The sequence below is a fragment of the Rhinoraja longicauda genome, chromosome 5 (genome assembly GCF_053455715.1).
Source record: "Rhinoraja longicauda isolate Sanriku21f chromosome 5, sRhiLon1.1, whole genome shotgun sequence".
NCBI lineage: Eukaryota > Metazoa > Chordata > Chondrichthyes > Rajiformes > Arhynchobatidae > Rhinoraja > Rhinoraja longicauda.
The window spans coordinates 61,041,528-61,102,475 of NC_135957.1; the positions used below are offsets into that span (position 1 = coordinate 61,041,528).

At 41.1% G+C, this 60,948-nt stretch overlaps 1 protein-coding gene across 3 annotated transcripts; it reads left to right on the plus strand.

The window, feature by feature from the left end:
- Positions 1 to 7,481: 7,481 nt before the first annotated feature.
- On the plus strand, positions 7,482 to 60,282 carry LOC144593702 (uncharacterized). 3 transcript variants are annotated; one of them, XM_078399660.1, is made up of 6 exons: positions 7,482 to 7,619; positions 9,132 to 9,320; positions 9,830 to 9,864; positions 23,217 to 23,313; positions 51,352 to 51,440; positions 57,221 to 60,282. In XM_078399660.1, the coding sequence occupies exons 1-6, from the start codon at positions 7,560 to 7,562 to the stop codon at positions 57,639 to 57,641; spliced, it is 891 nt and encodes a 296-aa protein (XP_078255786.1). In that variant the 5' UTR covers positions 7,482 to 7,559; the 3' UTR covers positions 57,642 to 60,282. The 3 variants fall into 3 exon arrangements, with proteins under 3 accessions (XP_078255786.1, XP_078255788.1, XP_078255787.1); XM_078399662.1 differs by lacking the exon at positions 9,132 to 9,320 and having other exon boundaries at positions 7,496 to 7,619; XM_078399661.1 differs by lacking the exons at positions 7,482 to 7,619; positions 9,132 to 9,320; positions 9,830 to 9,864; positions 23,217 to 23,313 and adding an exon at positions 45,631 to 45,997.
- The last annotated feature ends 666 nt before the right edge of the window (positions 60,283 to 60,948 follow it).

Below are 60,948 nucleotides of genomic sequence, written 5' to 3' on the forward strand. Positions count from 1 at the left end.
AAAGCAGGGTTCCCCCATCAGTCTCCACATTCAATTGATCGTCCTCTATAATTTCCACCACCTTGGATGACATTTAATCATTGGACAGATCTGCATCTCCCACCCCATACCTTCCACTTCCACTCCATGATTCACTCTTCCATCTCCACCATCTATTCTCCTTCTCACTGAACCTGCTATGCATGCATTGGAGATTTAATCTTTGCCCAATTCATTTGTTCCTCCTCACCATCCAGGAACGGTGTGGCACGGTGGCGCAGCGGTAGAGTTGCTGCCTTACAGCGAATGCAGCGCCAGAGACTCAGGTTCGATCCTGACTACGGGCGCCATCTGTACGGAGTTTGTACGTTCTCCCCATGACCTGCGTGGGTTTTCTCCGAGATCTTCGGTTTCCTCCCACACTCCAAAGATATTAATTGGCTGGGCAAATGTAAAAATTGTCCCTCGTGGGTGTAGGATAGTGTTAGTGTGCAGGGATCGCTGGGCGGCGTGGACCCGGTGGGCCGAAGGGCCTGTTTCTGCGCTGTATCTCTAAATCTAAAAAATCTAAACCAATCAGCCCTTTTAAATGAAGCAATACATCACTTGCACTTCTTCCAACTAATGTATTGCATTCTGTGTTCACAATGTGCTTTCCTTTACATCAGAGAAACCAAACGCCTATTCAGTGATTATTTACTGAACACCACCTGTAAGAGTGATCCTGAATTTTCACTCATCTGCCACTTTAATTTTTCCTCCACTCTGACCTATCTTTGGCCTTCTACAATGTTCCAAAGCCCAACATCAGTTTGAGGAACCTCGTCTTCTGTCTAACCATATTGCTGCTCTCTGAAATTTCATATAACAACTTTACCTGTTCTCATAGAAAGTCCTCAAACTTAACTATTTCACTCTCAGATGCTGTCTGATCTGTTTGATATTTCCAGCATTCTATTTTGTTGCAGACTTTTGTGTTTTGTTTCCCACAGTTTCAGCATGTTTTTTAAAACATTTTATCCCCTCGCTGTTTGCTCTCTTTCATACATTAACTGAATAGCGTTGAAGACACTTAGACAGCCTTTATCTGCATCCTATTGGTGACATTCCCTTCGTTTTCTTCATCTGTCCTCTTTCCAACTCAAAACACACTTCTCCGTTCTCCAGTTCTGATGAAGAGTTGTTTACCTGAAATGTTAATTTTGTTGTTCTCTTTGCAGGATGCTCCCTGACATGTTGATTGTATCACTTTTTGTTTTTACTTCAACTTATTTTTTTAGATCTAAGAATTAAATGACAACATATTATAGTACACATGTTGATAAGATTATAAGGCAGATGAAATATTTTCTTCAGTAATAATTCAAAGTTTACTGTGTGTTTGACATCTTCAAGTATGTAATGTTCTTATTATCTCAACTATTTTGAATACTTGCTTTATTATTCACTTATTCATTTACATCAAAATACGTGTCTTTCATCCTGTCATCAAAACTGTGGTATGAACATTGTACAATTGCTCAATCTCATTTAATTCATTGCAAAGATTTATGCACTTCTTTTTAAGAACAGGCCAGATAATACAATGATGTAATCTCAGTATCTGAAACGTTAGTTGCCTGCTGAAGGTACAGGTGGTGGTGCATTGAACTGTTTTTTTTGGCAAATATAAAATGCCATTAACTGATCAATTAATTCTTATTTATTTCAGCAGCTACCAATGTAATAATATGCCTTTATTGTCATTGTACACAAGGTACAACGAAATTAGAAGTGCTACAGCTGATAACAGTGCGACAGTGCAAAGACAATTGCAGACATACGAACCAACACAACAAATGCCAGTATCAAATGAAAACCAATTAAAAAACCTAATAAATAATGAATGGGTTAAACACTTAAAATTCTTAAAAGAAAGTTTATTTTTAAAAAATGAGAATAGTCGAGTCATGTGCTTCCGTTCACTGTTCTTATTGCCCAGGGAAAGAAACTGTTTTTGAGTCAATTTGTCCTGGCTCTTAGGCTCCTATAGCGCCTCCCAGAGGGCAGGAGAACAAACAATTCGTGTTCTGGATGAGTGCTGTCCTTGATTATGAGTCTGGCCCTGTTCAGACAGCGCGAGCTGGTGATGTTCTTCAGAGAAGGTAGTGGACAGCCGATGATTTTCTCTGCTGTCCTGATGACCTTTTGGAGGGCCTTCTGGTCTGCAGCCGAGCAGCCAGCATACCACACAGTGGTGCAGTATGCCAGTACGCTCTCGATGGTGGAGCGGTAGAAGGTCACCAGCAGATTCTCCTTCAGTCTGTTTTTCCGGAGTAATCTTAAGAAGTGCAGTCTCTGCTGTGACTTTTTCACTATAATTTGGAAAAGCAACCATGAAATCCAATCATTGACAATTATATTTGTTAATGGTTGTAGAATGCAGAATGGGCCTAGAGTACAACTGGAAAATAATTATTTATAAGGCCAATAAGAAAGTACACCAACCGAGCAAACTGCTCCGCTCAAAAGGGGTTTTTACATCATCCAGTTCAGAAAAAGCATAATTAAAAATATTTTCAATCCAGATAATTCACAGTCTTTAAATTAATCACGTGTGTCTTTTGGTCGCATCCAGATGCAATAATATAAATATTTCAATGGAAGACTTCATGGACAAATATTTCAATCTATCCTGATGTAACAATGATAAACACTTCTGGACAGAGGGAGCACAAAGTACTTGCACGCAAGAACCAAAATTTACTTCTGATTGTTTTCCTCAAAATGTTTTGGACTATATGCATGGTTTTCAATAATTATTTCTTGTGCTGCCCAATATTTTCAAGAGTTGATGTAAATTGTTTGTAAGTATTGATGTCTGCTTCCTGTTTCTTATTCATTTGCATCCAGTGCCTTTCGTTGTTTGTCTGTCAAATCAGAACAGTATTTGCATGCATATCTTATACGCAATGTTAAATTGAATGGATCTGCAACATTTTGGTTGTAGGACCACTTATTTGGGTTACCACCCAGTTCCCAAACCTACTCTCTGAGGCCCTCGAGGAGGAAATCATTTGAAAGGTTATCAAATGCATGCCTGACATAAAGCCAAGTGGCAGTAGAAACAAGGAATCGTGATGCTGGTTTATACAAAAGGATACAAAGTGCTGGAGTAACTCAGTGGGTCAGGCAGCATCTCTGGAGAACATGGATAAGTGACGTTTTGGGTCTAGATCCTTCTTCAGAAACATCACATATCCATGTTCTCCAGAAACACTGATTTACGCAGCACTTTGTGACCTTTTAGCAAGATACAAAGTGCAATTGGGCACAGTTTAGGATTTTTGTATTTCACCTGTGGATTTAATGATAAGTACAGCACTGGAGTGGAAGAGAAGCTGAAGTGTCATCTGAAGTCCAGCATGTCTCTGACTCTTATGCATCAATATGCAGGCAGAGTCAGAGTTCAGCTGATCCATGAGAACATCACTGATAGTTCCTTTTAAAACTACTGTCCTGGGATAAGTAGGCTTTATCTTTATGGTATTTTGTCGAAAATCATTTTTGCCCATATAATAGACAATAGACAATAGACAATAGGTGCAGGAGTAGGCCATTCGTCCCTTCGAGCCAGCACCGCCATTCAATGTGATCATGGCTGATCATTCTCAATCAGTACCCCGTTCCTGCCTTCTCCCCACACCCCCTGACTCCGCTATCCTTAAGAGCTCTATCTAGCTCTCTCTTGAATGTATTCAGATAATTGGCCTCCACTGCCTTCTGAGGCAGAGAATTCCACAGATTCACAACTCTCTGACTGAAAAAGTTTTTGTAAATGTAAATGCAAGAAGGGACCAAGAGAGGTGGCAGGAAACTGGCTCAGGGTGTTGTCAATGCACAGTTAGAAACTGACAGTATGTTCAGATTAAATCACCAAAAAACAGTTTATAGTTCTGAAATGGGTAAGTGGAAGGGATTAAGGATAGATTATTGGGGTCAATGGAAATGATGGTATGAGAGCAGGACAGGAAAACACTATTGGTGACTTTCTACTTGTGGGCAGATATATAAGAAAGTGCAATAAAAACAGAAAATGCAGGAAATATTCAGCATGTTGGGCAGCATCAGTGGAATGAGAAACAGGGTTGTTAATTAATTACCTTCCATCAATTTCATTTTAGTGCTGTTTTTCATCATCTGCAGTAATTTACTTTTGCTTAAATGAAACCTGGCAATTGCTGTTCTACCCAAATCGGTACTGAGAGAGGCATTGGAGAAGGATGATGTAGTCAAACAAAGAAAGCATGCAAACAGATTAAAAACAAAGATGGATTTTACTTCTAAGGTCAAGTCAAGTCAAGTCAATTTTATTTGTATAGCACATTTAAAAACAACCCACGTTGACCAAAGTGCTGTACATCTGATTAGGTTCAAATGAAAAAAAAAAGAAGAAAATAGAAACATACAGTAGCACGCAAACAGTTCACAGCGCCTCCTCAATGAGCCTCAAACGCTAGGGAGTAGAAATAGGTTTTGAGCCTGGACTTAAAGGAGTTGATGGAGGGGGCAGTTCTGATGGGGAGAGGGATGCTGTTCCACAGTCTAGGAGCTGCAACCGCAAAAGCGCGGTCACCCCTGAGCTTAAGCCTAGACCGCGGGATAGTGAGTAGGTGTCATCTATCATCAAAGATCCCCCCATGAGGGTCATGCCCTCTTCTCGGGGAAGAGGTACTGAAGACTGAAGTTCCACACTAGCAGGTTCAGGAACAGCTACTTTCATACAACTATCAGGTTTGTGAACTAATCTTCACAACCTTACTCCTGCCTTGACAACGGAACATGACAGACCACCTCTTGCACTACCACGGACTTGTTTTCTAATTGCTTATTTTTGCATTAATGTCACATTTTGCACAGCTTTTGTAGAATTTATATGCAATCTATGTGTCTGAAGAAGAGTCTCGACCCAAACCGTCACCCATTCCTTCTCTCCAGTGATGCTGCCTGGCCCGCTGAGTTACTCCAGCTTTTTGTGTCTATCTTCGGTTTAAACCAGCTTCTGCAGTGCCTTCTTACATATAATATATATGCTTGTGTGTTGTCGGTGTCTTTGTGCCTATGCTCACTGTACTTCTGCATATAAAAATAAACTCGACTTGACCTAAACCCAGGACAGATTGACATGAAAAATCATTATTTATCCATTATATCACCATATTTTTATTAACGTTTGATCTAACATTGCATAATTTTATCAATGGTTTCTGTATTAAGTTATGGCCAAAGTGATGTGTATATTTTCACAACTTGCACAATGCACTGTTAAAGCCACTTTCTGTCACAGATATTTGCAATGAAATAACATATGTGAGGCATAAAGTGCAAAGGATAATAAATTATTGAAAAGTTAACATGACTGCATTACCAGCAATTCTGAGGTTGACAAATGAATCATCACACACAGTGGTTCAATTAAATATCATGACTGTTCTTACAAAAATACGATGAACCTCTAGCACACCATTACTGCTGTAAAGTTAGTGCAAGTAATTGAACTCGTGCTTGTGTAATTCAGAACATATATATAGTGCTGAGTTATCAAACCCATCTCTTCCCCATTAACAAAATTGCTTTGTTTTACACAGATTTCTTGACTCAAGATTTATCACATCATTCTGCAACTGATTTTTTAATATTAAAATTGTTGATATATGAGGAAAATAATTGAAAACTGGAGAAAGCTAATTTGGAAACAGTGGCCATTAAAGCTGTTAAGTCAAGTGGAAAAACTCTTTAACAATTATTATGGATAGATGATTGGCTGGTTAACAGGAAGCAGAATCGGAATAATTGAGTGTTTTTGTTTCATTTGGTTAGATATAAAATGTGGTGTGTTATAGGGATCAGTGCTGAGGCTTTTACTTTTTACAACATATAAATGACCTGGATGAAAGAACCAAAGTTATGGTTGCTAAATTTGGTGCCAGCACAAAGATAGCTAAGAAATTAAAGTTCAAGAAAGATATAAGGTAGTATAGATAGGTTCAGTGGGTGGGAAATGATGCAAGCAAAGTATAATGTTGAGAAATGTGAAATTATCCATTTGTCCTGAATATGAAAAAAAAGCATATTATCTACATGGTGAGAAATTGCAAAGCTCTGAGATACTGAAGAACCTAAGCTGAAGGATCAGCATCTCAGAGATTTGCATCAAAAAAATAGTATACACATGTTTATTTCACCGTCTTCAAGTATTGCCAGAATATTACTGTAATATTAAGACAATGTTTGTTGCAGACCGAGGAAACATTTTTATTCATAATTCACAGGAAATAACTGAATTTTTGAGCTGGGGGTGGGGAGAAGTCGGCTGCGAACCTGAAGCTCGGAGAGGTCAGGAGGGGGGGGTGGTGGGAGCTGGGACAGGGGTGGGGAGAGGTCGGGGGAGGGGGGGGCGGGTTGGAGCTAGAACTTGGGGGCGGTGATGGAACCTGCGGTTGGGGGCGGGGGGTGGTGGAAGCGGGGGCTGTGGAAGGAGGGAGAGGGGAACTGGGGCTTAGAGGAAAGCTTAAGGATGGGGGATGGTAGAAAATGGGGTTGTGGGGGGTGAGAGAGCTGGGGCTCGGTGGGGGGAAGAGTTGGGGCTGTGGGGGGAGCAAAGCTGGGCCTCGTGCGTGGGGGGAGAGGGCTGGGGCTCGTGGGTGGAGGGGGGGAGCTGGGGATGGGGAGGGGGAGAAGGCTGGGGCTTGTGGGTGGCAGGGAGAGAGCTGGGGCTTGTGAGTGAGGGGATAAGGTGGGGATGGGGGGAGAGGGCTGGGACGTTGGGGGGAGAGGGCTGGGACAGGACACCAAAGGGCTGGGACTGGGGGAGGGAGGGCTAGGACAGGGGGGAGAGGGCTAGGATGGGGGGGGTAAGGGCATGTGGGAGACAAGAGGGCTGGGACGGGGGGGGGGGGGGGGGGGGGAAGAGGAATGGCTGGAGGGGGGGGCACACGGGGGGGGAGGGGGACACGGGGGGAGGGGGACACGGGGGGGGAGGGGGACACGGGAGGGGAGGGGAGGGGGGCACGGGGGAGGAGGGGACACGGGGGGGAGGGGGACACAGAGGGGGAGGGGACACACGGGGGGAGGGGACACATAGGCGGGGGCACGGGTGTGTGTGCGGGGGGGCGGGTGAGTGGCGATCGCGCTGTGTGTGTGTGGGGGGGGGGGGTTGAGTGGAGATCGCGCTGTGTGTGTGTGTGTGTGTGTGGGGGGGGGGTTGTCGCGCGCTGTGTGTGTGTGTGTGTGGGGGGGGGTTGTCGCGCGCTGTGTGTGTGGGGGGGGGGGTTGTCGCGCGCTGTGTGTGTGTGTGTGTGTGTGTGGGGGGGGTTGAGTGGAGATCGCGCTGTGTGTGTGTGTGTGTGTGTGTGTGTGTGGGGGGGGGGTTGTCGCGCGCTGTGTGTGTGTGTGTGGGGTTGAGTGGAGATCGCGCTGTGTGTGTGTGTGTGTGGGGGGGGGGGGGGGGGGTTGTCGCGCGCTGTGTGTGTGTGCGCGTGTGGGATTGTCCTGTCCCCGCGCGCGCCGCTTTTTGAAGAGTAACTGAAGAAGCGGCCGCCATGGGCCTTTCTCCCAGCTTGCTGCATCACTTCAGCAGAGCCGAGCTGTGGGAATACCAGGTTTGTGGGGGAGAGGAATGGCTGGGCGATGCGGGTTAAATGTGATCCTGAAACATCCACCTGAAGCATTCGTGCTAAACTGCAGGAGCCCATCGCATTACATATTAGAGGCGACACTCCCGAACACTCCCCAGTCTCACCCAAACCAAGATGACAACGTGGAGGAGTTGAAATGGAAAAAAAATAAGTGTCTAGACTAAGGCTACAAGAAAGTACGATAAAGTTTGGTGTGAGAAAATTTTCACTGAAGTTGGAACTAAATGGCTTATCCCATTTCATGAGGCTGTGATCATTATTTCTCACCACCTCCCAGGCATCTATTTTCTCCAGTCCTGCTGAAATCTTATAGGTTTCAATCAAATGATTCTAAACTCCAGTAAATGTAGGATTCAGATTAATCGACTTATCCACTGTTCATTAGGTCAACAACCATTTTCCAACTACCCATCCCTGCCTGTACCTAATTCTTACTGTTCTGCATCTTTAGTTCATTCTCTTCCAATGCTGCACTTCCATTGCTTTCAGTCAGTTATGTTTTTACCTACACATGAAGCCACAACGTCCGCAACAAGAAGTTCCTTCCCCATCTTTCTAGCATTGCTGCCTATACATATCCTTGGTCCTTCCTTCTCCCTTCTCCGACTGCTGCTTGATCTCCTGTACTGCTTCCCTTTTACTGATATGGTTGGCAAATAGCCTCAAGATCTATTCAATGCATGCAAAGTCAGTAATGTCAATTTGGCAAGCAATCTTAACTGTGCTCCTTATCTGCCTCACAAAGTATGACATTATTCAATTACTCTTTCGTTTTTGTAATAAGGTCAGCTCTTTGCATTACATTCATCACTTTTGAGAGTTGTTCTCAGGTCATCCTTCCCTAGGAATTATATTATAAATAATTTCCCCGATGTCATATATTCCTATTCATCAGGTTAAGTCTGCAAGAACACACAGTTCCATTCTGAACCAGTAAAAAAAATCTGCACAGGTTAAGAGGTTCATTGTCATTACATTATCTGCTCTTTGCAGAAGAGAGTTCGAATCATCTACATCAGTGCTACTTAAACTGGTGAATGGTTCACCCAAGGGTGAATGAAATTATTTGGGGGTGAATGAAACTAGTAGGGTGAATGACTTAATATATATAAAATTATACACAAGGGAGAATAAGACGAAAATTACCAAAAAACATAAGAAAATGTAGCCAAGGGTGAATTAAATTTTGTGATAGACTCAAAGAGTGAATGACACAGAAATAGTTTAAGAAGCACTGATAGAATAGAATAGAATAGAATAGAATAGAATAGCCTTTATTGTCATTCAAAAACATGTTTTTGGACGAAATTACGTTACCCACAGTCAACAATGAGAGGCAATAAAAAAGAAAGCAATAAAACACACAATCACAAAACCAACAAAAACCAAAAAAACATCCATCACAGTGAGTCTCCTCCAGTCACCTCCTCACTCACTGATGTCTTTCTCTTCCCTGCCGTCTTCTCCCGTGGTCAGGCAGTCGAAATTGCCACGTCGGGGCGGTTGGGGCTTCTGACATTGAAGGGCGGTGGAAAATCCCGCGGCCTATTCCAGGCCGCGCTGGACGGTGAAAGGTCTGCAGCGGGCCGACCCAAGCCCCGCGATTCAGGGCGGACGAAGACACTCGCTGCCGGAGCTCCCGAAGTCGGCCCCCACCCATCACAAGTATTTACATCTACATCACGTCTACAAGTATTTTAAATTCTCTTAAAATATTAAGTTTTAAACAAAATGTCTCTCGGCCAACTCAATTTGCAGGAATACCATCCCAATTTATGTTCCAAATGTGAAATATGGCTGAAATTGGAAATCTGAAATCAAACACAAAATCCTGGAAATACTCAATTGGTCAGACAGTTTCTGTGGAGAGAGAAATTATTAATATTTCAAATAGAAACATGAAAAGTTAGAAGTAAACATGCCTTCAGTTGCAAAGAAAGAAGTGAATTGGAGAAGAGAAAAAAATTATCGGTGACTACGTGAAAGACAGGAGAAAACGGAAAGCAATGATATTTCCATACCATATTATATACATTAAGTGCATTAAATATCAGACATTTTATTAGTAGCCCTCTTATATTCTTCAACCCTCTGAAATTAATTGCCCTCAATTGCCCTCTATGTTAAGGAACCTTAAAGAAGATATGTTAATCATTATGTTTATATTTCTACAGGCACTGACATTTTTAACAACGATGGAAATACAGAGGTAAGAATATTTATGTAAACATTGCTTTAAACTTTAAGTAAGTGAGAATCAACTGAAAATACTCAGCAGGTCAGACCGCATCTGAGAAATAGAGCTAATGTTTAAAACCAAGAACATCTGACAAATAGAGTACAACTTGAAATATTCACTGTGTTTCTCTTCCACAATGTGGCATGACCTACTGAGTATTTCCAGCATTTTCCATTTTTATTTCCTGCTACTTGTTTTTTTTTAATTGCATTTACCATCAGAGGTTTGGATAAAGTAAATAATGTCAAATGATGACCAAAAAATCGGCACAGGTGCACTGGTACAAAACATGTATGTTTTGGGGACATTTATTTGTAATAGAGCTGGTGTTTAAATGGATATTTTTGACTGATTGAGTAATTAGGTAATTCCAAAAGAGTTACGCTATCATCTTGTGGCTAGTTATTTTTGAGAATGCAGATGAATAGGCTGCTCTTCTGAATTATGTATGGTACTAGACTCTCAAATGTACCTAAATTACAAGTCAGCATGATCATTTTTAAATGAGGCATTGCATTCGAGGCAATTTGAAACACGTTCCAATTTTTTCCTGCCCTTCAGAACGTGGGGGTTAAAATTTAAGCTAAAAATCTTTGTCTATCAGTGGACTGTTCTGTTTTCTATTTCTTTTCCTTTCTTCTGGATGTACCTAATGGTACATTTTATCTGATCTTACATTATCACTCGCTTGGTACCAAGCAAATGCCAATTCAATGCAATTATTGTGAACAAGAATAGAATGCAAAACATCAGTGTGAAGAGTGGAACTGAGATTACTTGGAGATTTAGCTTTTATAGGCACCCTTGTGAAAGCATACACAGAGTCTCAACTATTCATATGTGGAAGGCTTTATTGGAGTACACTATAAATGGAGAAGCCATTTATCTATATCTATATTGTTCAGACAATTGACTTCACTACACTACCGTTTACCTTGAAAGATTTGGTAAGATCTAAAGTGGAGGCTGTCATGACATTGTATTTAAGAGAACTACTTTTTATTCCACAATTGCTGGCATTTTCCTGAAAGTACCTTCTTGAAAGGAGGCATAAATTTTAGCTTCAGATAACTGGTTAAGTCGCAGATATGTGTCTCTTCAGGCTTCAGTAATCTCTACAGTATTATTATGTTTGGGATGTGGTATCAATAGTAAGGCCATTATTAATTGCCCATCCCTAATTGCCCACAAAGATGATGCTGAATTACTTACTACCTTTTTGAAGGATTACTGTTTAGACTTTTGCTCATTGAAGATTGTGCATTGCCTGGCACTTTTGTGGCACAGATGTTACTTGAAATTTGTCAGGCCTTGCCTGAACATTTTTCACGTTTAGCAGCATGCAGGGGTGACTACTACATTTGTTGAAGAATTTTGAATAGAATGAACAGCAAGCATCCTCTCTTCTGACGTGATGGAAGGACAGATGCTGATGAAGCTGTTGATGGATCACTGGGCCTAGGTCATTGCCCTGAGAAACTCTGCAAGGAAGTCCCATAGCTGGGATAATTGTCTTCCAACAACCACAGCACTGGTCCTTTGTCCAAAGTATGACCCCAAATGGAATTGTTTCCTCTTGATGCAAATGATGACCTTCCTGTATTGGCTCTCAATGTATATACTTTTTAATTATCTTGATGCATCCTTTAACAATGCCCACCCTTTAACAACGAGCATGCACAATGCTGTTCCCCAGGACGCTATCATATCATATCATATATCTACAGCCGGAAACAGGCCTTTTCGGCCCTCCAAGTCCGTGCCGCCCAGTGATCCCCGTACATTAACACTATCCTACACCCACTAGGGACAATTTTTACATTTACCCAGCCAATTAACCTACATACATACATACCTGTACGTCTTACGCTATGATACTCTCACACCAGCTACCTCAAGAATACAGGTAGTTGAAAGGGCTCTGATCATGGAGCCAGATAAGAAACACATTTTGTATAATAACCTTAGAGTCATAGGGTCATAGAGCATGAGAACAAGCCCTTCAGCCCAACTTGCCGACCAAAGTGCTCCATGTGTTTGGCTCACATCCCTGTAAACCTTTTGTATCCATGTACCTGTCCAATAGTATTTAAAATGTTGTTAATAGTACCTGCCTCAACTACCTCTTTTGGCAGCTTGTTCCATTTACCTATCCCCCTGTGCGAAAAAGTTGCCTCAAGTTCCTATTAGGGGCGGCAAAGTGGCACAGTGGTAGAGCTGCTGCCTCACAGCGCCAGAGACCCGGGTTTGGTCCTGACTGCGGGTGCTGTCTGTGGAGTTTGCCTGTTTCCACATGGGACTATAAACCACACTAAACTATCTCTCAACTAAACCAAACTAAACTAAATCTTAGCCCTCTCACCATAAACCTATGCTTCACAATTCCCCTATTCTGGATAAAAGACTGTGCATTCAACCTATCTATTCCCCCAGTGATTTTATACACCTCTATAAGAAGATTATTACTATACTAACCATACGGTTTTGAAGAATAATCAGGGTCCCAACTTATCGGGTCCTTGTATTTATGGAGGTTGGCACAGTAATTCAAGGTATAAACATGGAAATGTCAAGTCTTCCTCAGCAGTACGTTTGGGATGGGGTGGCAGCAGAGAGGGTGGTTCATTTAAACAGGAAACCATTTTTGATGGATGAAAACAGGCTGCATTAAATCCCCTCTCCTGTAAAACTTTCCGAAAATATACTCTGCTTATTGCCTCTCTGTCTTGTCTGCTGATGGCTGCTTTGTGAGACATCATGCATGTTCTACGTAATTAGGGAACCTGAGACCTAGTGCTTAAAACGTTGTGGGTTCCAGCTGCTACTTCTGAGCTGGAAGTAATTCACGGGAGCAATTTCCCAATGTGTTTTCGTAGCATAATGCTCAAGTTAAAGTCATGCATGCATCATTCACAAAAAAATAGAATTTATTTTAATGAAGTGGTATTAAAAGGAATTATGTATTAATTGCCATTTAAAGGATTGTTCAATGGTTGCATTTGTTTTTGATGGAGCAAGATGCACATATATATCAGGCATATCCAATAGTAAAGAAAATCTACATTAGATTGGGTGACCAAGTGATATCTACATCAATAATATGTACAGCCAAAGCATAGAAAAAGGAAACTGATTCATCTTTCCCAACACAAACCGTCTTCCAGGCCTGGGATCCATATAGTTATTTATACAATGTTGTAAACTGCCACCTCCCACCTTACAATCCCGAGTCATGAACTAAGAGAATTAAGAATTGGTGATCTCTGATAGTGGCTATTCTTTTAGCATTGGTTTTGTAAAGGAAAAGTTGTCTTCTCCTCTGGAAAGTTAATATATCTTTGCCCTGTCAAATCTTTCAAACTCTTTTCCAGTTTGCCTTGTGCACTAGGCGTCAGGTTCACTCATCACTTGGAACATGCATGATGGATTCATGGAGCAGCTATCAGTAGTTTAGTTTAGTTTAAAGATACAGTGTCGAAACAGGCCCTTTGGCCAACCACTCCACGCCAACCAATAATCGCTTGTACACTTGTTCTATCCTACGTAATAGGGACAATGTACAGCTAATTAACCTACAAACCTTGTGATGACTTTGGAATGTAGGAGGAAATGGGAGCACCCGAACAAAACCCACGTGGTCACAGGGAGAACAAACAAACTCCGTACAGACAGCACTGTAGTCAGGATCGAACCTGAGTCTCTTCACAGAAAGTCTAGATTTTTTTTACGTGCAAGGGCTGCAACAAGGTAGATTAGGAGATCAAGAAATAATCTATAGCATATGAGAGAATCATTCAAGAGCCTGATCACAACAGGAGATAAATTATTCTCGAAATGGTGTGTGTGTTTTCAAGCTTTTGTATCTTCAACCCAATGGGAGAGGGAAGAATGATCGGCATCTAAATGGCCCCTGATTATATCGGCTGCTTTTCTGAGGTAGCATGGTGTCCATGGAATCAATGGTAGAGAGGCTGATTTCTGTGATGGACTGGTTGCGTTCACAACCCTACAAATTTCCATATTCTAAGAACTGTTTTATATATTTTTAAACTCGGCTTTTTCATTGACTTGCTATTTATTATTGTCAATAATCTTCCAAATTAATATATATTCAATGCTTCCATATCCTATCAAATCATTTTTTAAACTTGTTTCCCAGTTTGTCTTGTGCACTTCACATAAATCTCTATTTCTATTTTCCATCATTAACATATAACATATAACATATAACATATATAACATATAACAACTACAGCATGGAAACAGGCCTGTCCGGCCCTACCAGTCCACGCCGACCATTCTCCCTGACCTAGTCTCATCTACCTGCACTCAGACCATAACCCTCCAATCCCCTCCTATCCATATACCTATCCAATTTACTCTTAAATAATAAAATCGAGCCAGCCTCCACCACTTCCACCGGAAGCCCATTCCATACAGCCACAACCCTCTGAGTAAAGAAGTTCCCCCTCATGTTACCCCTAAACCTTTGTCCCTCAATTCTGAAGCTATGTCCCCTTGTTGGAATCTTCCCCACTCTCAAAGGGAAAAGCCTACCCACGTCAACTCTGTCCGTCCCTCTCAAAATTTAAAAAACCTCTATCAAGTCCCCCCTCAACCTTCTACGCTCCAAAGAATAAAGACCCAACCTGTTCAACCTCTCTCTGTAGCCTAAGTGCTGAAACCCAGGCAACATTCTAGTAAATCTCCTCTGTACCCTCTCCATTTTGTCGACATCCTTCCTATAATTTGGCGACCAGAACTGCACACCATACTCCAGATTCGGCCTCACCAATGCCCTGTACAATTTCAACATTACATCCCAACTTCTATACTCGATGCTCTGATTTATAAAGGCAAGCATACCAAACGCCTTCTTCACCACCCTATCCACATGAGATTCCACCTTCAGGGAACAATGCACAGTTATTCCCAGATCCCTCTGTTCCACTGCATTCCTCAATTCCCTACCATTTACCCTGTACGTCCTATTTTGATTTGTCCTACCAAAATGCAGCACCTCACACTTATCAGCATTAAACTCCATCTGCCATCTTTTAGCCCACCCTTCCAAAAGGCCCAAGTCTCTCTGTAGACTTTGAAAATCTACCTCACTATCAACTACTCCACCTATCTTAGTATCATCTGCATATTTACTAATCCAATTTGCCACACCATCATCCAGATCATTAATGTAAATGACAAACAACAGTGGACCCAACACAGATCCTTGGGGCACTCCACTAGACACTGGCCTCCAACCTGACATACAATTGTCAACCGTTACCCTCTGGTATCTCCCATTCAGCCATTGTTGAATCCATCTTGCAACCTCACTATTAATACCCAACGATTTAACCTTCTTAATCAACCTTCCATGTGGAACCTTGTCAAATGCCTTACTGAAGTCCATATAGACAACATCCACAGCCTTGCCCTTATCAATTTCCCTGGTAACCTCTTCAAAAAATTCAAGAAGATTAGTCAAACATGACCTTCCAGGCACAAATCCATGTTGACTGTTTCTAATCAGGCCTTGATTATCCAAATAATTATATATATTGTCCCTAAGTATCTTTTCCATTAATTTTCCCACCACAGACGTCAAACTAATAGGTCTATAATTGCTAGGTTTACTTTTAGAACCTTTTTTAAACAAAGGCACAACATGCGCAATGCGCCAATCTTCCGGCACCATCCCTGTTTCTAATGACGTTTGAAATATTTCCGTCATAGCCCCTGCAATTTCTGCACTAACTTCCCTCAATGTCCTAGGGAATATCCTATCAGGACCTGGAGACTTATCCACTTTTATATTCTTCAAAAGTGTCCTGGTTTCCAAGACTTGCCTGCCCCCCAGTGGTGCATATTTTACAGAATTCCATTGTAATTAGTAAGTTTACCACAACAGGGATCTACCAAACCATTGATTTCAGAGTGTATTTGCACCCTGTGGGTGGGTCGTGGGATGTTAAAAATATGTCGCTATCTCTGCTCCACTAATTAAATGTTGGTCCGCGATTAGAACCCCGTACAAGGTATTTTGCAATACTGCAATAATAAAGGGACTACCTGTTCCCAATGTTGATGCCGCAGTGTATAACTAAGTGGTTAAGACTGTGCTAAATAACAAGGCGGATTTCAATGAAAATAAGTCACAATTAATATCATGTCCACAATGTGGATAAATATAAAGGTTTTTAAAATTCCTGTTACCATCACATGCCACATTTATGTAACACCGATATTTTTTTCCAGTTCGGCATTAAATGTGTCAATTCCTCTTTAGCTCGTATCATAGTTAAATTAGGAAAACCAATGTTTATTTCAATAACACACTGAATCTCATCTAGCATTTTATTTTGCTCCAAACAAGTACCTGACTTAGATGCATAACCTTACAGACCCTTCTCACTGTGCTTACTCAGTGAATGTTAGGTCTAATCACACTGAAGCAGAGATGCAAGTGTAATAGTCTCATTAGACTGAAATAGAGTCGTCTGAAGATTTTGCTAATTGCCTTTATTTATACAGTATATCTTCGAATGGGTTTGCCTAAGAGCTTGTTTTCAGAACCGAAAGGAAACATGCAGCTGCATCACTATAGAAATAACATATTTCTCCAAATATATTGGCCACGTGATAGAAATGCAATAATGTTCAGCTCTTTGATTTTCCACATCTTCTTGACCCGAAACATAGCCAGTCCATTCCCCCCACAGACGCTTCCTAATCTACTGATTTCCTCCGCCACTTTGTGTTTTAATTAACTACTTAAGGATAAGGGGGAAGTCTTTTAGGACCGAGATGAGAAAACATTTCTTCACACAGAGAGTGGTGACTCTGTGGAATTCTCTGCCACAGAAGGTAGTTGAGGCCAGTTCATTGGCTATATTTAAGAGGGAGTTAGATGTGGCCCTTTTTGCTAAAGGGATCAGGGGGTATGGAGAGAAGGCAGGTACAGGCTACTGAGCTGAATGATCAGCCATGATCATATTGAATGGCGGTGCAGGCTCGAAGGGCCGAATGGCCTACTCCTGCACCTATTTTCTATGTTTCTATGTTTTTTTTACTTAGACATCTGTTATCCATTCCAACAGCCAGAATGTTCCTTTTTAATGATATATAATAAATCATTTTGATAAATATAGAAATTAAGAAAAGTGTGAATGATACAAAGTAGTTATTTGGTTGATCGTAAGGACGAAATCTCTGGGGCTGCAAGAAGATCTTAATGAACTGTTCATTAAGAGAGAAAAGTGGCAAATGGAATTCAAGCTGGAAAAATATGAAGTAACACATTTGTGGAGGGCAAAGAAGACAAGACATTACAGTCAATGTACAGAAACAGACAGTACAGTGCAGTAAATGGATATTGAGAAATTTAAAGGACAGAGCGACTTTGCAGAAGTTATCCACAGATTCCCACAATTGGATTAGGTGGTGAAGGTACCAACAATGCTTTCTGTTTTAGGCATGAAATAGCAGAGCTGTGAATTGTTTAAATAAACTAATTAAGCCATACTTGGAATGGCCTGTACTGTTCTGGTTGTCACATTAGAGAATGGATATAATATCTACCAGAAAGGGTTCACAGAAAGTTTACAAAAATATTAGAAGGGATAGAGTTATGAGAACAGATTGGTTAACCTGGAATTATTTTCTTTAGAACAGAAAAAAACTGCAGGCAGTCCTAATTGAGGAATATATAGGGCAGATACGAGATTGATCCCAGGAATGATTGGGATAACATATGATAAGCGTAGGCATTGGGCCTGTACTTGCTGGAGTTTAGAAGGATGAGGGAGTTTGAGGGACATTGAAACTTACCGAATAGTGAAAGGTTTGGATAGAGTGAATGTGGTGAGGATGTTTCCACTAGTGGGAGAGTCTAGGACCAGAGGCCATAGCCTCAGAATAGAATGTACCTTTAGAAAAGAGATGAAAAGGAATTTATTTAGTCAGAGGGAGACTAATCTGTGGAATTCATTGCCATAGATGGCTGTGGAGGCTGTAAATGGATATTTTTAAGGCGGACATTGACAGATTTTTTATTCATAAGGGTGTCAGGGATAATGCAGCGAAAGCAGGAGAATGCGGTTGAGAGGGAATGATAGATCAGCCATGGTAGACTTGATGGGCCGAATGGCCTTATTCTGCTTCTAGAATTTATGAACTTAGGGTTATTAAGATGGATGTATTTCCTTTGGAACAAAGATCATTAATAAATAGACATGACTTTAAAATAATAGATATTAAGATTAGAAAGTGAGTTGAAGGAAAATAAACTACACTTAAACGTTGTGAGAACCTGTAACCATTTACCAAAAATGTGGTGGATGCTGACACTCACAACACATTCTCCACTCCTGGTCGTTTGAAATTACGTTCACAGCCATGAGACAACTTAGAACCTTGTGAGAATTCCTTCGGGGTTCTCAAGGCGAAATTCAACTATTTGGCTGCTTAGGAAGAAGCTTGAAGTGTTGTCCTCAGAGGGTCTGATGCTTTATCGTTGCTGCTCGATACATAACCATGTCTATCATGAAAGGTGCAACCTCCATCAGCTACATCAACAACAGAAGAAGGAGGTAGAGGACAGATGTATGGAAATTAAGTGAGGCCTTCTCTAGCCATGCTGTCAGAATGAGATTTATAGCATTAAGATTCTCTTCATATTCCTACTTCCCCAGTTTTGGCAGTCCAGAGTCTATAGCCAGAAGAACTGTCCACTATGCAGGCAGATTTTTGTGTAACAAGCTAGAATTACTATGTCTGGCAATCGCCGTCGACAAACTCATAATTTTTCCTTGGTATTCATAAGCGCCATCATTGTTCATTTTCCCCAAAATAGGTATTTTTGCAAAATCATAGATCTAATAAATTACCCTCAACTGGCTCCTTTTGTACTGGGGCTGCAATGGCAAATGAAGCATAGTGAATGCAAAAGTTTGATCTCCATTTCCTCCAAATTGATGGCACAATTTTTGAGATGGGCGATCCTTCAGAATGCTGAAGAAATTACTATGATTGCCTTCATGAGTGTAGCCTCAACTCACTGAAAAATCTATCTACCCACCTCCGAATATATGCTCCAAACGTGCTTATGATTAAAAAAGATGATGCAGATGATCACAATCTGAAACAAAATGCTGGGAATGCTCAGCAGGCGGAAGGCATCAGCAGAAAGAGGAACAGTGGATTTTTCAAATTCAAAAATCTTCCTTATAATTGAGAAAATGAGAGAATGTAGGATACACCTACCAGGCCAGACTACAAAAATTGCAAAACTCAGCCAAAATGATGATACAAAAATGGTCAGGCTTGATACAAACTGAAAAAGTAACGTTATTTAAACTCAGAGATTTCAACATTGAGTTCTGCAGCTTGCCACATATCCCAGGGTCGATGATGAGGGTATGTATGTAGTGTCATGAAGTGTAGTGTGGTGTTTAGTTTAATTTAGAGATAGAGCGTGGAAACAGGCCCTTTGGCCCACCGAGTCTGTGCCGAACAGCGGTCATCCATACACCATAGGGGCAGCATAGTGACGTTACAGCACCAGAGTCCCAGGTTCGATCTTGACTATGGGTGGTGTCTGTATGGAGTTTGTACATTCCGCCTGTAACTGTGTGGATATTCTTCGGATGCTCTGGTTTCTTTCCACATTCCAAAGACATGCAGGTTTGTAAGTTAAGTGGTTTCTGTAAATTGTCCCTAGACTTTCCACACTGCATCTCTAAACTAAACTAAACCTGTTCTATTCTACACACTAGGGACAATTTACAGAAGCCAATTAACCTACAAACCTGCACATATTTGGAATGTGGGTGGAAACTGGAACACCCGGAGAAAACCCATGTGGTCACAGGAGAATGTACAAACTCCCTTTAGACAACACCTGTAGTCAGGATCGAACAAGGATCTCTGGTGCTGTAAGGCAGCAACACTACTGCTGCACCACTGTGCTACCCCAGTGTAGAGTCGTGTTGACTATGTGTAACTATGCTGTGTTGGTCGATATGAGATTTGTTGCAATCTCGAGTGATCTTGATCAGTTGTGTTATATCATTAAACAACTTGCAGGTAGTTTGCAGGGTCAGGGTTCTCGGGTCATCACCCCTGGCAATGAAATCTTTGACCATTTCCTTGCCTTGGCTCCTCATATCAGACCTGGGTTGCTGTGACATTGGGATAATGGAGTAGGTATACGTGGTCCTGGCATGCAGATCTTATCTGTACATCTACTCCACTGAGATTTCATGGTCTCCATTTGTGAAAGTAATACCTGGTCTTGGTTTCTTCCATATTAATACGCGAAGTATAAGAACTAAAGTGGATGAGCTTGAGGCTCAGTTAGAGATTGGTAGATATGACTGGCTGCAAGAGGATCGGGACTGGGAACTGAATATTCAGGGTTACACGTCCTATAGAAAGGACAGGCAGGTGAGCAGGGAGGTGGGGTAGCTCTATTGGTGAGGGATGAAATTCAGTCCCTTGCGAGGGGTGACATAGGGACTGACGATGTAGCGTCACTGTGGATAGAATTGAGGAATTGTAAAGGTAAGAAGACAGTAATGGGAGTTATCTACAGGCCCCCAAACAGTAGCCTGGATATAGGGTGTAAGTTGCAGCAGGAGTTTAAATTGGCATGTAACAAAGGTAATGCCACTGTGGTTATGGGAGATTTTTTCTTCTTCTTGCGTTTGAGGCAGCAGAAGTTATGAAGCTGCTTCTGCTTCTGCTTCTGCTGTCTCTGTTTGTTGTCGCTTGCCTGACTGAGGTCAGTTGACATGGCTCACCACGGGAAGGTTGACAACGTGAGCCCCATGGGAGATTTCAATATGCAGGTAGACTGGAAAAATCAGGTTGGTTCTGGACCCCAAGAAAGGGAGTGTGTAGAGTGCTTCCGAGGTGGATTCTTGAAGCAGCTTGTACTGGAGCCAACCAGAGAGAAGGCAATTCTGGAATTAATGATGTCTAATGAACCAGATTTAATAGGGAACTCAAGGTAAAGGAACCGCTAGGAGGTAGTGATCATAATATGATAAATTTTAATCTGCAATTTGAGAGGGAGAAGGTTAAATCAGAAGTGTCAATGTTGCAGTTGAACAAAGGGGATTATGAAGGCATGAAAGAGGAGCTGGCTAAGGTCGACTGGAATAGGATCCTAGCAGGAATGACGGTGAAACAGCAATGGCAAGAATTTCTGGGCATAATCCAGAAGATGCAGGATCATTTCATTCCAAAGAGGAAGAAAGATTCTAAGGGGAGTAAGAGGCAACCGTGGCTGACAAGGGAAGTTAGGGTGGAATAAAACTAAAAGAAAACGTGTACAGGGTAAAACATAGCAAAAAGTAGTGAGAATGGGTGAGAAGATGAAGTACGAGAGTAAGATGGCCAAGAATATAAGGAAGGATAGTAAAAGCTTCTTTAGGTATGTTAAAAGAAAAAGATTAGTAAAGACAAATGTGGGTCGCTTGAAGGCAGAAACAGGTAAAATTATATGGGGAACAAGGAAATGGTAGAAGAGTTCAACAGGTACTTTGGTTCTGTCTTCACTAAGGAAGACACAAACAATCTCTCAGATGTACTAGAGGACAGAGGATCTAGGGACACAGAGGAACTAAAAAAAAATTGCATTTGGCGAGAAATAGTATTGGGTAGACTGATGGGACTGAAGGCTGATAAATCCCCAGGGCCTGATGGTCTGCATCCCAGGGTACTCAACGAGGTGGCTCTCGAAATCATGGACGCATTGGTGATCATTTTCCAATGTTCTATAGATTCAGGATCAGTTTCTGGGAATTGGAGGGTAGCTAATGTTATCCCACTTTTCAAGAAAGGAGCGAGAGAAAAAACAGGGAATTATAGACCAGTTAGCCTGACATCGGTGGTGGGGAGGTTGCTGGAGTAAATGATTAAAGAATTAATAATGGCGCATTTCGATAGCAGTAAAAGGATTGGTCCAAGTCAGCATGGATTTATGAAGGGGAAATCCTGCTTGACTAACCTTCTGGAGTTTTTGGAGGATGTGACAAGTAAAATGGATGAAGGAAAGCCAGTGGATGTAGTGTATCTGGACTTTTAGAAAGGTCCCACACAGGAGATTAGTGGGCAAAATTAGATCACATGGTATTGGGGGTAGGGTATTGACACAGATAGAGAATTGTTTGGCAGACAGGAAACAAAGAGTAGGAAGAAACGGGCCCCTGTCAGAATGGCAGGCAGTGGCGAGTGGAGTGTTGCAAGGCTTGGTGCTGGGACAGCAACTATTTACAATATATAATAATGATTTAGATGATGCGATTAAAAATAACACTAGCAAATTTGCAGATGACACAAAGCTGGGTGGCAGTGTGAACTGCGAAGAGGATGCTAGGAGGTTGCACGGTGACTTGGACAGGTTGAGTGAGTGGGCAGATGCATGGCAGATGCAGTATAATGTAGATAAATGTGAGGTTATCCACTTTGGCGGTAAAAACAAGGAGGCAAATTATTATCTCAATGGTGTCAGTTAGATAAGGGAGAAGTGCAGCGAAACCTGGGTGTCCTTGTACACCAGTCACTGAAAGTTGGTGTGCAGGTACAGCAGGCAGTGAAGATAGCTAATAGCATGTTGGCCTTCATATCGAGAGGATTTCCGTATAGGAGTAAAGGGGTTCTTTTGCAGTTGTATAAGGCCCTCGTAAGACCACATCTGGAGTATTGTGTACAGTTTTGGTCTCTTAATTTGAGGAAGGACATCTGTGTAATTGAGGCAGTGCAGCGTAGGTTCACGAAGTTGATCCCTGGGATGGCGGGACTGTCACATGAGGAAAGATTGAAAAGACGAGGCTTGTATTCACTGGAGTTTAGAAGGATGAGAGAGGATCTTATAGAGACATATAAAATTATAAAAGGACTGGACAAGCTAGATGCAGGAAAAATGTTCCCAATGTTGGGGGAGTCCAGAACCAGGGGCCACAGTCTTAAAATAAAGGGGAGGCCATTTAAAACTGAGGTGAGAAGGAACTTTTTCACCCAGAGAGTTGTGAATCTGTGGAATTCTCTGCCACAGAGGGCAGTGGAGGCCAAATCACTGGATGAATTTAAGAGAGAGTTAGATAGCTCTAGGGGCTAGTGGAATCAAGGGATATGGGGAGAAGACAGGCACAGGTTACTGATTGTGGATGATCAGCCATGATCACAATGAATGGCGGTGCTGACTCGAAGGGCCGAATGGCTTCCTCCTGCACCTATTTTCTGTGTTTCTATGTAATAATAATAATTTTCTTGAGCTCCAGTCAACAAATTAGTCAACAATATATTTTATATTTCAGTATTCATGAGGCATTTCTTAAATTGACTCATGGCGCAATTGAAGGTGAAGAACAATTTCTTACATCAGAACAGGTCAGCAATATTCCAGCTTTAAGGGTGAGTATGGAAGCCTCTGTTAATTGCGTTCAACCCTGTATTTATTTTATTTTGTATGGAAAACGGAGATTTGCTACACAATACAATACAATACAATACACTGGGCCTATAATAGCTATTATATGTTCTTAAAGTTATTTCAATTAAGTGGCAAAATATTTTTATATATGTTTAGTCAAGTGATTTGCCAAGATCTTACAACAGTATTGTTTCTTTTGTCAAGTCAGGGATGAATCTCCTGTTGTTATCAACCACTGCTAGAAGGGTCCCTTTTCACTTACAATAACAGAAGGGTCCCTTTTCACTTACAATAACTTGCATCTGTAACAACACAGCTGCTGGTAAAAGCACAGAATCAAATCGTTAGAAACAGGATAAGATGGTTGAGAGCTTAAAGTTCCTTGATATAAATATTACCAACGATCTGTTATGGACCAGACATATAGAAGTGACAGTTAAGAAGACACAGCAATGCCTTTACTTCCTCAGGCAACTGAGGAAATTCAGCTTGTCTCCAAGAAGTCTTTCAAACTTTACAGTTGCACCCACAGAATGCTTACTGTTGGGTTGCATCAGAGCTTGGTTTGGGAACTGCTGTGCCCAAGAACACCAGAAATTGCAGAGTTGTGGATGTAGCCCAGTCCATCATACAAACCAGACTCCATCTAAACCACGCTGCCTCAAGAAAGTAGCCAATGTAACGGAAGACCTACCCGGGTCATTCCTTCTTCTCACCACTCCGGTTGGGCAGTAGATGCAGAAGCTTGAAAGCGTGCACCACTAATCTCTGTAACATCTACTCATGCCTCTCAACCCCAAACCCCTGCTTTCTCTTGGTAACCTTTGATGGCCTTACTAATCAAGAAGCCTATCAATCACTGCTTTAAAAAAAAACAATGTCTGGCCTCCACATCTGTCAGAAGCAATGAATTCCACAGATTCACCACCTCCAACTAAAGACATTCCTCCTCATCTCCATTCTAAAGGTACAATCTTTTATTCTAAGGTTGTGCCCACTGGTCCTAAACTCTCCCACTGGAAACATCCTCTACACAACTACTCTATCTAGGCCTTTCATTATCCAGTAGGTTTCAATGAGACACCCTCCCCTCCCCCTCATTCTGCTGAACACCAGCGAGTACAGGCCCAGAATGATCAAACACTTTTCATACATTAACCCAATCATCCCTGGGATCACTCCCGTAAACCTCTCGATGTTTTCTATTCCCAGCACATTCGTCCTCAGATAAGGGGCCCAAAACTGCTCACGATATTCCAATGTGGTCTAACCAGTGCCTGAAAGCCTCAGCATTACATCCCTGTTTTTATATTCTTGTCCTCTTGAAATGAATGCTATCATTGCATTTGTCTTACTTACTACTGTCTCAACCTACAAAGTAATCTTTTGGGAATCCTGCACCAACACTTCTGATTTCTAAACGCTCTCCCCATTTAGAAAATAGTCCGTGCCTTTATTCCTTCTACCAAATTGCATGACTGTACACTTTGCTACTTTGATATCATTTTCCACTTCTTTGCCTACTCAAATCCTTCTGCAGACTCCCTGGTTTTTCAACACCACCTGCTCCTCCACTTATCTTCGTATCATCTGCAAACTTGGCCATAAAGCCATCAATTTCATCATTCAGATCATTAACATATAACGTGAAAAGTAGGTGATCCAACAACAACCCTACGGAACACCACTAGTCTATTGTATCCACTGTTCCAGATGTCAACTTTTCTTCATCGGCGAGACTAAGCGCAGGCTCGGCGATCTTTTCGCTGAACACCTCCGCTCAGTCCGTCTCAACTAACCTGATCTCCCGGTGGCTCAGCACTTCAACTCCCCCTCCCATTCCCAATCTGACCTTTCTGTCCTGGGCCTCCTCCATTGTCAGAGGCCCAGCGCAAATTGGAGGAACAACACCTCATATTTCGCTTGGGCAGTTTACACCCCAGCAGTTTGAACATTGACCTCCCACTTCAGGTAGTCCCTGCTTCCCCTCTCTATCCCCTCCCCCTTCCCAGTTCGCCTACTAGCCTTCCTATCTCCGTCTACATCCTATCTTTGTCTCACCCCCTCCCCTGACATCAGTATGAAGAAGGGTCTCGACCTGAAACGTCACACATTCCTTCTCTCCTGAGATGCTGCCTAACCTGCTGAGTTACTCCAGCATTTTCTGTCTACCTTCGATTTAAACCAGCATCTGCAATTTATTTTCCGACACCACTAGTCGCCGGCAGCCAACTAAAAAAAGCCCTTTGTTCCCACTCGTTGCCATCTGCCAGTCAGCGAATCTTGCATCCATGCTAGTACTTTGCTTTTAACATAATTGGCTCCTATTTTGTGTAGCAGCCTCACTTGCAGCACCTTATCAAAGGTCTTCTGAAGATCCAAGTAAACAACATCTACTGACTCTCCTTTGTTTATCCTGTATGTTACTTCCTCAAAGAATTCTAACACATTGTGTTTTCTCCGGGTGCTCCTGTTTTCTCCCACATTCCAAAGAATTAGTTTGTAAATTAAAAGGCTTCAGTAAAAATTTGTAAATTATCCCTCGTGTGTAGCATAGTGCTGGTGTACGAGGATCACTGGTCGACATGGAATCGGTGGACTGAAGGGCCAATTTCCTCACTATATTACTGAACTATTATAGTTGCTTTAAGGGACCACCATGGAAAGCTGTGGTGAGATCCAGAAAAGCAACCATAATGGCAATGATATGTTCCCATGGAAGGAGTGGTCTTTATACAGCTTTGAATAATTAATAGCATTCCCAGCACTTATCGCATCGAGAACCTTCATCTGAGTTGAAGTCTCCAAGGGTAAGTGCATTGCCTCCAATCTTTAGGCATTTCTTTCCCCTTTGTTCCATGATTAGCTCTTGTGTCTTCAGTAACATCTGTGAAACAGATTTACATCCTTGCCCCATCCTGATCTACAAGAAAGCATTTATTTTGTTTTTAATTAAGATGATCTATGTGGGCCCCATCTGATCTAATATTTTGCTCAAATAGGTTTTAGCTGAACAGTTTAAAAAAAGCATAGATAGACACAAAAAGCTGGAGTAACTCAGGCAGTATCTCTGGAGAGAAGGAATCGGTGATATTTCGAGTTGAGACCCTTCTTCTGAAACATCACCGATTCCTTCTCTCCAGAGATGCTGCCTGCCCCGCTGTGTTACACCAGCTTTTTGTGTCTATCTACATTTTAAACCAGCATCTGCAGTTCCTTCCTACACAGTTAAAAAAGCATACTCCAGTGACATTATTGTAAGCTGATTTGCACTTTTTACTTGATATACTTGGTATTCTTGATACCTACAGTATAAAATTATTGTTGGTCATATCAGCACAACAAAGAAGAGGGCAGATGTCTCCACTTTATATGTTGTTCTTCAGCAGGATTTCCACAGACTGGAAGATCAAATCAGACTTTTCTCAAAATTAAATTTAATTTCATTAACAAAGATTGCATATGCATTATACCAGTGTTTAATTGCCAATCAGCATTTTAATGTTATTATACAGCATAAGACAACTTTTTGCTGGACAAAATGGTGACACGTAACGACTCGCTCATCTTTACAGCCATATTTAAATTAATAGTGGACAGGATGTGTAGATGGGCTATTGCATGCTAGCCAATCGTAGTGCTTGTTAGTAGTAGTCCCGCCTAGTACGTGCTTTATAATAAGAACTCGCCTACGTCAGGCAGTAGATGTAGCAGCTCGGAGCTGTAATGTACTGCAGGTCCTAAGCTGTAAGTGCTTCAATAAAATGATGCGTTGTATTTAAGTACTTTGTTACATGGTGTCAGAAGTGGGTTACTATCAGGCAGAGTAATTTATAGACTGAGAAAATGGGCCAAAGGCTGCCTTTAGGCTGTTTTACGTGTATCATCGATGGAAGCAACTAGCAGCTCAGACTTTATTGAAATATAATCCGAGATTTGAAACTATTCGATAAAATAAATCTATTTTGTTAGATGTACTTTGACCTCACAGAGAAGCAATGCCTAATGAGATGCAGTCACAATCAATTGAATCATTTGGTGTACACTTATGATGCACAAGTGCAGTTAAACATTTGACGATGTTTTATGATTAAAGATCCCTTTCCTTATACTTCTAAATTGCAGAAACTCTTCACGCATTAAAGGAGATAGCATGTCAAATATAAACATTCATTACTGAATTAGAGTGTCATGAAAAAGGTTTTTCACCATGTAGATAAACACATTAAGGTCAGCAAGAATCGGCATTATCTCTGCTCTGTTCAATTGCTGGATTTCTGAAAATGCAAGCCTTTTACACATCTATTGATAAATATGCATTATTATGGCCCCAAACCCCATATCTCTAACCATGTTTCCAGCCCCAAGCTCTGGCTCCACAAGCACTTTCTCACCAGATGGAAAAGAAGCAGAATTTATTTTGTTCTCAGCAGAAAGAAAATATAACATAAGCATTAATAATCTTATTAGAAATGGTTAAAATTTTAATGTTCACCTCTTAAAATATGGTTGAAATCACCCATGATTATCTTAAACAGGTGAATCCATTTCGAGACCAAATCTGTAAGGTGTTTAGTACACATGAAGATGGATTATTTTCATTTGAAGACTTCCTGGAAATGTTCTCGGTCTTTAGTGAAACTGCATCACTTTCTCTAAAAATTAGCTATGCATTTCAAATCTTTGGTATGTTTTCACTTTTTTTCTTAATTTGTGCCTAAAATGATAATCAAAAGTGATTAACCTTTACCTTTCATGTTAATACTGGATAGGAAATCATTACAATTTATGTTATTTAACAAAGAAGAATGTTGTCAAGCTTAATGCATGGTGGAGAAAATTCCCTTTTTAATTCAAATCTCAGCTGGATAACAAGTTAGTGTGGCATGCCAAAAACAAGTTGTGGGTTTCTTAAACACTTCACTGATTTTGTTCATGGCTTGAGTTAGTTCTATAACCAAAACACTGCTTTGACTCTATTGACTCATAGCTTTAGTTATAATTATAAGCCAAGGGTGACTACATCATAAAGTCTGACAGTAAACAACCTTCTGGGTTGTTTGTATTTTATACCAAATACTTAGCTCTCTCAGGCCCTAAAACCATGAAGAAAAGTGGTTCAACGATGAATAATAATTAAAGTTGAAAATGACATTTGATGGATCACAGCAAAATACTTCTAACTTTATAAATAAAAGTAATAAATCTTGACAGGATTTCAGGATTCAGCAAAGAAAGATCCAGGCTTGATAAAGAAAAAGTAAGTATTAGGTGAAATTGGACATTAAAATATTGACTTTATTTTTGTTTGATTCATTCTGTTTTTCTTCAGATATCTCTTTTGTGTTGGCTATAATTTGGTATTTCTGATGTTAAAATCAGAATTACAGTATGATGGCCAGCAGAGATTGCTTACAAATTCAGAGTGGGAGTAGGTGAACTGGACCATTCATCAAGATCATGGCTGTTTTCTACCTCAACAGCATTTTGCTATATCTCTACATCCCTTTAATCCACTAAAATCGAGAAATCTATTGATCTGTTTTGAATGAACTCAGTGACTGAGCTTCCATTGCCAATTCCAAAGATTCAATACCCTTGTAGTGAAAAAAAGTATACCCCCTGCATCTACCCTGGCAAACTCTGTAAAAATAATTGCAAGTTTCAGTGAGATTTTCTCTCATTTTTATAAATTTTAGAGAATTTAGGCCTAGTTTACTCAATCTCCCCTCATTTGGCAGAAACCCTGCATGTAGATAATTGGTTACTTTAAATGACTCCTAGTGTAAGTGGGTGATAGCAGAATTGGGAATGGGATGGGGGCACACAAGTAGTATTAATGGACATGTAAGAAAGAAAACATCATAGTAAGTAAGTGGGGGGAGAAATTGATCAGATTGCTCTGAAAGTTGATATAGACATGATGGGTTAAATGTCCTTGTATGTAATAAACAACTATCAAATATCAAACCTGCCATCCCTGAAACCAATCGAATGAACCTTTTGTGCACTCTCTCTATAATGAGTATATACTTTTAAAGAAAGTAGATCAAAACCATTCACAGGTATGTCTTATCAGGACCCCATATTATTTCAGTAAGAGTATCTTTGATCCTGTATCAAATCCTGTCACACTAAATGTCAATGTACCATTTGCCTTCCTAATTGCTTGCTGCATCTTCCTGTTAGCTATCAAATCTCATTGGTTGCCAAATTGTAACCAAATTATCCAGACACTGGGCATGGAGGTGATTGGATTTTGGAGGCTTAATTTCTATTTTGAAGTTTCATCTAATTTAAAAAATTAAAATCAAATAGAAAACATAATCTCCATAAAGGTAGAGAGGAAGTCTTGATAATATGTAAAATTATAAATGTATTTTAGTATTGGTTTATTTCCCAAATTAGTTTTGGTAATTAATGATACACATGGTGTTGACAATGTAATTGCCAGGAGATATCATAACATTATCCAGACTTACAAATTAAACTCTTTCATCAATAACTACAGGAATGTGATTTTAATCATACCAAAATTAACATAAATATTTTTATCTTACATTCTTTGCATTCTTTGTGTACTAATTTTACAGCTGCATTTATTGTAGATTTAATGTAGATATTTTAATATTAAGTTTAATGTAGATATTTGTTGCTCTCTTTGTTTCTTAGACTATTTTAATAATATCCTTTACTTTTCATCTAGATTTAAATGACAATTACTTTTCATCTAGATTTAAATGACAATAACTACATTGATCAAGCAGACATAAAGAACATCGTACTTCGTTTAACTAATGGGTTGATGGATGATGAAAACATAGTAACCTTGACTCACAATGTAGGTAACTGCCTAATATAAATTTGTCATAATTTAACGCAGTAGTCTATATGTAAAGCCACAAAAATATACATTAAAGTGGCACTATTTTAAATAAATTTTCATGTTTCTTTGATAATTCCAATCCAAGAAATTTGTACAGCTTTTTTTTCATCTTTGTTTTGCCTTCTGTTCCATCAAAATTTACCCAATCAATCAATTTGGGAGCACGATCTTTCTAAGTCAGAAGTCCCAGTGGTCTTTTATCATTTATTCTTCGAGCATCTGACTGTGTCTCACTTCTTCCATCTTTCCTTTAAAAATTAATCGTTGCTCTTTCAAGCTCTACCCTAAATATCTAAACATTTACCTCAAAGGTTTATGTGTATTCACAAATTCACAATGTCTCAATCTCCTGTGGTATATGCATTCCTAGAGTCTCAATCTTCCACAAAATCACTTCTCATCACATTTATATTTCACTGAACTCACACATTTGTTTTTACATCTCTTCTATTCCAGTCATTTTTGTAGGATTCAAAAAGAATTTTACAGATTGTACAAATTGCTTACTTGTAACAATGTTAATAGGTGCATCCCAGAGGATGTAGTATGTATGCTGAAGCTGCTATAGGCTGAACAAGTAGTTTTGAGATGTTTTTCTCACTTCAACCACGAACCCCTGGCTGCAGGTAATAATATTTCATCTGCTAGAAGGAATGATACAGCTAGCTTTTTAGAAGTAGGAAAAACATCTAGGATACATACATGCTTTTATCTTGAGAGATGGCTACATATTTCCTTCCCGGTACACAACTGGATCTGTTATTGAGCTATTAGACAATAGACAATAGACAATAGACAATAGGCAATAGGTGCAGGAGGAGGCCATTCGGCCCTTCGAGCCAGCACCGCCATTCAATGTGATCATGGCTGATCATTCTCAATCAGTACCCCGTTCCTGCCTTCTCCCCATACCCCCTGACTCCGCTATCCTTAAGAGCTCTATCCAGCTCTCTCTTGAATGCATTCAGAGAATTGGCCTCCACTGCCTTCTGAGGCAGAGAATTCCACAGATTCACAAGTCTCTGACTGAAAAAGCTTTTCCTCATCTCAGTTCTAAATGGCCTACCCCTTATTCTTAAACTGTGGCCCCTTGTTCGGGACTCCCCGAATATCGGGAACATGTTTCCTGCCTCTAGCGTGTCCAATCCCTTAATGATCTTATATGTTTCAATAAGATCCCTTCTCATCCGTCTAAATTCCAGAGTATACAAGGCCAGTCGCTCCAGTCTTTCAACGTACGACAGTCCTGCCATTCCAGGAATTAACCTCGTGAACCTATGCTGCACTCCTTCAATAGCAAGAATGTCCTTCCTCAAGTTTGGAGACCAAAACTGCACACAATACTTCAGGTGTGGTCTCACTAGGGCCCTGTACAACTGCAGAAGGACCTCTTTGCTCCTATACTCAACTCCCCTTGTTATGAAGGCCAACATTCCATTGGCCTTCTTCACTGCCTGCTGTACCTGCATGCTTCCTTTCAGTGACTGATGCACTAGGACACCCAAATCTCGTTGTACCTAACTTGACACCATTCAGATAATAATCTACCTTCCTGTTCTTACCACCAAAGTGGATAACCTCACATTTATCCACATTAAACTGCATCTGCCATGCATCTGCCCACTCACACAACCTGTCCAAGTCACCCTGCAACCTCATAGCATCTTCCTCACAGTTCAAACTGCCACCCAGCTTTGTGTCATCTGCAAATTTGCTAATGTTACTTTTAATCCCTTCATCCAAATCATTAATGTATATTGTAAATAGCTGCAGTCCCAGCACCGAGCCTTGCGATACCCCACTAGTCACTGCCTGTCATTCGGAAAGGGACCCATTTATCCCCACTCTTTGCTTTCTGTCTGCCAACCAATTTTCTATCATATGTCAGTACCCTGCCCCCAATACCATGTGCTCTAATTTTGCCCACTAATCTCCTATGTGGAACCTTGTCGAAGGCTTGTCGGAGCAGAATTAGGCCATTCGGCCCATCAAATCTGTTCCACCATTTAATCATGGTTGATCTATCTTTCCCTCTCAACCCCATTCTCCTGCCTTCTCCCCGTAACTTTTGACACCCTTACTAATCAAGAACCTATCAATCACGATTTAAAAAATAGCCAAAGACTTGGCCTGGACAGTGTCTGTGACAATGAATTCCACAGATTCATCACCCTCTGGCTAAATAAATTCCTCCTCATCGCCTTTCTAAAGGTACGTCCTTTTATTCTGAAGCTATACCCTCTGGTCCTAGACTCTCCCAATAGTGGAAATGTCCTCTCCACATTCACTCTATCCAAGCTTTTCATTATTCGGTAAGTTTCAATGAGGTCCCCCATCATCCATCTAAATTCCAACAAGTACAGGCCCAGAGCCATCAAATGCTCATCATACACTAACCCAATTATCCACAGGATTATTACACCAAGTACGGTCTCACTAACAATTTGTAAATTGATAACATGACATCCCTGCTCCTGTACTCAGTGTGCTGACTGATGAAATGCCAAACGCCTTTGTCAACACTTGCATCTCCTCTCTCTCCATCGCTCCCCCACCCGTGATAATAACAATCATGGATCTGTGGTAGAATAGGATGTAAAAGATCTGTGATTCAATGACAAATTGTCTATTGATTCTCCCAAATTGTGCAACGCATGCAAACTAGTTAAGTTTAGAGCTTACATGGCCTTGTATAAATATTCCTGAATGATGATATTATTCAATAATAGGAGAATGAGTTTTATCTCATTAAAATTTAATTTCCTGATCCCGAATTTAAACTGAAGCCTTTTATTACCTAAATATTAGATCCACTATCTGCCGATTTAAAAATGTGGTTCAACAATTAAATAATGAATCTGGTTTCCAATTTATTCTTTTAATTTGCAAAGTAATAAATAAAATAAACCTCATCTAATCATGGTAAAATTATTCAAATGAGTTACCATCTATCTATATCTATCTATTATATATATATATCTATCTATCTTCTCTATATACTAAAACTCAGATCTTGTATATATATATATAAATCCGTATGTAATTCAAAATATCCATAGCGCCACAATTTGTGCACCATCTTCATCACCACTCTTGTGGCGACTGTTTCCAACAACTTTTATTTAAATTGGTCGTATATTTTTTAAGTTAGAGAGGTTTTAAAGTTAAAACATTTAATTTCTAACCGATTTCTTGAAGGTCTTCAGCGTGTGACGTCACAATGGGACCCGTGCGCCTGTGAGATGAGCTCGTGCTCGCGCCCCCCGTACAATTCATGCAATATATATATAACATGTGGAACTGCAGCCACAACGGTAAACCATAGCGCCACAATTTTAGCGCCACCTTAATCACCACTGTCCTGGCGACTGTTTATAACAAGTTTTATTTAAATTGCTCATATTTTTTTGAGTTAGAGACATTTTAAAGTTTAAAACTTTCATTTCTAAACACATTTTTTCAAAGTGCTGTGCGTCTGACGTCACCAGAGCCTCTTCTCACTCGCACAAACAATATGGAGCCGTTAGCGGAGCCGCCCGCCCGCAATCAGGGGCTCCCCTCTCCCCACTCTCCCACACCCAGGGGACAGTCCTGAGCAGGAGGGAGATGGTCGGACAGTTGGTCCACTCATCCTTCCCTTCCGTCCGTTCAACCCACGGCATCCTCGAGTCCTCCCTCCTGCCCGGGCCCAGCGCCCTGCACCATTGCCGCACACAGGCCGCAGCGGGCAGCTTCTTCTCCTCCTCCTTCAGCGGCCGCTTTCACCCATGGCGGCATCGACGAGGGCCACTGCCACCGACGGCCCCATCGCGACTTCAGAAAGATGGCGGCCGCTCTCCTCCTCCTCCTCCTCACGCTCCGCCATGTTGTGCGCGCCTCAGATATTTGTCCCACAAATATACAATATATTTGTATGTATGTATATCTCGTTGAGAGACATGTGACATGTGGACCTGCAGCCAAAATGGTAAACCATAGCGTCACAATTGTTGCGCCACCTTAGTCATCACTCTCGCGGCGACTCTTTATAACAAGTTTCATTTAAATCGGTCTTATATGTTTTAAGTTAGAGACATTTTAAAGTTCAAAAATCTCATTTCTAAAGACCTTTTTCCAAGGGCTGCCGCTCTCCTCCGCCTCCTCCCGCTCCGCGGTGGGTGCGGGGGGGCAAGGGAGGGGGGAGTAGTGGAGGGTGATGGGGAGTGGGGGGGTGGGGAGGGGGGTGGGGGTGGGGGTGGGGGGGAGTTGAGAGTGGGGGTGGAGGGGAGGGGGGTCGGGGGGGAGTGTTGGGGGGAGGGTGTCGAGGGGCGTGGGGAGTGGGGACGGAGTAGGGGTGGGGTAGGAGGGATGGAGTGGGTGAGTGGAGGGAGGAGGCAGGGGGATAAGGGGGATTGAGTGGAGGGGGGGTCAGGGAGCTAGACCAATACAGGAGAGGCTTTGGGTCCATGGCTCGCTCTGGCTGCAGCGCTGGTGCCACGGGGCCGAGGTAAGTGGCAACTTCTCATCCTTGTCCCCTCTCTACGAGGAATGGGCCCAACGTGTCCACTTGGTCTAGTATCTTATAAATTTGCGGATGACACCAAGCTGGATGGCAGGGTGAGCTGCGAGGAGGATGCTATGAGGCTGCAGGGTGACTTGGATAAGTTGGGTGAGTGGGCAGATGCATGGCAGATGTAGTATAATGTGTATAAAGCAGACAGTGAAGAATGTAAATGGCATGTTGGCCTTCACAGCGAGAGGATTTGAGTATAGGAGCAAAGAGGTCCTACTGCAGTCTTACACAGCCCTGTTGTATTGTGTGAAATTTTGGTCTCCTGATTTGAGGAAGGACATTCTTGCTATTGAGGGAGTGCAGCATAGGATCACCAGATTAATTCCTGGGATGGCACGACTGACATATGAAAGAATGGATCGACTTGGCTTATATTCACTGGAATTTAGTTGGGGATCTTATAGAAACATATAACATTCTTAAGGGATTCAACAGGGGTCACAGTGTAAGAATAAGGGGTAGGCCATTTAGAACTGAGATGAGGAAAAACCTATCCACCCAGAGAGTTGTGAATCTGGAATTCTCTGCCATGCCACAGAAGGCATTGGAGGTCAATTCACTGGATGTATTCAAGAGTTAGATATAGTTCTTCGGGATAACAGAATCAAGGGATATGGGGAAAAAGCAGGAGCGGGGTACAGATTTTAGATGATCATATTGAATGGTGGTGCTGGCTCAAAGGGCCGAATGGCCTACTCCTGCACCTAATTTCTGTGTTTCTAAATTACTTAACCACCAGACTTTTAAAGATGAAAATATGATGTATACAACCCACATATTTCAGTTAGCCATAATTTATAATGGTATTTTTCATTTCTTTAAATCCCTAACAGATCTTAAATGAAGGAGATTTAAATAGTGACGGCATGTTGTCATTTTCAGAATTTGAAAGTGTAATTAACAGACTACCTGACTTTCAAAAGTAAGTTACTGGAATTAATTTAGTTCAAAGAAAGATATTGTCATACGAAATCAAGTACACAGTATTTGCATGTCCTTCAGAAATAATAAATGATCGTTTATTCTCTATTAATTTGATGACAAGATATGTATAAAACAGCACTTTGATACTTGTACCTTTTATGATAGAATTAACGGACAAAAAGTTATTCGTTTGAATTACATTAAATTTGTCCACTGAGAAATGAAAAATTAATTTGATATAGTAACTGAAACACGAACTGAAACACGATTTCATTTGGAGGCTGCTTAGTTGACGAAGAGTCTCGACCCGAAACGTCACCCTTTCCTTCTCTCCTGAGATGCTGCCTGACCCGCTGAGTTACTCCAGCATTTTGTGTCTACCTGCTTAGTTTGATGTATTGGAAACTTCTCATGAGGCTGAAATTTCATTTGGTTAGTACTAATACAATAACCCATGGCTAGTGGAATCACAGTAGAATTTTTATTCCCTTGTTACAAGAAGGTCGCAATTCTTAAATGGCTCCAATGCTTCCAAGTTAAACTGTAAAACTTGAAAGATTAGTGGTAATATTTGGGTGTTATAAAAAGAACTTGCAAAGAACTTGGAGTTCTTTCCCAAACTCATAATTTGATGGTTTACTTTTGAATTCTACATAGTGTTTGTTTTTAGACAAAATGTATTGGCATTAAGTGAACTCCAAGGTGGCTTTAGTTAAGAGGATATTGTCTGAAAAAACAAGGACAATTTCATTTCCTTCCTCAGAAATGCACTATGGATATTTTTTTTTCTGCTACTTCTGGCTGAATGATGGGGAAACAAATTGCTGGTCTGTTTAGTAAACCATTTAAAGTCATTGAGTTATGCAGCACAGAAACATGCTCAATAGCCCAACTTGTCAATGCTGACAAGATGCCCTAGCTACACTAGTCCCACTTGCCCAAGCTTGTCCCATATCCCTCCACACCCTTCCTACCCATGTACCTGTCCAAATGTCTTTTAACTACATCCTCTGGTTCCATATATCCACCACCTTCTGTGTGGAAAAAGTGAACTTGGGTTCCTATTAAATCTTTAATTTATGTCTACTGGTTCTTGATTCCCCTACTCTAGGTAAAAGATTGTCCATTCATCCTATCCATTCCCTTCAAGATTGTATACACCTCTATTTGATTACCCCTTAGCCTCCCGCTCTCCACTAAATAAAGTCCTAGCCTGCCCAACCTCTCCCTATACCACAGGCCCTCGAGTCCAGGCAACATCTATTAGATATTCTCTGCACTCTTTCCAGCTTGCCTTTGCCGCTTGCCATTGTTGAAAGGATTGCCTTCAGCTGACATACATCATCTTTGAGTAGTAGTTAAAGTTATCTGTAAAGTTAAGAAGCCTGTACCATGTTCTCTTGAGGTCAGCATTTCTGTTTTTCCTTTAAGCACATTTTAAATATTTTATGATCAGGAATTTTCATTCACTGTTTGATAACTAGTCTGTTTATTACTTGCACTGCAAATATCTAGTTTATTCAAAATATTACTCGAGATGTAGGCATTTCTGACGAGGCGACTATTATTGTTCACTCCTAATTACCCTTTAACTATAGTCCATGTTTTAAAAAATGTAATAATTAATTTTACTATGAATAAAATAATCTTATTATCCTTAATCCACAAGTTTGAACTCAGACCATCCCAATATCTGGGATTATTCTTTTGAGATCTCAGTTAAATCCTCCAAGATGAAGGTCATATGATTATATGATCATAACCTGTGCAAAAATAGAATAAAGAGCTTAGAACAGTATAGCACATGAATGAGCCCATTGGTCCACAATGTCTATGTGGAACATGATGCCAAGTTGAACAAATCTCCTCTTCCCGTATGTGATCCATATCCCTCCATTCCCTGCATATCTATGTGGCTTTCTGAAAGCTTTTTAAAATGCCAATATTGTAGGCTTTCACTGCCACATCTCGCAGTGTATTCCCAGCACCCGCTACTCAGTGTGTAAATAAAAAATGTGCCCTACATATCTCCACAGCTAGAATATTAGTAACAAATACTATATTAGCCTTCATCAGTCAGAGTATTGAGGATAGAAATTGTGAGGAAATGTTAGTGTTGTACAATACATCGGTTTAGTTACAGTTAGAATAGTTTAGAGATACAGTGCGGAAACAGGCCCTAGGGCCTACCGATCAGTGATCCCTGCATATTAACACTATCCTACACACACTTAGGACAATTTACACTTATACCAAGTCAATTAGCCTACAAACCTATACGTCTTTGGAAAGTGGGAGGAAACCGAAGATTTCGCAGAAAACCCACGCGGTCTCCAGGATAAAGTACAAACTCTGTACAGACAGCACCTGTAGTGGGGATCAAACCTAGGTCTCTGGTAGTGTAAGGTAACAACTCTACCGCTGCGCCACTGTGCCTCCCTGGTGGTGAAGCTACATTTGGAATATTGTGTTCAGTTTTGTTCACCCTGTTATAGGAACGATGTCTGAAGAAGGGTCTCCACCCGAAACATCACCCATTCCTTCTCTCCAGTGATGCTGCCTGTCTCACTGACTTACTCCAGCATTTTGTGTCTTTTGGAAAGATATTGTTAAGCTAGAAAGGGTACAGAGAAAATTTACGAGGATGTCATTAGGACTCAAGGGCCTGAGCTACGGGGAGAGGTTTAGCAGGCGAGGATTTTATTCCTTGGAGTATAGGAGGATGCGGGGTAATCTTATAAAGGTGTATAAGATCATGAGGTGATTTGATTGGGCAAATGCATCGTTTTTTTCCCCAGGGTAGGGGAATCAAGAACTAGATGACATAGGTTTAAGGTAAGGGAAAGATTTAATAGGAACCTGAAAGGCAACTTTTTTATACCAAAGGAGGTGGGTATATGGAACAATCTGCCAGAGAAGGTAGTTGAGTCACAACATTTAAAAGACATTTTGACAGGTACATGGATTGGATAGCTTTAGAAGATATATGCCAAATGTAGGCAGGTGGGACTAGTGTAGATGGGGCATGTTGGTCGGTGTGGGCAAGTTGGGCCGAAGGGCTTGTTTTCACGCTGTATGACTGACTATAACTGTGAGACTAAACGCACTGCAGGTACTGAGAGAACAAACATAAGGAAACTAATTGATACATGGTCACCTCTCTATCTCCCACAGGTATATCTGTTCTTAACAGTATTAGAAAGTATGACTAATGCAAAATTGAAGTCCTATCTCCAGAGCAAAGATATTTCCAATTGTATTGAATGGATTTGTTTAGAAACAGATCCTGATTCTGTGGGAATGCAGAGCATTCCAGGAGCACTGTTTGCAAGAGAAGCAACTTGCTGGTGAAGAGCCATGCATTCCCACTACTATTGGATCCAACCAAAGCTCTTCCATTCTGCTGGGTTCTATCAGTTGGGAATAGTGGCAGACAATTGCAGGGTGGGACAGGTTCCCTGCAAAAAGGCACAATTGGAGATTTTGGAAGCATCTTCAACTATCTGCGAGCATGACTGCTCAATTTGATTCCAAAAGGGTATGTTGGCTACAGAAACATGGTCAAATGAAATATATTACAGAGGTGGGATTATTGTGTTGTTCTGACATCTTGGCATGACTAATAATGAACAACAGAAGTTCTGGTACAATTGAAGTTAATCAAGGTTGTCTATGATATAATTCAAGCAAGTACATCCCTTTGTTTTTTAGATCCTTTACCATCCGGTTCCGTCAATGAAAAACACCAAATAAGAGTGGAAGATGCAAAACCTGAACAGATATTTTCGACATTTAAATTATTCAAGCATCCCATTTAATATTGGTGCAGCACATGGTTTGAATAATGAATTGATTCAGCAAGGCATTCAATTGGGAATGAGAGAAATAGGCACAGATATTTAATGTAATAAATTTTCCAATGAGTGCAACTCATTCTTATTTATGTTTAATGAAATTTGAAAGACATGATGCCTATCTTTTCAATGCAGAGGTAATGGGAATCTTTAATTATTTCTAAATTGTTCTAGGTTAATAAGTGAAAGTGAGGCTAATTTTGTTTGGGTGCCAAAGTTGATCAATTGCTACTGACACCAAAGAAACACACTGTACTCAGATCTAAAAACAGGCTAAAAAATGACAAGGAACAGATATTTAGATAATTTACTGTCAACCAAACACAACATCTTTTTATGTGCTTCCACTGATGCAAATCAGATACTGTAACTCAAACAGATGAAAAATGAGTAAGGCATTTCCTAGAGAAAGACTGAGACATACTACATGCAGACACAGTTCAAAAGACACATAAAAGTGATAAAAAGTTTTGTTTTTTTTGTTTTCAGTACAGTTAAAAACTAATGGGTTTATTATTTTAGAATATCAATAAAATATTACAAGTTGTCTTTAATGAATTATAAATTGAATGGTGTGGGTGATAAAATGTAGGCAAACCGAGCATCCAAACAATGATAATAATACAAGTATTTCTGAAAAAACATGAATTAGATTTTCCAGTTTCAGCATTTGGCATACCGATTTGCAACACCTTGGGTGATGCAAATTAATGGATAAATCATGCAAACCATTATGATCCATTTCTGATTTTCCACCATTTATTATCTTTACTTCCTGCTTTCACTCATAATGATCTGTCAGTTGCATTGCATTGAATTTTCAGCACCACATAGAGCAGCATGGTGGCACAGCGGTAGAGTTGCTGCCTTACAGCGCTTACAGCACTGGAGACCCGGGTTCAATCCCGACTATGGGTACTGTCTGTACAGAGTTTGTAATTTCTCCCCGTGGCCATGTGGGTTTTCTCTGAGATTTTTGGTTTTCTCCCGCACTCCTAAGATGTACAGTTAATTGTAAGTTAATTGGCTTGGTATAAATGTAAAATTGTCACTAGTGTGTAGGATAGTATTAACGTGCAGGGACCATTGGTCAGTGCAGACTCGGTGGGCCGAAGGTCCTGTTACACGCTGTATCTCTAAACTAAACCCAGAAAAGCAAACCAAATAGTTAATTCCCAGATGAATGGAAAAGCAAAGAGGATTTGAAAACCCTTTGAAGATATTATGCACAGTTCTGATCCCCAATTTTAAAAAAGCTATAAAGACTCCTGAGAAAATGAAAAATGGATCAGAAGAATACCACAATGGAGAAAAAATATTTAATAGGAAAACAATTATGAAGCTGTGGTTCTTTTATCTAGAAAAGGGTGGACAAAAAGGATTTGATAGTGGTCTTTAAAATCAAAGATTTTATTGTGGCAGATATAGAAAAGTCCACGGAGAGGAATTCAAATCATATAGCTATTATATGGGTCAACCAATAATAAATCCAATAGCAATTAACTGAAGAAGGGTCTCAACCCAAAACATCACCCATTCCTTCTCTCCAGAGGTGCCGCCTGTCCAGCTGAGTTACTCCAGCTTTTTGTGTCTATGTTCAGCCAATTAACAACCAACTTTCCAATCAACAATCTATAATTCTGAAATTTGCTGCAAATGGTCAAACATTAAACACAGAAATCTACTTAAGTAAAAACTAGAAAGTTCACAATGAAGAAAGGAATGGAAGAATAGTTTGATACAGTCAGATAATGGGAAAATAATCTTACTCATTTTCACTTTTTTTTTCCTGATGTGAATATTGCTGGATATTTCATTGTTGTTCAGTTGCAGTTGAAAACATTGCAGTCTTTCTGAGAGAGAGTTCCAAAATTTAGACTAAGCATGCATTAAGGAATAGCAATATACTCCCAAGTCAGAATGATGTGAAACATAAACTGTGACATAACTTTCACATCGTTTTTAATGTGCCGAGACTGAGGACTGGAAGCAATACTCTGGTAGTTGCCTAACATGAACTTCTTAAAGATTTAGCATAACTTCCCAGCTTTTAGTTTAGAGATACAGCGTGGAAACAGGCCCTCCGGCCCACTGAATCTGTGCCGACCAGCGATCCCCACAGACCAACATAAGCTCACATACACTAGGGTCAATTTACACTTATACCAAGTATACAAACCCAAGCCAATTAACCCTACAAACTTGTATGTCTGGAGTGTGGGAGGAAACTCATGCGTTCACTGGGAGAACATACAAACTGTACAGGCAGCACCCGATCGGGATTGAACCAGGGTCTTTGCCTCTGCAAGCACTGTAAGGCAGTAATTCTACCACAGCACCACAATATTTTATTCTCAATATTTCTATGTATGAAACCCAAGATAACATATGTTTTGCTAATGATTCTCTGAATGTGTCCTGTCCCTTTCAAAAATCTATGTACATGAACCCTCAGGTCCTTCTGTTCCTGTACACTTTTTAGAACTGTTAAATCTGTACTGTTTGCTCCAGTTCCCTGCTTTTATATTCCACCAATCATTTATGTGCTCAGGCTGCTATCCCACTTAAGCAGCTCTTCCACTCACTCCTTTTCCTTCCTGAGAGAAGGGCACTTTATTTTGTAATGTAGTTCACTTTTATCCACACTATACTGCATCTGCCATTCATCTGTCCACTCACCCAACATATCCAAGTCACCCTGCAGCCTCATAGCATCCTCATCGCACCTCACACTGCCACCCAGCTTTGTGTCATCCGTAAACTTAGAGATGTCACATTTAATTCCGAGAGAGAGAGAGAGAGAGAGAGAGAGAGAGAGAGATGGAGATGGAGGGAGGGAGGTGGAGAGAGGGAGGTGGAGAGAGGTGGAGAGAGAGGTGGAGAGGGAGAGAGAGAGGTGGAGAGGGAGAGAGAGAGGAGGGAGGGGGTGGGAGAGGGAGAGGGAGAGAGAGAGGACCTCCTGAGCCCTTCTGCATCTTCATCTTCTGGATGTGAGGCATGGCCTTTGCATTCTTATGCAGGGGCATGCTGGCGAATGAGTGGATTACAATGTAATATCCAATTTTTGGGGGGGAAAACCTGCATTTCATCTTTCATTAAAAACCATAACACTTTCACTAGCAATCAAAACAATATTTAAAGGCTATTTTAAAGTTATTTTGCAATTCAATTTCATTTTAATATGGGTGTAACTAGGTTCAAGAACTAAAGGAGTGAATAAAATATAATCTGGGTAAAAAAAATCACAAACATTGGTGATCAGTCATGATTACTAAAATTGAAGAAGTGTAAGAAAATAACTGCAGATGCTGGTACAAATCGAAGGTATTTATTTCACAAAATACTGGAGTAACTCAGCAGGTCAGGCAGCATCTCAGGAGAGAAGGAATGGGTGACGTTTCGGCTCGAGATCCTTCTTCAGACTGAACTAAATTGAAGAATGTAAGTTGAAAATTATTGATGAGTTATTTCAGAATTCAAGGGTTGACACTGTCTTGGACAATAAACACTGAACACGGCACTGTAGAGTTAATATAAACTATAGAAATAATACACTTAACATGTTTTCAAACATAGATCACTCCAGCGGTTATCTATGAAATCGGACACGATCGATTGACCTGTGTCTCTTGGTTTGCAAAACATAATTGATTTCTTGCTGGTCATGTTTACAACTACAAAAAAAATCTAAATATTTCATTAATATTTGGTTAAATTGCAGATTGTAAGTAACCAAACTTCATGCTTATTGAAGGAAAGTGAATTACATTCATAAATGTTAAAATAAGTCACATGTTGTATATGTTTCTTTCTGTTTCTGTTTTCTGCTGCCTGAAAGGTTTCATCTCAGTACCCCACTATCTGCATTTTATGTCCACTTTAAATGTAATCAGTGCAGACACATTAATAGCATCAATAAATAGCTTATCAGCCTGAGGGCTTCTTCCAATAGTGCTGCAGTTTCGCGGAACACCTTTGCTTAGCCCACCTAAACCAATCTGATCTCCCAGTTGTTGAACACTTTAATTCGCCTTCCCATTCCTACACAGATCTTTCTGTCCTCGGTCTCCTCCATTGTCAGAGTGAGGCTAAACGCAAACTGGAGGTACAGTATCTCATATTTTGCTTGGGCAGCTTACAGGCCAGTGGTATATTGATTTCACTCACTTCAGGTAGCCCCGGCATTCCTTCTCTATCTCTCCCCCACCCAAGTCGCACTAGCTTCTCATTTTCATCCTATAAACAGCTTACAATGGCCTGTTTCCTTTATCTTCGTTGCTTTTTTGCATATCTTTCATTCATTGCTCTTTATCTCTCCACATCACAGTTTATATCTCTCGTTTCCTTTACCTCTAACCAGTCTGAAGAAGGGTCTCGACCCAAAACGGCATCCATTACCTCTCCAGAGATGCTGCCTGAGTTAACCAGTTTTGTGTCTATCTACAGTAGTTACGTAGGAAAATGACTGCAGATGCTGGTACAAATCCAAGGTATAACAAAATGCTGGAGTAACTCAGCGGGTCAGGCAGTATCTCAGCATTCTTTAGGAAATGGGGCTTCCCCTCTTCTATTATAGATGAGGCTCTCACTAGGGCCTCCTCTATATCCCGCAGCTCCTTTCTCGCTCCCCCACCCCCATTCGTAACAAGGGCAGAGTCCCCCTTGTCCTCACCTTCCACCACATCAGCCAGCGTATACAGCAAATTATCCTCCAGCATTTCCGTCATCTCCAACGGGATCCCACCACTGGCCACGTCTTCCCATCTCCTTCCCTTTCTGCTTTCCGCAGAGACCGTTCCCTCCGTAACTCCCTGATCCACTCGCCCCTTCCTACCCAAAGCGCCCCCTCCCCAGGCACTTTCCCCTGCAACCGCGGGAGATGCAACACCTGTCCCTTTACCTCCCCCCTCAACTCCATCCCAGGACCCAAACAGTCTTTCCAGGCGAGGCAGAGGTTCACCTGCACCTCCTCCAACCTCATCTATTGTATCCGCTTTTCCAGATGTCAACGTCTACATCGGCGAGACCAAACGCAGGCTCGGCGATCGTTTCGCTCAACACCTTTGCTCAGTCCGCCTTAACCAACCTGATCTCCCAGTGACTGAGCATTTTAACTCCCCCTCCTACTCCCAGTCTGACCTTTCTGTCATGGGTCTCCTCCAGTGTCATAGTGAGGCCCACCGCAAATTGGAGGAACAGCACCTCATATTTCACTTGGGCAGCTTACAGCCCAGTGGTATGAACATTGACTTCTCTAACTTTAGATAGCTCCTCTGTCCCTCTCTTCCCCTCCCCCTTCCCAGTCCTCCCACTGTCTTCCTGTCTCATTTCTTTGTCCTGCCCCCCCCCCCCCCCACATCAGTCTGAAGAAGGGTCTCGACCTTAAACCTTACCCATTCCTTCTCTCCAGAGATGCTGCCTGACCCGCTGACTTACTCCAGTATTTTGTGATACCTTCCAGTAGTTATGGGTAAGTTCTGAGTTCCAGACATTGTGAAATCAATTTCTGATCGATCGATCATTCAAAGATTATTAATTTCTGAATTGGACCGTTGAAGTTTGGATGACGGTGCACTTAAGCACATAATTATAGTGTACTGAGCAACAGGTATTGTGCTGTTTGCGACCTTAATGTTTAAGAGTCAAGAGAGTTTTATTCTCATATGTACCGAAACGGAACAATGAAATTCTAACTTGCAGCAGCACATCAGGTTTGTAAACATGATACTCAACAAATAATATAATAAACAAATATTAAAATGTTCAATATTGAAATAAAAACAATCTGCGCAAAAAAACGCCGAAGTCCCTAGCGCAGCAGAAACCGACACTGTGTTTGTTTTGAATCTATTTTCTCTTGCAAACCACGGATTATTTTGCCAAATTCAAAGACTCACAGTGAACACGAAATGTCGGGTCGTGGGTGTGATTACATGCATTTCACCGAGATGGTCCTTCAGCTTACATTTAATAAAATGCACGAACTACCAACCAACGACGAGTTGATGGTGCCTTTGAGGCTGAGTGAAGAATCTCTGCGAGCAGAGGTGGGTGGCGGCGGGTGATGATGGGGTCATATGAATTGTGCGGTTAAACATGGACAACGGCGATCGATATCCAAATAAACGGAGAGGACGCAGTAAAGAACGGGATTGAGCTGGGGAGAGGATACCGAAGTGAAAAAAGTTGACGTTTGCAGGCCGAGAAGGAATGAAACCGTGGGGATGGGTGACTGGAATGTGCTCGGAAGCATTTTGGAAGAAGTGCACGTCCCCTCAACGATCGCGGGGAAGATCTGGTTAACAATCTTGTTCGTTTTCAGGATGTTGGTCCTTGGGGTGGCCGCCGAAGATGCCTGGGTTGACGGGCAGGCTGTTCATCTGCAACACGGAGCAATCGGGCTGCAGAAGCGTCTGCTACGACAAGGCTTTCCCGATCTCCAGCATCAGGTACTGACTGGGTCCTGCAGGTGATCTTCGTGTCTTCTCCCTTCTTTGGTTTACATGGGACATGCACTCCCCCGGCTGGGAGCCTTGGAGAAAGAAATGCATTTTGTATCTATCTTTGGTTTAAACCAGCATCAGCAGTTCCTTCATACACATATGGAAAGAGAAACTGAGGTAACGTTTCAGTTAGAAAATCCTTCAACGGGGTTCTATGGATATTCAGGGAATGAAGGGATATAGATTATGGGTAGTGAATCCATAAGAAATGGTCTTGGCATCATGTTCCATCGTGGCATTGTGGGCCGAAGTGCTTTTTGGTGCTATACAGATCTATGTGCCATGTTCCTCATAAGCATTCAGGTGAAGAAAAACAACATTCTAATTTATCTAGGCCACGGTGGTCCCAGGCAAAAATCAAATCCGTCGCCAATGCATCTGAACTATTCTTCCTCTTTTAATGAAATTTAAAATCGGGTTAAAGTTAGGGGCAGTATGCTAAAAGGAAAGTTGAATACTGTGCCACTGCCCACATACTACATGTTCAGGGACCAGGACCTCAGCCGTGACCTCCCCAAGTGCTAACAGTGTGCTGACATTTGCGGGTTGTGCACAATAGCTAGAAATTAATACTTTCAGGAGAGGAAGAACGCGAAGGGTTGAAATAAACAGAGGAATGGAATGAGTAGGGGGGGGGGGGGGGTGGTGAAATTAACAGACTGGGTACTGCAACATAGACTTCTTAATATCAATATTTAACTTTGTTTTCCAAAGTATTAGATGTTAAGTATAAGAATAATCAGTCTACATAGACTTCACTTCTCATCGGCAGACATAGCAGACTGCAGGCTGCAGATACTGGAATCTGGAGTAACAACAAAGTGCTGGAACGCAGCAGGTTAGGCGGTACAGAACTGTATCTGCGGAGAGAATAGGCAGGCGACGTTTCTGGTGGAGACTCCATCAGAGTCGCGCTGTGTTCCTCCAGCACTTTGTTTTGTTTTACTTCGAATACGCAGTTAGATAAATACCGCATATGGGAGAAGGAAGTGCAGATGGTGGTTTATACTGAAGATAGACACAAAATGTTGGAGTACTCAGCGGGTCAGGCAGCACCTCCGGAGAAAAGAAATAGGTGACATTGCGGGTCGAGACCCTTCATCATACACAAATATAGCACACGTGTTGATTCCAAATACAGCAATTTATATTTACTTTTATAATTTACTATTTTTTTAAATGTAATTGATAATCCAGTTATTTACTATGTACAGCAAAAAAAATAATTATTTAGTCAACATTAAAGAATAAATTGCAGCTTCAGAGCCTTTTTCTACAAGAGAGACAAGAAGTGGAAGCAGGTCTTTGTACCTGCTCCACTACTCATTGTCATGGTTGATCTTTTAGCTCAGAGCTACCCACCTATCACTGAACCCCATATATCTTCTAGCTCATAATATATATATATGTAAGGGGTTTTCTGCGCCGAGCTTTCGCCCGACCTAAGGTCCCCGTGCCTTGCTCTGATCCCTTGACCAGGCCGCGCACACTGGTTCCCCGTGAGTGGTTCGACCCACTCACCCCCTACGGTTCTAGACACTGGACTTAGATGCAGGAGCGTTGATAGTGCAGAAAAACTCAACCAGACCAGATTTGAAGACCAGGGTTTAAATGGAAAAGGCTTTTATTGATCGCTTGGGACTATTGTACATGAATGCTCTTCACAGTTCTATAAGACATATCTATGACACATACCGAATTACATGAATACTTTTGACTATGAATCATAAAACGTACAGTTCTACAAGACATATACATGAATACTTTTGACTATGAATCATAAAACGTACAGTTCTACAAGACATATACATGAATACTTTTGACTATGAATCATAAAACGTACAGTTCTACAAGACATATACATGAATACTTTTGACTATGAATCATAAAACGTACAGTTCTACAAGACATATACATGAATACTTTTGACTCTGAATTCTAAAACGTACAATTCTACAAGACATATACACGACTGTAAGATGGGGAACGTACGACACATCGCAAAATTGGCCAACACATATTTACTTATACACCCACGTTAATTAAACCACCCTCCCCTCTACACTAAACTATGTCCAGGATGTGCAGGATCGGGGTACATGCTCACCATGGGGCTATTACTGGGGTTACTGGCTGTTCGTGCTGCTTCTCCGCTGTTCTCCGTGAGGGTCGTGCTTGTTCCGTGAGTTTCTTCCTTCCGTTCTTCTCGGTGAGTCCCCGTTCTCCGTGCCGTTTGTTGCCTCCTCTGACTTCTGTCATGCATCCGTTTGACTTGCACGAGTTTAAAACCCAAAAGTCGTGGCCAGTTATACTAATTCTGACCCGTCCTATCTCCCGCCAGATCTCGGGATCTCTTTGTTTCAAAGATGGGTATTTGAGTTTTCTCTCTGTTCTGCGTTATGTCCGGGGGTACCGGTGATGGCTAGACGGTCTGTTAATCTGTTTCTCGTTGAGAGGTGATGGGTTTAACTGGTTTCCCATCACCTGCCAGGTAGGTTTCTATGGACTATTGTGCCCCCTTAACGAGATTAACTGTGTAGATCGGCTTGGGGCATTGTGAGTATGCTGATGTCAGCGCCCCAGTGTCTGGACTTCGACCTGGTTTCGCAGGTTTCTGCATGGCCAATATCCATCCATTGTTCTGGCTGTGACTTTGCAGAAACCTAGAGACTGGGCTGTGGGGTTTTTGCTTTTGTGGCTGGTCACGAGGTCCCGTGGCCATCTTGGGACCCACGGATTGTGACATCTCTTGTTAACACACTGACCGCAGCCTTTCTCCGCTATCAGCCCCAGTCCCGTATAAAATGTCCAAACTGCAGCACTTTGGTTTGGTGTTGATTGCAGAATGAGGGAAAACTTCTCAAATCTTACAATAAAATGCAATTTCGCTACAAAAATTAATGGTAACTGATTCTCCACACTTTTCTAGGGTGGAGGATTCTGAAGATTTACTATCTGGGCAAAGAAATATATTCTCATTGCAGTCCAAAATATCCAATGAGAATGTAACGCTGGTGCTAAGCAACTGAGGTGGGGAAATATACCTACATCCACCTCTTCAGGCTCCTTAACAATTTTGTACATTTCAATGAAGATCACATATCATCCTTATAAACTCAATAGAATATACACCCAATCTGTTTAATCCTCCCTGACAAGACAAACACCTGCAACGCAGAAATTAATCTGGTGAACTTTACTTGCAGTCTCTATTATTGCAAGTACACCTTTCCATAGGCGGGGAATCCAGGCCTGCAGATAATATTCCATGAACAGCCATAGCCTATGTAATTGCAGTAAAATATCTTTACTATTGTTCTCAAATCCCTTTTTCAATAAAGGTCAACATGCCACCTGCATTCCTAATTGCCACGGCCACATACAAGGTTATATCAAGGTTATATCATTCTGAACACCAATATATTTGAGCTTCTGCGTTAAAAAGTATTCTGCCTTTCCTTTCTTTCTACCAAAGTGGATGTTCTCACAATAGTTCTTATAATATTCTATCTGTAGTTCCTCATTCCTCATTCATTCTTTTATTCTGTCTATACCCCCTTGAAGCTTCTTCATAACTTATATAAAATCCACATTTATAACTTAAAAGCCACACATATCAATCGTTATATCTTCGCAGACCCAGATATGTTACACTTGGTTCCTTCATCAAAATCATTGACTGAGGCTATAAACAGCTGAGATCTAGACACCGATCTCAATTAGTCACAGCCTCCCAATCATTAGAAGGTCAGTTTCTGCCTACGCTCTGTCTTCATGTTGAATGCTCAGTCCGAGTCAGTGTATCATCCCCAATTCCAAGAGCTCTATTTTTGATAAATAATCTCTTTGGTGATTCTTTATCGACAGTCTTCTGAAAATTGAAATACTCCACATTCACTCTGATAATCAAGACCTCAAAAAACTTTTATCAAATTTATCAAACATGATTCCCCTTTCATAAATCCTTGCCAACTTTGCAAAATTTTATTTTTCAAGCATCAGTGTGTGCTTATTAAAAGGTTCTAGCATTTTCCTGTGGTTGATGTCAAGCCATTTGGTCTGCAGTTTTTACCTGTTGCCCCACTCTCCCTTTTCTTCCAATCTGTGATTCTGGAACCTGTAGGATTTTCGAAGATGACCACGGCTATTTTCTCCATTGCCACCTTTTCAAAACTTATCATGCAAAGTCATGCAAAGCCTTGGCACTGGTTCCAGAATTGATTGTCTTTCTGTTTCATTAATTTTGCCAATACCTTTCTTTCATAATGCTAATGTCTATCAGCTACTCATTTACTGCAGACTCATAGCAGATTTTCAGAGCAGTAAAGACATGAAATATTTGTTTTTTTTGCTCTTTCCTTTTTGTCATTTTATCTCATATCTTAGTCTGCAAGGAACACCTTTTTACATTTCCATAGACGCTTTTATAATCTTATTTTATATCTTAATTTTTATTCAATCCTCTCTCCGCTGCTGAATTCTGAAATCTTCTCATTATTCATTCTAACTGCTCTCTGTGGCATCCTTGGATTTATGATCAATAAGCTTTTTCCATGGTCTAATAACTTCTCTTGGTCGGCCTATTAGGCCACTTTTCCTGTATGGGTTTTGTACTTCAAAGAGAAATATATATTTGTTATAAACTACGTATTAATTATTTAGTTCAACTATGGATTAATTGTTTCTGTGTTAATCATTGCTTGCCTACTCTAATTACTTCGAATGTAGTTTCACAACCTATCTCAGTAAACTCATGCTTCATATCTTTGTAACTTGCCTTGTTTAGATTTAAGAACCTGGTTTCAAGTTGAACAAAATCACTAACTTTTTGTACAAACTGTTGTCGTGTTTTGATCATCCTTCCTTCACAATCACTTAACGACCACATTATTAGTTAATCTCCTTCTCTTTGCACAATACAATAACCGATTTGCCATAACTATTTCCCTTATTCGTCCCTCAACATACTGATCTAGAAAATCATCGACTGTACCCATGAATTCATCCTTTATACTTTTACTGTTAATTTGGCTTCTCCAGTGCATATGTAGATTAAATCCCCGAAGGTTATTCTATCACCCTGATTAGATGCACCACTAACTTCTTGTTCAGTCTGATGAAGGATTTCAACCCGAAACATGTCTGTCCATTCCCTCCATAGATGCTACCTGACCTGCTGTAATTTCAGGCCTATGGATTAAGAGCAGGGGAGTATTTCCATTTTAAAAAATGTATTGAAGAAATTTATGGAAACATGTAGTCTTAATATTTTTTTTCTTTTGCCTTCCATCATGAAAAAGTCAAGAGATTCATCACAAAAGAAACATGCTGTCATTTATATGAGTGATCAAAGGGCCTTCAGAATACAAGGTTACAAACAGAAGCAGAGGTAAAGATGTTGTGCAAATGCTGAGTCATAAATGCTTTCATGATAATCTCTTAATATTACAAATTTCCTTACAGTGTTTAATGGTATGAATTTTATAAGATTCATACCATGTTCTCGTCTTTAACTCTGTTCAGCTAAATCTATTTTATGTCTTAATGATGAAGTAACAAATTGCTTGAAGCGCTTGACAATAAGAGATGTCAAAATAAAATCTGACAAAATTAACCAGTCTCATTTAAAATTATAGATGTATTTGATCAGTACATAGCTAATAAATTCCAAGGTATTTATTCACAAAATGCTGGAGTAACTCAGCAGGTCAGGCAGCATCTCAGGAGAGAAGGAATGGGTGACGTTTCGGGTCGAGACCCTTCAGACTGATGTCAGGGGGGCGGGACAAAGGAAGGATATAGGTGGACATACCACTGGGCTGCAAGCTGCCCAGGCGAAATATGAGGTGCTGTTCCTCCAATTTCCGGTGGCCTCGCTATGGCACTGGAGGAGGCCCATGACAGAAAGGTCAGACTGGGAATGGGAGGGGGAGTTGAAATGCTCGGCCACCGGGAGATCAGTTTGGTCAATGCGGTCTGAGCGCAGGTGTTGAGCGAAGCAATCGCTGAGCCTGCGCTTGGTTTCATAAATTCCAAGAATCATTTCCTACCCCTGGCTTGTTATTCAAAATTAAGAAATTGACGTATAGAAGATATATTAATTGAAAAAATATTACTGTTGCAAATGAGAAGGCCAGAGCTTGTATACTGAGATGTACTGGTCATGGAAGTATTTGTGTGAACACCTTGCAGTTTTCTATAGTTAACCTTGTTTTTGAGTCAGAGCAATGAGCTGTCACTATTGACCATACACTCAGTCGGCTCCTTGATTAATCTGGAGTGGAAACCAACTTTGTACCTGTTCTTTTAAGATTAGCTATGACATTTTGAATGGGAGATACAATATATCACCAGGCACAAAAGTGAATAGAATTGTATAGATGTAGACAGTTTAATTTCCAGCTGGGCTCCAAGATGCAGAGGAGAATGGATAGAATAAGTATAAACAGAAAGGTAATTAGTTTTTCAACAAATGAAAAAAGTGACGTGACAATAATGTGAGTGATGTGATAGAAAAATGGTTGATTGAAAGGAAGGTATATTCTATTATATAAGGACATTTTTGAAGTCATTTACACAACTGAACTGAACATTAGGTGATATCTCTAAATTGAAAATTAGTTCTAGATTCATTAATTAATTTTGATGAATTTAGAAGAAAGCAATTCTTGAAGTAAAGAGGATCTGTTTGCACACTATTGCAATTCCTGTTCCATTTTAATGAATTAAGTAGTATGACTGAAGGCTGGCTAAATCAAGGCTTAGGGTGAAGTCATGGACCATAACATTATTTGCAGATAGAATAGAGAGGACCACAGTAAAATGATGGACCATTGTCAATGTGTGATGGAACAGGATAAGGAAAGATTCTCTTGAAGCCAGCAATTAGCAAGAGAAACAATGCATTCTTCAATTGCCCTATATTGTTGATGTAGATACATTTTTTTCTCTTTTAAGAATAAAGTTACTTTAATTACAGTGCGTAGAAATGAACTGCAGATGCTGGTATATACCGATGATGGACGCAAAGTGCTGGAGTAACTCAACGGGTCAGGCAGTATCTTTGGTGTAAAAGGAAGGGTGACATTTTGGGTCAGGACCCTTCTTCAGGAGTCTCAAGAAGGGTCCTGACCCAAAACGTCACCCATCCTTTTTCTCCGGAGATGTGTGCTTGACCCGTTGAGTTACTCCAGCACATTGTATCTATCTAGTTTAATTACAGGACTGGTATAAAGCCAGAAGGTTTATCTATATTTGAACAATGCCAGAAGATCTCTGACCAGTATAAGACATACTGATGATTGATGAATAATGATTGAAGAAATTATAATTTCCTCATGTTTTCATAGTCTGCTTGGATAGGTTTCAACCCTTCGGTATGAACATTGTCCAATTCTCCAATTTTAGGTAATTTCTACAAACACCTCTCACCCCCTCCCCTTTCTGCCCCTTCCCCTTCCCCTGACTGACGTGTCCCAGTTTCTCCCCCCCCCCCTCCCCGCAACTCCACTATATGTCCATTAATTGGCTTCACAGTTCACAGTGATGTATCCCTCTTGGGCTCACACCTTTTTCTATCCAACAATCTGCCTATCTGGGAACCTCCTCGCCTGAGGTAATCTGTTGCTGGCTGTGATTTGTCCAGCCTTTATTTTTGTGAGATACAGCGTGGAAACAGGCCCTTCGGCCCACTGAGGCAGCACCAACCAGTGATCCCTGCACATTAACACTACCCTACACACACTAGGGACAATTTTACATTTATGCAATTATATCAAGCCAATTAATCTTCAAACCTGTATGTCTTTGGAGTGTGGGAGGAAATCGATGATCTTGGAAAAAATCCACACAGGTCATGGGAAGCACTTGCAATCTCTGTGCAGACAAGCACCTGTAGTCAGGATCGAACCTAGGTCACTGGCAGTCTACCGCTACGTCATCGTGCTGTTTTTTCACTTCCAGATTTTTTCCCCCGGTCTCTCTACTAAAATCAGTTTGAAGGGTCCCAACCCGAAAAGACATCTATCCATTTTGTCCAGAGATACTGCCTAAATCATTGAGTTAATCCAGCATTTCGTGTCTATCTTTGGTATAAACCAGCATCTGAGGAAAGTTTGGAAAAATAACTTCAGCAATGAGATAGCCAAAGTATAAATGCTAAAGGCAACCAGGAAATTCAGGATAAATGTAAGCAACTTCTTGAGAGGTGAGCCAGGAACGTTGCTCTGCAGTTTTCGTAATGACCAAGGAGTGTCACTGTTGACAAGTTACAAAATTAATCAAAAACCCATGTTGAATCAGGAGAGCAATAATGGAATGAAAAATAACGATCCTTCCATTTAAAAAAATGAGCATGGCAGATCTGTTTTTCACTTTAATAACTGCAGCAGAAATTCTGGCTCTGTTGTAACATGATATTCTCAGGGCACAGCTATAGATTTGGAATAGTCTCATGTTGGTAGCTATAATAAAACAATTCTTCTCATTCCTGAAAGGAAATTGTGATGCTGTTTAGGGATTATTAACTTGGAATGTACTGATACAAAGAGGAGGCAGAGTCTAATACACAGATCTTTCAGAGGATCACCCACTGTGTTAATGTTAGTTTGATAAATCTGCTGTGAAACCTCACTTAATATCAATGGAGTGGGAACAGCTCTGAGGGGTTTCCCAAAGTGGAGTCTCTGCATTAGAGATTCAAGATGATAGATAGGCTGGATAGTTTATGGTTGTAATACAGATGCCACCGTAGGCTCCTTGTCTCTGGTGAAATAAAGAGCAGTGTGCATTAATACAGAGGAAACACTCAACGTTATAAAAGGCATGTTTAATCCATTGGCGTTCTTCTCAGAATGCACAGGAGCACACACGAGTACTTTATAGAGTTATACAGTACATCCCTTCACTCCACCACGTCTCAACTGACTATCAAGTATCTATTTACATTACTCCGTTTTTACTTTATCCACATTCATGTTAACTCCCCACAGATTCTACCACTTACATACACACTCAAGGCAATTTACAGCGGCCAAATAACCAACCAACTCGTATCTCTTTTGGGACATGGGAGGAAACCAGAGCAGCTGGAGGAAATCCATGAGGGCACAGGGAGAAATCCCACACAAACAGCACTAGAGGTCAGGAGTGAACTGTAATCATTCATTTTTTAAATGATTAATATTTTCTGCCATAATCGTTTTTTGACAGGAAAGTGGCCTCCAGTTGTTGACACTGCCTTTATGAGAAAAGTGGTTAATAGAATTCTAAAATTGCTCTTAAAATGTTTCTGGCGACTCTTAAAGTTTGTCGAATAAGAACTGGTGGAACACTGATTTCAAATATGATTGCCGATGCCTCCATTTCTATGTGATCGCAGTTCCTCTCGCTGTTTGTTGGTATTACTACACTGAGAAAAGATCACTCCCAAAACCTTATACAGAAGTCTTGTCATCTGTCGATCCAGTTTGCCTATCCCATTGTTCACCTTTCCTATCCTCTCCACCCACCTAATTAGATCTGCCCATCATACACACCCCACCCAGTTTTACCCATCACATGTGTAGGAAGGAACTGTGGATGCTGGTTTAAACCAAAGATAGACACAAAAAGCTCGAGTAACTCAGCGGGTCAGACAGCCTCTCTGGAGAAAAGGAATGGGGGATGTTTCGGGTCGAGCCCCTTCTTCAGACTGAGTCTGAACAAGGCTCTCGACCCAAAACGTCACCCATTCCTTATCTCCAGAGATGCTGCCTGACCTGCTGAGTTGCTCCAGCGTTTTGTGTCTATCCACCCATCACATACCGGCTTTCATTCTCCAGGCCCCGTATGTTGGCAATCTTTCCTGTTCGCTCTCAGTCCTAATGCAGAGACTCAACCCAAAACATGAACATACACCTTTTACCTCCATAGATGCTTCTTGACCTGCTTGGTTCTTCCAGCATTTTGTTTCTTTTCCTAGATTCTGGCACCTGGGCGGCACAATGGCACAGTAGTAGAGCTGCTGCCTCACAGTGCCAGAGACTCGGGTTTAATTGTGACTATGGGTCCTGTCTGTTGTGGAGTCTGTACATTCTCCCTGGGTTTTCTTAGGTGGGTTTTCTTGGGTGCACCAACTAGCTCCCACATTCCAAAGACGTATGGCTTTGTAGGTTAATTGGCCTCGGTAAACCCCTAGTGTGTAGGATGCGGAAGTGGGGAAAACATGGAACTAGTGTGAACAAGTGGTCGGTGTCTACTCAAGATGGGCCAAAGGGCCTGTTTCCATGCTGTATCTCTGACCTACATCAGTGGTCTTTATGTTCTTTTCACCTACTATCTCTTATTGCTTCCACCCACAGTACGGTTCATCCATTTTCAGTGGTTGTGTGCGGTTTTGGTCTCCAAACTTGAGGAAGGACATTCTTGCTATTGAGGGAGTGCAGCGTAGGTTCACAAGGTTAATTCCCGGAATGGCGGGACTGTCGTACATTGAAAGACTGGAGCGACTGGGCTTGTATACTCTGGAATTTAGAAGGATGAGAGGGGATCTTATTGAAACATATAAGATTATTAAGGGATTGGACACGCTAGAGGCAGGAAACATGTTCCCGATGTTGGGGGAGTCCCGAACCAGGAGCCACAGTTTAAGAATAAGGTGTAGGCCATTTAGAATGGAGATAAGGAAAAACTTTTTCACTCAGAGAGTTGTGAAGCTGTGGAATTCTCTGTCTCAGAAGGCAGTGGAGGCCAATTCTCTGGATGCTTTCAAGAGAGAGTTAGATAGAGCTCTTAATGATAGTGGAGTCAAGGGATATGGGGAGAAGGCAGGAACAGGGTACTGATTGTGCATGATCAGCCATGGTGGAGATGGTGGTAGATTTCCGCAGGCACAGCCAGGTCCCCCCGACACCGGTGAACATCCAGGGAATGGACATCGAGAGGGTGGATTCTTATAAGTACCTGGGTGTCTACCTCAACAATAAACTGGACTGGGCTGAAAACACCGATGCGAGACTCACTGTGATGGATGTTTCTTTTTTTTGTGTTGGTTTGTGATTGTGTGTGTTATTGCTTATTTTTATTGCTCTTATTGTTGGACTGTGGGTAACGGAATTTCGTTCAAAAGACTTGATTTTTTGGATGACAATAAAGGTTATTCTGATTATTCTGATTCTGATTATTATACAGAAAGGACCAGAGCAGACTTTATCTGCTAAAGAGACTCAGGTCCTTTGGAGTGCAGGAGGCACTACTAAGGACCTTCTACAACACGGTGGTTGCATCGGCCATTTTCTACGGAGTGGTCTGCTGGAGCAGCAGCATCTCAGGGAAGAGACTCGACAAGCTGGTAAGGAAGGCCAGCTCTGTCCTGGGTTGCCCCCTCGACTCAGTGCAGGTGGTGGGAGAGAGGAGGATGATGGCAAAGCTAACATCGCTGCTGGACAACGACACCCACCCCATGCAGGATACTGTCACTGCACTGAGTAGCTCCTTCAGCGACAGACTCCTTCACCCCAAGTGCGTGAAGGAGAGATATAGGAGGTCCTTCCTTCCCGCTGTTGTGAGACTGCACAACCAGCACTGCTCCCAGCAGACGGGTCACCAATAACAGCTAAGAACACACAGAAAACTGATGACAATTTATAATGAATGATCTCTTGCTCTCTTGCTATCCACTTTGCTGCTGAAACACTGTAAATTTTCCCAGTGTGGGACGAATAAAGGAGTATAATAATTATTCATTGATCACGGTGAATGGCGGTGCTGGCTCGAAGGGCCAAATGGCCTACTCCTGCACCTGTTGTCTATTGTCTATTGCCCATTGTTAGTCATTAATACATTAACATTGTGTGTTCCAGCAGATATCTTACATAACATTGTACATGTCAAGGAAAGATTGACATTTGGTGCTTTTAGGATTTTTTGACCTTGCCAATGGGGTTGAGCTTTTCACAGATGAGCCGGAGACTGGTTGCATTACCCCCAGACAGAAATAATCAACTTTTTCGTACACATGGACACAGACGCATTCACCGACCGTTCTGGAGCTCAACACACTGCTCATGAAGCCATCTAAACATTTCATCAAGAATTCAGAGATTTTCCTCCTCTGTGTTAAACGTGGTTATAATGTCATTTCGATTCGATAAATAGAGTTGGACTCCCAATAAAATCTTGTGCGTGGAGCCTATTTTGATGTCTGATATTTTGAGCTAGAATATGGCTGCTTAGTAAAGTTCCTTAAGCATGTGTGTATTATTCCATAGTGCTGGCCATCTTTGTGCTTCATTGTACATACAGTATACATGTGGCAGGTTCAACTTGGTGACCACTTTGACGTCTGTGGATCTAGCAAATAGATCATGTGTTGCAGGCAATGGATATTGTTCATTGTCCATGTTTGTATTGTACTGTACTGGCAGCTTGTATAAATATATCAGTATCATTTTTTTCCCGCTGCCCTGCCCTTTATGCTAAGCTTCCTCATGTGATGCAGCCCTGCCTTTGCCACGGCCTTTTGCTCAAGTTGTTGCGTTAAATACTAATATTATGCACAGGCTGCAATTCATAAACATATTTGGAAGCCATCTCCATCAATAAGACAATTTTGCATGTACACTCAAACATTTAAATAATTTAGATTGGAACTTTCTTTTAGTTTAGAGATACAGCATGGAAACAGGCCCTTTGGCTCACCGAGTCCACGTCAGCCATCAACCGTCAACCTGTTCACACTGGCTCTACATTATTCCACTTCTGCATCCACTCCCTACACACTAAAGACAATTTCCAGAGGCTAATTAACCGACAAACCGTCTATGGGATGTGGGAGGAAACGAGCACCCGGAGGAAACCCAAGCGATCACAGGGAGAATATGCAAACTCCACACAGACAGCACCCGTGCTCAGGATTGAATATGGATCTCCGGTCCTGTGAGGCAACAGCTCTACCAGCTGCTCCACTGTTTGTTCTCCACACACAAATTTGTTTTTTTAAGCAACCATTTCAGGAAGGTGGCAACTTTACATCTTTGAGATGCACTGTTCAACACAACTGTGTGATCACTGATGGTCTTGCCTGACCTTTGGTTAATCTTCCTAATTTGTAACTTTCTAGGTAGACACAAAATGCTGGAGTAACTCAGCAGGACAGGCGGCATCTCTAGAGAGAAGGAATGGGTGACGTTTCGGGTCGAGACCCTTCAGACTCACTCTTGTAACTTTCTAGTTCCCCCAAAGATGCTTTGCAGAAAAAGTAATTTATCTGTAACCTTTTCAAATGAGACATCTTTTGTGTTGCGTGGTGCCAGGAGCTTGCCAAGATTGACATATGTTTCCATGCCTCGCCAGTTACACTGCTTTTGTTGTTCTCATGCAACTTAGTTATAAACAGCACACGTTTGACAATTTTCTTTGGCCAAAAGGATAACCCCATCTGTTCTACATGAGAGCTTTATTTTCTTTAAAGGCTGGTGGACATTCATTTCAATGCTCACTAAACTATAATTTCTCTATCTTTTAAGACAAGTTAGAGGAATTTATACCTGAAAAACTCAGAGGCAGAAAAACCCACCTCATGTATTGATTAGATAACACTCAAATTAAACTTTGGGGAGTAATTAGAATCTTGATCCATTCATCGTTAAGACTCGGCACCAATAATATATATTAAAATATTTCTCATGTTCGATTGAGCTTCAGATCATTCAGTTCCCCTTGATCTCCATCAGTTTCTTTTGCCTTAAATTCAAAACATCTATTCGACCATGCGTGTATATGTTTATACGTTGTACATTAGCTGCACAGGATATGTTGTAATAGATCCGCATGCACAGGAAACACCTGTGCTTTACTTCAAACACGCACAAACATCTGTGGAATTAAGACACGGGCCAAAACTACAATTCCTATGATCCTTTGCTGGTTCAAAACAGCATAGTTTCTTGATTTTGAATATGTGTGATTATAATTTGCTCATGAATGTAAATTGCCCAAATTGTAGCTCTCTCGATGTTATTTCCATTGATAAGCTGAGAAGTTTCCTGTTGATAACCCATTCAGTAGTTATCTCTCAATCTTCTCATAGCTAGATGTCCCCGAATGAAGAATAAAATATGAACTGCTGGAAGAACTCAGCTGGTCAGGCAGCATCACTGGAGGGAAATGGACAGACGATGTACTAGATTGGAAGATAGACACAAAAAGTTGGAGCAACTCAGCGGGTCAGACAGCATCTCTGGAGAAAAGGAATAGGTGACTGAAGAAGGGTCTTGACCCAACCCGAAACATCACCTGCTCTGTTTCTCCAGAGATGCTGCCTGTCCCACTGAGTTACTCCAGTTTTTTGTGTCTATCTTTGGTTTAAATAGCATCTGCAGTTCCTTCCTACATGTTCTAGGTTGGGATCATTCTCCATAATTGGAGTAGCTGGTAGAAAGAGGTGAGGTAAAGTGAGGCAAGAGCTGGCAAGTGATAGTTGGACCCAGATAGGGAAGGGTGATTGGTAGTTGAGGCAATATTTCAAACCAGTGTGTTTGGAATCTTGAGATAAATGTTGGGGCATCAGTTTAAAAACACATCCAAAAAGTCAGGACCATCAGCCTTATGTCAGAATTGCCCTAAATGTTGTTGCTCTAATCTTTGGAGTAGGGCTTGAATATGCAAAGGTCTGATTCAAAGTGAAGAGAGCTTCCATCAAGCAATGTCGGCCACAAGATTTAAGTCTTGTGAATAAATCTAAAGGCATGGATTGAGCTACTCAAAGCTCAACCTCTCTTTTTGGATAGTGTTTATTGCTTGTTGAAAGGAGAAAATGTGTAAACAACACGCATTTGGTGCATTTGTTTTCATTTCTCGGGATAAGATCTGCCTTCACTCCTCAGGAGTATTACCATTCCCACTAGCTGGATTACCTT

Coding starts and splice junctions, on each gene's coding strand:
- LOC144593702 (XM_078399660.1), top strand. CDS start 7,560: ATGGGCCTTTCTCCCAGCTTGCTGCATCACTTCAGCAGAGCCGAGCTG. Junction 9,865..23,216: donor ACAACGATGGAAATACAGAG/GTAAGAATATTT, acceptor TTTATATTTCAG/TATTCATGAGGCATTTCTTA. Junction 51,441..57,220: donor GGTTACAAACAGAAGCAGAG/GTAAAGATGTTG, acceptor ATTATTATACAG/AAAGGACCAGAGCAGACTTT.